Source organism: Passer domesticus, chromosome 5, assembly GCF_036417665.1.
Source record: "Passer domesticus isolate bPasDom1 chromosome 5, bPasDom1.hap1, whole genome shotgun sequence".
In the NCBI taxonomy this organism is placed as follows: Eukaryota; Metazoa; Chordata; class Aves; order Passeriformes; family Passeridae; genus Passer; species Passer domesticus.
Genome location: NC_087478.1, coordinates 39,192,154 through 39,264,242, shown reverse-complemented (window position 1 = coordinate 39,264,242; position 72,089 = coordinate 39,192,154). Strand labels below are relative to the sequence as shown.

General features: G+C 34.6%; 2 long non-coding RNA genes across 2 annotated transcripts; one reads left to right on the top strand and one right to left on the bottom strand.

The window, feature by feature from the left end:
* The first annotated feature begins 28,468 nt into the window (after window positions 1–28,468).
* On the top strand, window positions 28,469–44,593 carry LOC135301344 (uncharacterized). The gene is made up of 4 exons (XR_010363099.1): window positions 28,469–28,550; window positions 31,156–31,246; window positions 42,604–42,699; window positions 44,468–44,593. It is a non-coding gene; the product is annotated as an uncharacterized LOC135301344 (long non-coding RNA).
* Window positions 44,594–57,373: 12,780 nt separating this feature from the next.
* LOC135301343 (uncharacterized) lies at window positions 57,374–59,371 on the bottom strand. The gene is made up of 4 exons (XR_010363098.1): window positions 58,796–59,371; window positions 58,388–58,478; window positions 57,674–57,746; window positions 57,374–57,552 (listed from the first exon to the last, which is right to left on the bottom strand). It is a non-coding gene; the product is annotated as an uncharacterized LOC135301343 (long non-coding RNA).
* Window positions 59,372–72,089: the final 12,718 nt, after the last annotated feature.

Genomic DNA, 72,089 nt, shown 5'->3' with positions numbered 1-72,089 from the left:
GCTTGGGAAGCTGTCATGGGACATATGTTATCCTGAGAAAGGTTAGATAATCATAGTGCTGTTTATGTCTGTGTAAGAAAGCTCAGGATATGTCTTTTGTCTGTTCTACAAGCCAGTACAATCTAAAAATAACCTTAACAGATGTAAAAACCAAATTAGAATCCATCAATACACTGCAATTAAAAATAGAAAGGTGAATTATTAAAAATCCCTAACCATGTGAGGTTTTAAATTCTGTTACTTCAGTAGCAGGTTTTTTTAATAAATTTGTTTCCATGCAAGCAGAGTCTGTTATTTTAGTAGAAATTCTTCAGACATTTCCACTTTAAACACAGAGTAAGAAGCAAGTTACTAGATCAGCCCGTTAAAATTATTGGTCCATTATCTTAGAAAAAAAATATTTTCCTAGAAGGAAAAAAAAAAAAAAAGAAGTGTCCTAAATTACATCTGTGTTCTCTTTGTCTTCATATATTATCTGATTCTAGCTGATCTGGTCCTTTAAAAAACTGATCAAACTTTTTTAATCAGAGAATGTTTCACATTAGGTCAATAAAAATTAAATCAATATGATTTTTGTTTATAATTAAATAAAAGCCAAACTTGTGACAAAAGTGTAACTCAGGATATTAATTTCATAATTAAGCATGCATATCAGTGTTAGTTTTATTTATGCTTATCCCTGTTTTGGGTAATTATTTTTTATTAGAATTTCCAAATTTTCCAGTCTTTAAATGTAAAATAAATGAAATAAATGATGATTGATGATGATGATGATGATAATGATAATGTGATAAATTAAACTATGGTAATGAGGGAGTGATGGTTTTATTTATATTTGATTTGATTGTTTGGGGTTTTTTGGGGTTTTTTTTGATGCATAAGATAACAGTACATGAACTTAAGAAAAACCTGTGTGGAAACCACATATATTCTTCTCTGAGGAATAACATGGGTCATAATATAAAGCCTGTGGATTAATGTGCTTTATGTGAATGAGGGAAACACTCGATTTCCCACATTAAGGCCTGTATTTTTTGCTACATTATAATTCCTACTTGGGACAAAGCCCTCCTCAGCCTGTAGTTTCCCTGCAGCAAAACAAGGTGTGTATCAGATGCAAAGCATGACTTTAAGCACTGTACATTTGATCTGAAAAAGGAACCAGGCATCCAAGGGTCTTGCATTCTCCATCCCTCATCAGACAGACAGAAATACACACACTGTCTCTGGTTTCAAAGTGAATTTGTCAGCACTGCTGCTGTTCTTGTTTCACCTTTAAAAGTTTACTGACCTGAATGTGATGTAAATTTAAGAGTGAAACATCTTTGCATTGAAAAAAAGTGTGTCTTTGTAAATAATTTTGCAGTTTTGAAGCAGAGGTATAATATACTGTATATACTGTATATACTGTATGATATGATATGATATAATATACTTATGGAGGAAGGGAGAGAAGTGGAGAGAAAGAGAGAGAACAATCTTTCCTCTTCTCTCTCTTCCTCCTGGTTCTCTCCTTTAAGAGAGTATAGCAAGTTTGTTTCTGTTAGGTCTGACTCCTGCAGTGCACTCACCCAGAGACCACTAACAAGGCAGTAGGAAATCTAGATTTCAGCTTTCACCTCAAGTGCTGTGACCTGCGTCTGTCCCTGGACAGACTGAGTGAGTTAAGTTGCCTGAAGCACCGTGTTCACATCTTCTGTTTCACACCACACATATAAAGCAGTGAAACACTCTTCTCCTGAAACAGAGGTAATATATATGGTTATCTTAACTTGCAGATATGTGAGAATGATCATACCATACGTGCGCCCAAATGCGGACATAATGAATACTTGAATTGTAACGTTAGCTTAACTCCTCCCATTTCATACAATTACTTCAATGTTCATTGTGCCAGAAATCAAGTGAGAAAGATTGCAGTCTGGCAGTTAGCACCACAGAATCACAGATTAGCCTGGGTTGGAAAGGACAGAGAAGGATCCCGAAGCGCAGCTCTTCAGTGAACGGCCCATATGGGGATCAAAACTGCAGCCTTGCAGTGCACAGAGAGAAAATCAGAAACTCTGATATGTAACCTAAGCTTCAATTAGTAGAGAATACAAAAAATAAGCAGTAAAAAATTTCTAAATTCTACTTCTATGTTAAAAGGAAGGCAAACTAAAGGAATAGGAAAATTCATTAATTGCCATGACTCCTAAATAGGAACAAATCAATCAATAGGTATAAAATATTCAAAATCTTCGTGCTTCCACCATCACAGGAAAGAGAAAACAATGAAGAAAGGAACAAGGAAAAACACTGGAAGTAACAGACCAGCTGGCATAACTTTCTCTCCTTCAATATTTTTGGAACAAGTTATTAAACAATTTGCAGTTAACAAAACCATAAAGAAATAGTAACAGTAGTACACAATACAGACTGTTCAAGAGTATTCAATGTGAAACTCCCTACTTTAACCCATTGACATGACTTAAAGCATAGTCAAGATTTGTACTAAATCTGAAATATAAAAGGACAGTTAAATCTATCATTCACAAGTACAGAAGAAGGACAGGTGAAGTACAGATGTGTTTTACATCATGCTTAGGTCAGCATTTTTGAAAATGCCATAGTTGTTGTAGCTGTAGACAGAAAAATTACACGTTTTTTGTATTAAACTAGGCTGGTTTTAGAAGGATTGTAAGTTATTGAAGACAGGATCATAATATGATCTTTTAAAATTTAGACTTCAAATAAAGAAAACTAATATACAACATAAAGGAGAATTTAAAGAGCTATGTTTAAGCATATGAATTTGAATCAACTAATACAAAGAAGACAAAATATCTATGTATGTGTAAATAAGACAAAAACCAGTAGTGTGGTACACAAAATCAACTCCATCATGCTACTGGAGAACATGCATGTGTAGAGAGAAGTCTGCAAGTTTTCTCAGGTGTGGTCATCCACAATGTCTAGTTCGGGCCCTTACTGTTCACAGTAATGGGAAATTTTTGAGAGAGGAGCCAAAAACTTTAAATTACATGGCATAGTAAAAAAATGTTGGACTCAATGCATCAATTTTACTTTAGAGACGAAAATAGAGAAAACAATTATTTTAAAGAGTTCTCATGTGGTGTTGGTGAGAAAGTGTTCTCGTGGCCTTTGTGAGACTCCTTCCAACCTGTATTTATGTTCTTCAGAGGTCAGAATCCTAGCAGGTTTTATCTGTACATCAGTGCCTCTAGTTCCCTGAATGACATTTTGTAATTTTTCAAGATACAAGATAACATTCCATTAGCTGGAGCAAAAAAGTATTGCTCAGATAGTCTGCTTAAATATCATTATAATGCCCTTTGACTCAAACATTCAAACAGTCTATTTATTTCTCTTCACCTGACATGAAAACCACATTAAGACTTCCTGAGTCTCTGCCAGTTTTATAGTCAGAGAGAAAACACTGGCAAAAAAGAATATTTAGCTGATCATAGGCACTCACTTCCTGGATATGTTCCACAAGATTTATCGGGAAACTGGCTGGAAGCTCGAGAATGATGTCATCTGTGTTTCATGTATCTTAGTCTAGTGCATGGGGAGACCTTTATATTCTTGATGCCAAATCTTGCAAATGTTCAGTCACGCATTTCACTTCAGCATGAAGCAACCAAAAACATCAGATGAAAGTGTCTATTCATCAGAACTGAAATATTCACACCTCAATAAGGAGCCAAGATCTGGTATTGGTGCAACATACGAAGGAACTGCGCATTATGTCAAATATTCACCAACAGTTTGATTGTTTCTTACTGTCTTTTGGCATGTAACTTTGTGAATGGAACAAGAAATATCCATTATGGAACTGTCTTCAGCTACTTTTACGTTTACCATTCCTAAGCAATTTCAGAAACTAGGCCTGGCTGACATGTCCCAGCCACATCTCTGAAAAGTTATAGAATCACAGAATATTCTGAGTTGAAGGGACCCAAAAGGGATCATCAAGACTGTCTCTTAAATGAACACCCCAAATGGAGATCAAACACACAACCTTGGCATTATTAGCACAGTGCTCAAGTCAATCTATTAAATCACAGCCATGTATGTAGCATTTAAGGAATTTATACAGTCTGTATTACTTCCTTTTGGAAAAAACCCTCTTTTGATCAATAAAAACATAATGCAAATACCCAGTGCATGCCTTCTGTTGTATCATGGAATATTTTTGTTAAATATTTTGCATAGAAAACTTGCTTATGTTAGAATATTTTAAATTACTCTTATGCCTTCTTTTATCATTCCGTACTTCACTATTTCTGGATTATTTTTTATATTCTGTATCAGCTGAAGATAATTCTGCAGAAGTGTAGTCAAGTCCGTGAATGACAGAGACCCTTAGCTGAGAAAATAACACATCTGAAAACTCAGGTCTATACACTGAGAAAAGTCACTGGGGCTATATATTGAAAAGAGATATTGCAGAGAGAAATGAAAATCTGTAAGAAGACAGAGATGATTCAAAACAAAAAATTGGCTCTGATATGAAGAGAAACTGAATATACTAAGATTCTTCTAAAAGCCTTGGGAAACGGAGAGAAATCTATGCAAGACATTATGAATGGCAGATACAATACGGTGCACTAAGATGCAGTGTAAGTTACCAGCTTTTGAACACAAGAAGAAACACAAGAGATGTGGAAAAGATTATTTTACTTTAAAATGAGCAGAAAGAATCAGATCTGAGGCAAGGAGACTCTGATTACAAAGTTGTTTCAGCAGTGAGAATCCTTTTCATACTGTTTAATTTTGTTCTAGGTATCAATAAATGCTATCTTCTACCTGATGCACTTTTTAAACCACTATTGATTTTAACACCAAAAAAAAAAAAAAAAAAGTGCATGAAAAATACTAACATTTTCTCAGAAAATAAAATATGTAGGACATGGTCCCTACAGGTTTTGCTGCGGCTTTCATTTGTTTGTTTGTTTCTTTGGTTGGTTTTGTTTGATTTTTTTTTTTTCTGAAACAGAAAAAAAAAAGTAAATGTAAAATCAGAAAGCACCAAAACTAAAATCCCAGAAAGACACTTTTTAAATTTTATTTCACATTATGTTCTTTTCAGGAAAAAACATAATCAAGCTGTATTTTCCAGTTTTCTACATGCTTATATGGGAGGCTTTTACAAGTTTCATGTTCTGTCTATTGCCAAATTGTGCTATAAAAGCCTTATGACAGGTCAGATCTGTTGAAGAGGAAGCAGAGTGTTAAAGGAAGGGGATTGTTTTTTCCTTTGTGTTTCAGATTTTCTGCTCTCTATCCTTCCATCAAATTCAGCTGCTTTTTGCCAGTTAGCTGTTTCAGATGAATGACAAATTTAGTTTCTCCTTGTAAGTAAATGAAACTTGACAAGCTGGATCCAGGCATCTAGGCAAATTACAACACTGAAAGCCCTGACAGTATTTTAATCTAGAGTAAAAACATTCTTCTAACCAAACATAATTTCATAATAATAATGGTTTACCACAAATACTTCTAATTTCTTAACCAAAACAATTCCATGCCCTATCCCTGGATTTACATTTTGTTTTGACTTCTTCCTTTTCTTTATTTTTCTTGAATTTATTCCAAAGCCCTTTGTATTAAGGTTTATAATGACAATATCCTTTGACTTTTGAAATCCACAAATACATGTAAATAGATTTTCAGATTCTGTTGCCATATTTCATTTAAAAGTCAAAAATATTCCTTGGCATACAAGAGCAGATATTTCTTGTTTTACTGCCTTATATAGAAGCTGTTTAGAAATCATTTAAATGCTGAAATCCCCTAGATGACAGATAGCATTTAAAATACATCGCAAAAAGAAATAGACCATGAGTTTGAAATTCATGGTGCTATTCTTCCAATTCATTAAAATATAGTGTCTGTGGGGCAGCCTCTAGTACTTATTTATACAGTGGTAGCAGAGAAGGGAGAGTGCAGCTCTGCAACAATATTATGGGGTTTTTTTAATATAATTAAGAACACTGCAAAACTGAAGAATATTTTTTGTATTTTACAACACAAACTGTGTAATATAGTTACATAACTGAATTTGATACCAAATTTGAACTCATGCCCATGCAGCTACTTTGCTGTTGGGTGTGTGTTCTGGAGAAATCAAAAATCAAAAAACCTTAATGTGTGTTTCTAACAGCACTGCTTTCTCAAAAAGAAATCAAAAGTGCTTAGAATTATGAAGCTGTGGCCCTGATTTACACAGAACTTTTAATCATCTCATTTCCTTTCAGAGAATTTAAATATTTACTGAGTGCTTTTCTTAAACAGTGTTACAGGCTGACTGCATTTAAGGGAGATAAGGATTTCATTCTTTTTTTCAGTTTGTCCTTACAGTTCTTAAAATCAGATAAATGAACAAAATTATCTTACAAAGGTGTTTGAAACATTCTATGAGGCACCCAGAACATAGTGGTAAACTACTGGAAATTAAACACCTAATGCTAAGGGAACAAACAGAAAACACAGCCAAAAATGGTTCATTGTCATTAAGAATCAAAACTTCTTAAGAAAAATCAAGACAGAATTATTTGATATATTATCAGATATCATTGGATATCAGATACAATATCAGATGACATAATATGGAATTTTTTATATATGTGAATTTTTTTACATTTCAATTTTAAACATTTTACATCACTTAGAGAAGATATAAAAAATAGATCAGTTCAGTTGTGTTCATATTTTCCTCCTCCCAAAAAACTTGCTTTGACAAGATGGACAAATTTAAGTGTTTCAGTAAAACAAAAAGCATAGAGTTATTTGGTTCCTTAGTCTATTGTTAAGGAGAAGCACTCAGTGTGTCCTCTTAGGTCTCTTGATCTGGAATTTCATGCAATTTTATTTCATGAAGGAGCTGGAGGTTTCTGTCCGTGGTATAACCAAATATCCTAGTTAGGGAAAGGAAGGGACATCTCTCCTAATTGCCATTCTTCAAGGAAATTCATCAATGTGCATTCCATTCCCTGACTCTATTTCTAATTTCTTTTCAGTGAGTTCAAGACAGCAACTCTCCACATCCTTTTAAAAATTGTACCAAAAATATTATATATGTCAGGACGACATACATTCTGTAAACTCGTTCACATATGTTCTAGATAATGCCAACAAGAAGTGAAAATTTTAGGTTTTTTTCCCCTTGGAATAAAAAAATGTGCCTAAACTACATGCAATAGTTTAAAATCTAGCCTTCAATCCAATATTGAACTGTCTTTTTTCTCACTTTAAACTTGCCATCTCAAGTTATATATTAGGGGCACTTTAAATGCATATTATGTGAGATTTTTCTTTTGGTTTGATACATCCATATTTTCTCTTGAGAAAGATAGAATTTTATATGCATTTGAATGTTATTAAGGCCTGTATATAATGTAATCATCTGACATGTTTCTAATGCATTAACTTACTCCACTTCTCTAATTTCTCTCATATAAAGGAAATGGTAGTCCAGACATAGAATGTGAATTTGATTATTGTTCTGTAGAAATGTATTCACACAGATGAAGAATAAATGAAATAGAAATATAAATAACACTATTTTCATTGTTTTCAAAGTAAATTAAATCAGAAAACAAAAGAATACTTGAATCTGCAAATATTCCATCAAGCAGGCACCATTGATCCCATATGCTTTCCATAACTAACATCATTACTGAAGTATGCATAGTCAGTGTCATTAATTATGCCAGGCAATCATTAATCTACAAGTGAACACCATGCACTAATGTTTTCCTACAATAGATATTATGGTATGTATATTAATATGTGCATAGATATACATACACCTGCACACACATTTATGCGCTGTTGCTATGATATAGGTTTCATTTTTATTCACTTTTTGCTAATATTCAGAGGTATATTACATGTTGTCTTCACTGGGAGGTATATTGTCCTTCTTTCATGCTAAGATGAGGAATTTTCTGATTTTGATATCTTCTTTTATCATTACTACTTCCTTAATATATTGTGATTGAAGTAGATTACAGTTTAGCAAATCATAGAAAAAATGTAATGATTGTTATTAATTTCTTTTGGAAGATTTTCTGGCCTGTATATGGTATTAAGCAAGCTGTAACCTTTATGGAGATTTATTACGAAGAAAAAAATAAGACAGAAATCCATACTCCAAATCACTGACCTTCCACGTTGTATTTATATTTTGGTAAATCAAACCAGTTCCAAGACAGACCAGCATATTAAGAAAACAAATTCCTCCCTCAGAAGACCTCATCTGTCTATATAATGTTCAATATATTTCCAAAAATAGGGGATGCATTATTGTGACCCCTGATATTCAAAAAGTGGGCACATAATGTATATCATCCATTGAAATAGAAATGGCACAAGGAAGACCAGGGCCAGATCCTCCACATGTGTTTATGATAGATGGATATCAACACATTTTTGTTAGATCTTCTTCCAACACAGGCATTCATGTGGGGAAAATAATTTTGGTTATATTACAAGCAGCAAGTCTGGGTGCCGCTCTGGTGTTTTCATGCTCGTTTAAAAAAATATGTATATATATACTTCAAGCTGTATAAAAATTTCATTTTCATTTTTAAATGCTAATGAATGCTCAGTTTTGAAAGCAAACAGCTTGATAATGAAAATCAGAATAGTGTTCTTTTTGGGAATTTAATAAGCTACTGGAAAAATGATTCCCTATGTGATTATTTTTGCAGACTTTCCACAAAATAATACTCATCATACTAAACCACTGAGAGAATGGTTTAAAATGAAGAAAAATTAGATGAGTTTAAAGAATATTTTGGAAGTTTAAGACTCAGTATAATCCTGGAGCAGGGGCTACAGCTTTTAATTTCCTAGTTGTACCTGCTGCAAAAGCAGAAAAGTAAAATTAACTTTCCTTCTTTGCAGTGTAAAATGTAAAATCGGCATTATTTGTCATGAAGGAAATGTGATTTTTCAGGCTTAATATTTAGCAGATTTAGCAGTATTAGATTAAATGTTAATATTCTGAAAAATTAGATAAAAAAAACACTTGCAGAACTGCAATCTGTATGAGTTTTGCTTTGGTAAAAGCACTGAAATTGCAATTTTTATGAAGTGAGATTCTGGTTTTTTTCAATACAGGTCATTTGGCCATGTCAATGCCAAAACTTGAGATGCATGTTTCAAACACATTGTAAGTTACATTGTAAATGTACACTCTTAGCTTATCTCAGAAGACTATTACTGCCCTTTATATTTTAGTGCAATTTTGCAAAACACTCAATGATATTAAAGGATAAAATGAATTCAAAGTTCAATTTGTTACAAAAGATTCTGGACATATTTAAACACACATAAACTACCCATCTGGTAGCTATAAAAATCATCTTTATTGTTACTGACTGACTAATTATACACTGTTCTCCTACACAGTCATGTCAATGGTCATCAAAATGTTTCAGTAGATAAATTTGCCAACTGTCACTTGTATTATTGAAGAGACAATAGTGATTAAAAAAAAAGTTGATGGGTGACTTCAACAGAGTGACAGAGTGTATCTTGCCACCAAACCAGAAAGGCTGCATTAATGGAAAAGTACGGTTTGATAAAATCCATTAGTGTCAAAGCCTCCAGAAGGAGGGTAAAGCATGTCTGTGTTGATAAAAGGACCTTTCATGCCAGTCAGATTCAGTAAGTCTTCCTCGGTGGATTCACATTTATACTAAATGGTGTGTAGCTTTATGCCTAAGCTTAAACATAAGTGACATCAGCCTCTTTAGCCCAGAGTAAGAATGTTCATAAGAGGAATAATAGTTTAAAATCACATGTCGCCAGAATAATTTAACTGACATAATTCAAGTCTATGTAACTTTCCTATACATTTGAAACCTTAAGCAATTTTCCAGGTTTTGAGATTTTAAAAGCTTCAATATGCTTGACAAAAAACCTCTAATAGCACCAAGACAGAAAAAAAAGTATAAAATAAATAATGAATAATATTCTATGTGTCATGCACCCTGAATGCAAAGATATCTGGTAGTTCAACTTAGGTCATATTAGTAATATGTCAAATTGACAAGATGTGATCAGATGTGTTAATGATTTATAATATCTTTGGTCTGCAACACATGCTTATCCTCCATGCCACAAATCATAATATCTTGTACTTTCCAAGCTTGATAAAGAATACGTAAATTTTCAGTTTACAGGGAACACAGGACAATGAGCAAGACTCTGTCTAAATTATTGTCTTCTCCAATATGAATAAAACTATTGTTGACCATAGATTTACAGTCACACTGATGAAGTGCCATTTTAAATGAAAGGTGACTATGATTGATTCGATTAGGTAGCCCCATAGCAATACATTAGACTGATATGTCAGAAAACAGTAAGCTGATCATGATAGTCTTGACCTAAATCTTCAATAAAAGAAAATTGAGAATAATTTTAGGTGCCGCTTTAAATATAGCTCTAAAATCTGGTATGCTGACACCTGGGAGAAAATGCAAACGGAGCAAGCAGATGGCCTGGAAACAAAAAGGCAACATCAGCTGGTTCCTGACAGCAGGGAGGTAGAGATTTGGCAGCTTTTACAATCTCCAATTGCTGTTTTCATTCTCATTATGTGGAAGGCGAAGTCCTTCTCTCACCACAGGCTGATATGAGACATGGTTCTATACTGGCCACCAGTTGTTCATATTTCATGTGTCATCAGGTCACTAGATAGGTGACCAGGAATTACATGTATTGCTGAGTGATTATATTGTATAGAAGACTGATTGATTTATATACTTGAATTTGCTGACCCCTGAAGTCAGTGCTCTTAATTAAAATTAAAAATAAAAATAAAAATTAAAATAAATTAAAATAAATTTTAATTTAAATTAAAATAAATTTTAATTTAAAAAAATTAAAATAAAAATTAAATTAAATGCCTTTTAATATTACAGTATTGCTGCTACAAAGGCAGGAGGTGGGTTCAGTAGGTACAAAAAGCATGGTCGTTAGCCTGGAGCCAAGGCTGAAAGAACCATTCAAATGACTCTTCCCTTTTGCAGAGATATCTGCTCTGTGTCAAAGTAGCAGCATCTTCTTGAATGTGCATTCTCTCTCTGAAACTTTCTGGTATTTTCCTTCCACCCATTCTGCTGATTACTGACCACTCTGTGTTTACTGCTGTGTTTGGTTGTTCTGTAGTTCATCCAGAACTGCACAGGTGATGAATGCTGAAGCACACACTACAGAACCTGCCTTCAGCCATAAAGATGACATAGGAAGACTATGCTGTTTGGATGCAAAATTATATAACTACACTCCTGAGTTTCCTGCATTCCATGGGAAGAAAATCACACCTGGCACTGAAAAGCAATATAAAAATACAATAATTTAGAAATTAAATCTGTTAACAGTCAGAGACTACTGTTCTAAGTTCTTTGAGGGACTAGATGGAGGAATAGATAAGCATTTTTCTCTCTATTTTTTCAATTTAACAATCTTTATAGGTCCATTAGGGCTGTCCTGTTTTGTTGCATGTGACTTGAACCATATCCTGCAAGACCAAACATGAAGAAAATGAAGCCAGGCACCTGTCTCCTCAGATAAGTTAGCCAGAGATAAAGAAAAGGCCGGCGTCTCTTACCCTGCTACTCTGAACATTTCTTTTATTTTTTTTCCTGTTTATGACTATTGTTGCTTAGCCAGTCAATGAATCAGATATTTTACTTTTATTTCAGCCTCTAAATTAAGTTTTTCCACTCACAGAAAGTTCCAATTTTACTTGAAACACTCAAGAAACAACAAAAGATTATAAAGCCAATTGTTCCATTGATTTGCATTGTGATCCATCACAAAAATAGTTTCATTTCGCTTTTATTTTGGTTCATATAAACTTAATCATATTGTGGGTTGAGTTTTTTGCTTTTCTTTTGAAGATAATGTGTCTGAAATTGTATTTGAAATCTCTCTTTTGGTATAATATACATTTTACAGTGTGCATAACTGCCTTGTTCTCCTTTCTCCCACATTTATTTTTCCAGCAGATTTTGTTTCTGTTGTTTTCTTTTTCAGTTTGTTGTTTTTTTAATAAGCAGACTGATATTGTCACTGAAAGAGATGTATTATAACATGACTGTATTAATAGAGAAACAGAGGTACAGTTTAATTTATTCAAAAGTTTCAAGGCTGGACAATCAAAGTGGACAAATAGAATATAAATTATTTGCATGTTTGGACTATTAAACCACAAAGATCTTCGGGCTTTTCTAACGACACGTGCAGGTTTATTAGCAGTGATCTGCTCTTTTTTGCCGTCAAGACACAGGGAAGCTATGTTATTTGACAAATTTGTTCTGATAGTTTCCAGATTAGCATGCAATTTCCTTTAAATGAAGTCTTAAAGTAAATTTATTTATTTACAGATACTTCTCTCGGTTTACTGGTTAAAGTAAATATGAATATAAAGTTAATCTTAATATGCATCCACAAATATACTCCCATTTTAATTGCAAAAATAAATAATTCTTCTCCAGGAAAGACTCCCTGTCTTTGGGAAGGATGAATTTGCCCAGCTTCTTCCCATTTCCATGTTAAATGACATGCCTCAGCACTGTAAACCCAGATGTTCTGCAGATGCTTTGCCTGCTAACTAGCTTTGATTCTTTGTACATTGATCTTTTGTTGTAGCTGTGATGGTGCTTGCTGAGTTTTGACACTCTTCACACGTCTGCTCCAGATCCTCTTCTCACCTCCTGCCTTTTGAATAGAGAAATTATATGGGATTTCTTGGGGACTAGTTCTTCAGCTGCTCCTATGTAATATTGCTGTGATTTACTAGATTTTATACTATGACATCATGGCATATTAGATGGCTGTAACATGTATCTCTAGAGATGTGTTCAGCGTAGCCACTAACAGGAAACAGGTTCCATCTAAAAATATCTGTGCATTTTACTGATCTGTCCAGTTTCTCTCAACAGCATAACTATGGAAGCAGTGGTAAAACAGAGTAGACAGGGTATTAACAGGGCTGCATTAGGAGTTAGGGTGTGATTGTGTTATGAAATCTGAGCTATTTTTTACATCTGAGAACAGCTTTTGTATATAATCAGCCCCTTGGGTAAACTACATACTACCCACCTTCTTGTGCAGGACAAGTCTGAGCCATCTGAAGCTGCCATAAATAGTGATTTGGGCTGCCAAGTCACCAAGTCCTTAATATATGAAAATTCCTAACTTAAGTGGGATTGCCTGAATTGAAACAGGTGGGCTACATATGACTAAGAATAGATGTTTTGTGTTTAACAGATAATAATGAGATTGTGGCCTAACTTGTTCTGCTCAAAATAAAAATAGTTCTCCAAGCTATCAAACTTCCCCCAAGCAAAACAACTTATACAAAAGAAAGATGACTATGTATACAACAAAAATGGGGTGCCTTCCCATCTGTTAACATCTTTCTGTTTTCCCTTTTCTAAGCTGTTTTCTGTTGTGTCACTAATAAGGTACTATTGTGCCTTTTTGTTTTGACAAACCATAAATTTCATTAAATAGTATGGTTTAAAGTACTAATGTGAAAGTGCTATTAGGGCAAAAGTTCATTTTTAAAAAGTTCTCAGGTTTCATAATTTAGGGAGAATTCTGAATGAAAAAAAGTTTCTGAAAAATAGCCCCTTATTAAAACCCAAACCAAAATAATTTGATTGCAGAAGGAATTTACAAATATATATTACAAGGCAATGAAAATGCTTTTCTTCAGTTTCAGCCTTTTGGTTTTTATTGCAGTGAAATATAATGCAAAATTTAAAAAAAAATCAAGGAAAAAAAATGGGTCCAGAAAGGTTTGAATGAAAAGCTTTGTTTGTGTGACAACAGGAATTTTTTAAAAAAAATCATGAATGCAGTTCTTTATGTTAATGTCATACAGCTTTGTCAATTATAGGTGGGTGTGTGATTCTCCTGAATGAGTGTATCTGTTTTTAACAGCTGTTAGTAGAAATGCTTGTCCAAATATTTCTCTGAATAAACAATGGAAAATTTCTGTAAATGAGCTGGATTCAAAGCCATGTGTGGGACTGTGATAGATAGCAGTCATTCATATTTAAGAAAACCTTCTGTAATTGTAATTGTAGTAGCAGTTAAAATCTGTTTAAAATTGATGTATAATAAGTTTCTGGCAACTTTGTTATCAATGGCTCACTTTTCCAGTGAAAAAAACACTACAAAGTGTTAACATCACAGCTACAATATCTTCATGCACGCTAATATTATGATTCCCATATTAAAAAATTGATCTGAAAAAGAGCATGTCCAAAGCTCTTCTTTTTATTCAGTCAGCACCAGTTTCAGTACAATTTACTTAAACTTGCAGGGCTTTTCTTGGGGGGAACTTACTCATATGAATATTTTGAAATTATAATAAACAGCTGGCATTTAAATCTGTGTTTTCTAAAGAAAAATATTTTAAAAAGCAGGAAACTCAAATTGTAACCCAGTATGTTGCCAATCTCTGTCAGCTTAATTTATTCCAGTGCAAAACAGCAGAGTTATGTGAAGATATTTCCATCTCTAATGGGCCCTTTTACAGGGCTCCATCTTCAATTATCAGCGAGATTCTCTACTCTCAGAATCTGAAACAATCAAGTAGCTCAGGAGATGGCCCTTCCCTGGGACTGAAAACACACAGCTTGCACCATAAACAAATTGACAACCTCTAACAAAGGGGAGGTGTTACATTTTAATTGTTGCATGGTGATTGCAGACTGAGCTCAGGACAAAAGGAAATATTGACTATTTGACTATTTGGCATGACTTTGAACCCTTTGGTTTTGACAGTGTCTTGAGGTATATGTGAGGAGATCAAAATGTCTTCTGAACTCATTAGCCCTAAAGGGCATATTTTGAAGTATGTGTGAGAGTGACATTTCAAAGGCAGGACTGATCTCACTTGTCTTCTTTCCTAAAACAACTACATATGTAGAACCATGCAGGAAGTCTTTAGACTTATCTCTTTAAGTGTATTTATGTTAGCTCTTACTTTTTTTCTTTTTCTCAGAATTAATTATATACTTATGTCTGCAAGAGCTACTTTCCATTATAATTTTGGACAATAATAAAAATTCTCTGTCTAAACAAGGGGAAGTCTTTTGGCAGGCTGCCAGTCAAACTCCCAATACTACACTTTTTTTCTGTTATTTATTCGATCGCCATAGTTACATGCATTAAATTTTTCACACCTGCAAATGACAAAAAGCTAACTTTCTAATTTTTTGGCATCTATATCTTCAGGAAAAGCCTAGGCCAAAATCTGCCATTGACTCCATCTCTACATTGTTTAAGTCAAGAGACCAGATATTTACACGCCTGATTAAATCCTGCTTTAAGATTTTTAAAGTTTCTTGATTATAGAAATCACAAGTTAAATAAAACAAATATTTGTTAAAATGTATATGCATGTATTAATAAGAAAATAATTTAATTTTATAGTATGTCATGGCAGATAACTTTTTAATACTGCTAAATATTTTGAAACTGTTTGAAGAAGTCTTAAATGGTTAGCTAGGCAAGATATTTATAATCTCCCTTCAGATATTAAGGGCAGCAATATATAAATTATGATGACTTTCAATGTAGGACTTCCTTGTAGCTAATGATGTACAGACTGAGGTCTAACCATCCTTTTCGTAACTCACACGTGAAGATCAAATTCACCACACAGACTTCATGGAAGAATATTTCAAGACTACTATATAAATTAGACATTTCATTTATTGAATTATCACATATTTTCTTTCTGATAAACAATTTAAGACAAGTTTGAAAAAAAACCAAACCAACCAACCAACCAAAAACCTCCAAACCAAACCAAAACCAAACATGTTAAAAATCTTTTCACTCACTTCAGAACTGTTTTTCTGAACTAGAAATAGTCTGGCTTTTTTAAAGAAATGGTTTTCCCAAATTTCCCAGTGTTCAAAACTCTCCTAGACCAAGATTTTGGATTAGAATCCCCTGGACAATATGAAGCACTAAAAAATATCTTGCTAGAAATGCTGTTTGGTTCTAAGACATCTGTCTAACTAACTGTATAACAGGATGAGGCAAAAATGGAAAAAAAATATTTGATTCCCATCAGACTAGATTTTAGAAAGCTAGGTCTGGTATATTTACTTTGTCTGACCACTTGGATGACCTCCTTCAAGCTGCCTAGAGAGTATTTTTAGCTGTCTGTAAAAGACATAACGTGGGGAAAGACAGAAAAGAGAACCTCCAGGGTCTCAATCAAACCTGCTAACTCTAACAGAGTTTTTTTCCTGAAGTGAAAAGATTTTCTTACAGTAAACTTAGAGATTCTCTTAGAGGGTTTGTGGAATCCTGGAGGAGGAACAAAGCACTGAATAAAGCTGCTCTTTCTGAGAGCACTTTCCAGCTAATTATTTGCAGTCTTAGATAATTCAGGAGGATACCTCAAAGCATTGCACTGAAAAAATAGCTTTTTAAAAGGGTGAAAGGTGTATAATAGTATGCAGACTGGTAGAGAGCAACTAATGAATTTAAATGCACCACCAAAATCACACTTATGACTAAATATAATTAAATTAAAATTACTAGAATCTGGGGGTGATTTGAAAGTGTATATTTTGCTGTGGTTTTGATATTGATTGAAAAATTTGAAAACCTGATGGCCTAGCTCCTGATGTTGGTCATTCTCACTATGCTTTAGACGCCACAAGAGAGCAGTTCAGAGTTGTGACTAAGAAACTTTGTGCTCTGTGTGGAAGGTCATATTGGACCTCACATTAGAAGTAATTTGGAAAAAAGTCCTGGGGAAGAAACACATCTTTATCCATTTCTACCAGTATACAAAGTACTCTGTGTTAGTTTCTATGGTCATAAGATGACAACAGGTTACCTACTTTGGCAAGACAAAGAAAGATTGAAGCTGTGCCCTGGAGGAACAAAATATATAACTATATAACAACTATATAGTTTATGCCTTTTGGATTACATTTCCTTCTACTTTAGTCTACTTTGGTAGCTGTCAATTCTCTGAATTATTTCAGATCAGCATACCTTTGCAAAATAAATATCATCAGGGAAAGTTTCCTTGTGATTAAAAGAATAAAGATGTTCATAGTAGATATGGGGCAGTAGTCTACTGGCTAAAACCCAAGAAATGAAAATACAAATATCAAGCGATTCTCTAATCCCATCTCTCTCCCTTTTTTCTTTTTCTTTTTCTTTTTTCTTTTGCTTTTTATAAAACAATCTGATTATTGTATTTTCTTTCTCATTTTCTTTTGGTTTCAATTGAGCAAAGTCATCTTGTATATCTTGACAAAAATCCCAGAAGAAAGGGGTAATAACTTTGCTTAATAACGGAGTCTCAGCTGAAGAGATGTGGATCAGTGGCAATACAGAAGTGGACTGGCAAAAACAACATTAAAGACTTTGAAAGAGTATCCTGGAAAAAATAGGAAAACTTCCTTGCTTTCAATGCTATGTGAAAACAAAAATGCTGATCTGAAAAATCAGAGCAAACCCTTGGCATTTTAAAGTAATCAGTATCATTTCCCTGTACTTTCGCACTGTATGGGTGAAAACACTTTTTATTTTGTATTAGGGTGATTCCACTGATGTCAGGTTGTTTTGATTACAAATAAACTGTATTTTTCTATGCAGAACTTGACACATGCTGGATCTTTGTGTGATTATTCTGTACTCCTTGCAGAAAGAAATAGGTGATATGAGTAAATGTAATATTAACATTATGTAACAAAAGACATTGAATCTTTTTACAGTGTTTTTTATTCTTGAGCATGTCTCCAAAAAGAAAAGATTGTTGCCTTCCCATGTTTTCACATTTCTTCTTCCACATGGAAAAGAAAACAATCTTGAAATTCTAATTGGGGAATTGAATTTTTTTCTTGTTTTGTCTTGGTTTTTTTACAAAATTATATATTTGGATGAGAATAAAATTCACTTTATATTTAGAAGGTTCTAGATTTTATAAGCTAGTGAGCTTTATAGGTATTATTGCAAAAGTTACCTTTCTCAGCATTTAAAGACACATTCCAGTAGAAATCCCACCTATGCAATTAGCTTCCCTGACTGCACTGATGCAGTTTATTATCTGTTTATTTTATATCATATTTTCTAAGAAGCAAATTTTGCCCTTGGATGCACAAATGTGTCTTCCATTAATGTAATGAAAATTGCATATGTGCATCCAAGGGTCAAATCTTTCCTTAAAAGTGAGATTTATCTTCAAATTAGCTGCTCTAAGAGCCCTGGCTAGGACTTCAACTACATGAATCAATTTTATTAAGAAAAGATGAGCTGTACTGGAATTCTTTTTAAACCCTACTTGTTAAAATGTTCAGAGATGAGATTTAGATACCAGCAGAAGTCTAACTCTATAAACATTTTCTCTGTTGTAAACCTGGATAATTTCCAATGATTCTTTCTGATGCATTGGCTCTAATGACCTTTAGGTTGACTGTCCTAGAAAACACTTATCTTGTCTCTCTTCAAAATCCTTTTGAAGTTAATGAGAATCCATGTGCATAAAAATCCCTGTGCAAGATTAGATCCTGAATAACCAAGGAATTTGGATTGGTATCAAGGAGAGTAAAGAAAAGGAGATTTAAAATTCTTCGCTAGATATTTCAGTTTCCTTTATATTAATTGAAGGAGACATATAGTTCTTCATTTGAGAGATATGGCATGTGAGTACTTGGTGGGTTTGGGTGGATACGTAACTACATTTAAATAAATATTACATATATTTATAATAGCCCATTCTGCCTATTGAACTGGTTAACACCACTGAAAATTTTTTTAAAAATTTTAAAAAAAATTTTAAAGTTTTTAAAGAATTTACCACTTAAAGGAGTAATGATTACTTTAGGAATGGAGCTTATTTTGCAAATTATGTCCAACAAGATCTGCTATTATCAATAATTATCAGAACCTTTAATTCTGAGCTTACTATGCTAAAATAAGAATTACTTCCAAATTGTCGAAGTAACCAGATGGCTCACATTTAGAAGTACTTTCATAAGCATTACTGTATCTTTTAAATGAAGACTTTCTTAAAATCTTTTTCTCTTATGCAGAGAGCTTAAGCTATTTTTTATTCTTTCCTGGAATAGTAACACATCATTATGTACAAGCACAGAGAAATTACAAGGAGCTGAGAGGTGGGTCACTTTTTATAGGTATCTTACTCAGAAAATTAAATAGTTGTCTTCTGTTTCTGTCATTCAGTACATAATTTACTTCTAGCTTGTTCAAAACAACTTGTACACTTATGCTTATTTTTTGCTTCATAAAAATATAAGAGCTAAATTTTAGAGTGTGCATATAATTCCCCCTTTCAGAATAAGTTTACTTAATTTCCCAGTGTTTCAGTCTGTTAAATATTTGGCCTATAGGGAACTCCAGATGTGGTGGTCAGAATACAAGTTTTCTTACTGCTGAGTGCTCAACAGAGACAGGCAGATCCAGACTCCATCCTACCTTGGATCCTGAGCTGCATCTGAAGACATGGAAAGAGGAACACTGGATATGTTAATGACAAAAGCATCTTGAATTCAGAAGGAAAATTAAAGACTCCCCCTTCTTATAAATTTGACCATTATTAGATTCTCATCAGTCTATTAAATGATGAACTATAAATGAAAAGACTGGACATGCAAACAAAATAAGCAAGTAAAAAGTAAATATATTTTGTTTCATCTTAAGTATTGTATATATAGTGGAGGCTTTATTCCTTTATTGGACATATGCTAAGTTCTGGAAAAGAAATTGAAATCTTTATTCTTAAAGCCCAATTTTAAATCACATAATTTCAGTGGATATAAACACATTTGCATAGTTACTGAAGCATATAGTTAATATTCTTGGGCTCATAATCCTTTAGCAGAAAGGTTCAACTCCCACAGCCTTCAGACTAACAGAATGCTGATTACTAGGGTTAATGATTATGCAGCAGAAATGCAGTTTTCAGAAAAATAACAATTTTTAAGTGGGATAAGACAGCTTCTATATTTTTTTTTTTAGGTTTCCCCCCACACTTCTATCTTTAGTTCTAAATTTAGTGAACCTTAAATAAAAATGTTTTTGAGAATTCTATGGCTCCAAAAACATTGGTTTAAAAACTAATCTCATTTCCCTCTTCCATCTGTTACTACATAGTAATCATGGACCAAACTCTTCTTTTCTCCTGAAGAATAGATACCCTGGTTAGCCTATATGTTGTGTGACACAGAAGTCCATTTTTTTCTGACAGAATGACCTATGATATTCTGAGGATAACATGGCTGTAAGTATAGGAGGGAAATAGTAAGGAGATTAGTTTTACAAATGATGAAGAAAGCACTGCATTTTTCATGCAGAAATCTACCTTATCAGAGACCGAGTTTGATGGGAGTAATTTAAAAGCCAGTACAATATTATATAGTGTAGTATAAAAGTTTTTCTATATTTTTTATATTCTGTCATTGGAATAATTTCCATTGGAAACTAAAAACAATGAAAAATATTGTTGCAGTATGAACTTTCGTTCCATTTCAGGACTATTTCAGTACATGATGATGTACTCAAGGCCCCACAAACTTGCAAATTCACACTTTCTGGTTATGTCTGACAGCTGAGAAGACAATCAAAAATAATCTGCTCTTTTACACTTGTTACAGAGCTATTATATTTGAGGGAAGATTATATATGTCAGATGGTGGGGTGTCAGTGAATCAGAAATAAAGACAGCTAAATGTGGATGTCTGCACAGATGTATCTGTGACTGAGCCAGATTTTTAAGCTCTTACTGTTCAGTGATCTCAAAGATGTTCAGTGTCATTTCAGATGCTCTCAGGGTGTATTAATTCTCCACATGGGATTATATGTGGCAGAGGACCCACATGAGACCAGAGTAGGCTGGAACAGCAGCAGAAGAAAATGTGGCACTTTGGGGCATCTCAAGTGGCCCTAGAGGCTGAATGGTGGCATCAGAATTGCGTTATTTTTAATAGAGTGACTTGTACATCTACTGACTTCCACAGTGTAAATTCAAGGACAATATGTCCAACTGAGGAGAGCAACAGATTAGGCAGGGATGCACTCTTTAAAACCTGCTATACTAAACTAGAGAATTACAGGGGCATAGGAGAGAGATGGACTTCAAAGGAAAAGCAGCCAGACAGAATGTGTCACACTCCCCCTTTAGCCTCCATTAGTACTCCCACCAAGGCCAGGGCACTGGCGTAACTGGATCATTGGTATAAGCCTGCAGGAAGTTTCTTTTATCAGTGGAGTCATTCTGCAGGGTCTCTCAACTTCATTTACTAAATCTTTCTTGAATATAGGAGAAAAATATTCAAGTCCACATATAGCTGATATTTACATGAGAACAAATGGGTCTAGATGTCTTAATCTCATAGTGGATGCCACATTCTATTGCAGTCAGTGGCTTGGAAGAATAGAAATAGAACTTACTCCTGCTTTTCTTAAATGGGATTTCTTCATTTGCAGAAAATTTCAAGCACTTCTTTAGAAACATTTCTTGGACAGTGTGTAGTAACATTGTTCCTATGGGACACACTCTAACAGAAAAGTAGTTCATGAGATGTTTCAGCAGAGGCAGACATGCCCTTTGAGGTTACTGTGTGTTAGAATGGATTTACTTTTTCCCTTCTATTTCTCTCTCTTTATAATAACCAAATAATACCATCCTGTCTTCTATGAACAAATGTTATTTTTCTAATGATGTTAGGGTTTTGTAATGCTACTATAATAATACAAACAGAAATTTATTTTGACCTTTCAGAGGTCTATTTTTAGGAAATTAAACCTGAGGTATCTTTTTTCTACAACTATGTGACTCTAACCCTTAATTCCCAGTGATAATGCTTACAGAAGATTTCCTGGCACGTTTGTGATTCGTCTCAGAACTCATTTTTATTTAATTTTGACCTGCATTTTTTATTCCATGAAGTCATGTAGTCAAAGACGTTCATTCTGCTTTCTCCTCTGAATTCTCTCTGGTACTTTAATAATTTTTAGCCTCATTATGGTGTAATCCACATGTATATTTTATTGGACCGGGACTTGAAGGTTAGATTCCTATGCTAATTTTCTCTTTAAGGAAAAATTAAATAGCTATTTACTTTAAAAAAAAACTAGCTGCATAGAAGGACTGGTAATATATAGCCAATATGCAGGATACATAAGTATTTGAAAAGTAAAAAAGAAAATTTAACAGAAAGCCTACTAAAAAGTTTCAGAGGGTTCAATTCTGGGTCAGAATGAGTATAAATCATTGCTCTGGAGTCTGAGGTTTCTATATAATAGAGAACTGCAAAAAAATTAGACTTCTATCATTAGCTACAGAATCTATGCTAGGATAATGTCATGATTGCTAAAAATCTAATATAGCAAATATTTCCAGGCCAAATTCAACAATCCTCCATCTGATTTCTGCATTGTGGAAGCTCATGTTAAATTCAGTCTGTTGATGGGCTTTGGAGGTAGAGTGAGTTTGTTCAACCTTGTGCCAGTTTCCACAATGTGAGGCTGAGTTTTATTTAATCTGTCTAGCAGCTATCACAAATCAGAATAAATGGACAAGCACAGGATTCATCTATCAACTTTTCTCCATGCTTTAATTATTCAAAGTCTGATTATATTTTAAACAGCAAAATGAAACAGTCCGTTCCATAAATGTGTTGGAAACCATTGGCTTGATCAATTACCTACAATTCTGTTATTTTCACTGATGGTTTTTGGCCTAAATTAACTGACTTTTTTATTTTTCATCTACTTTATATAATTACTTAAGTAGATTGTATTAATGACATATATGATCATCACCATAATAATAGGGAGAGAGGGTCGAAGTGAAAGAGTATATTAACTATTGTTCAAGATTAAAATAGAGCTTACTGGTGCTCATATGCATAATTTTTTGCAAATGCAAAAAACTAAGTAGTGGGTTCTATTGTTTTCATGCAACTGCAGAAAATAAAAGTATTTGACTTTTCTCAAATGTTTAAAGAATTTTAATGTTACAAGGTACATCCATTGGCTGAAAAGAAATATCAACCCCAAGGACTTTTTTCTCTTCCTCTTTCTCTGAAAGACTATATTTCATATTTGTATCTTTTTGTCTAGAGCAAAAATGTAGAATTTAGTTGAACAATTATTACTAGAAGGCCACATTTTTCATTAGCACAAGAATATTATTGTTAAATACATTTAGCTTTAAGGGAAAAGAGCTAGATGTGGATTGAAGGTCAGGCAGAATAAAAGGTCACATGTAGACAAGTCCTGAATCTGTGAATGTTCACAGAATTTTCATTTTTTGCACTTAAAAACATCTTTCTAAACAACTTGAAAAGGAAGACTGAAAGCTGCAACTTCACTCCCAATTTATTGTTCCAACCACAACACTGATTCTGGACATCAGAACTGACTTTTCTTGCAACTGTCTTCTCAGACCCGTGTTCTTCCTTGCTTACTGCACACCCAGATTTATCTAATCTAAGATACTGGGTAATTGATATCACCTATTATGCCCTAAACAGCTTTCCAAAGTAGATTTGGGAAGCCTCTATGAATCCAACCCTTACAAATAACAATGGACATCTTAAAGATATTCTATGAATCAGTTGTAAAATATTGTTCTCTCTAAAATGTTTTGGCTTTAGAAACCCAGAATAATACTCAAAATCTGTAAGTCTAGAAAAGACATGGAGTTGACATATTTGAAAAAATCTTTGTCTAATTTTATATACCTTACATTGACACTCAGAATTGTTCATTAAACATCCATTTCACTGCTAAAATTCCTTCTGTAAAGAGCTATTTAAAAAATTAGTGAAGTCTAATTTTTGTCTATGACTTACTAGAAAAATGATATATTCCTTCAAAAAAAAACCAGAACATAAGGAAAGATATAAAATTTCATATTGATTTATTTTTCACTCATTTAAGTAGCATTCAGCATTTCATTATCTTGTGGATGAATTTTTAGATTGCTGTTCCCGGTCATTATTTATTGGCAGCCAAGCCAAGGAATTCATAAATATCTGTCTATATTCTTGTAAGGTCACCATTCACTCCAGTGTCACAATGAAAAATAAGCACAGAAACCATGTTGCAGTTCTTCTGATTTATACTGATGCATTTCTGTTTCTACTCCAGCAGGTTTCTAAAGCAGATATCCACTGAAAAAATGTCCTTCAGTACCTGGAATCTCAACACAGCAGACTGGGTCCAGTTATCATCCCAAAAATGTAGATCACCAGCGTAAGTCCTTAATCAAGACCCAGAAGAGAGTCCCATGTATTGACTTTTTTTGACACATTTAGATAAAAAAGGGAGGTTACGTGCATCACATTAGGAGATGGACTTTGCAGTGGAACACAGTCCCATGGACATGTCAGTTAAAATTTCTCTACCTAGCGAGTGTAGAGCAAGTATTTTGAATTTGTTGCCATCACTAGCACCTGAGTTGATAGCCTTAAAAAATCAACATTTTGCAACTGTCATTTGATTTGCAGAGAGATTAGGTGCTTGTCTGTTCCTTGTCAGTGACATGACTCATGTATTTAAAATGCAAGATAACTTCTCAGCTGTATGGAGTTACCTCAGAGCATCTCTGTGGAGCAAATCTGGTTTTCTCTCCTGTTTCTTGGATCAGCCTGGGATTTTTGTATGAAGAAATAGAGCAGCATCAGAACTGGTCTAAGCTACCCTTGACTGCAACCAGCTGCTAGGGAGAGTGTAAAAGTAATGAACTAAATATTTCTTCTCTAGCTCATGTTTTTCATCAATTAGCAAAACAAAGCCCTAGCCTACTAAACCTACTCACCACTTGAGTCTCATTACATGGAAAGAAGTCAAAAAAGAGTAGAGTTTTTCTACAAGTAATGTGAAAAAACTTCACTGATGATTTATGGTATTTTTCTGGCATGATATATGAACAGAATGCTTCAACCTCACTCCTCCTGAGGTTTGGCATACTGATGGAAGTTTGTGTCATGCTAAAAGCTCCACTTTCAATAGCTATATTCTAGAAAATTACTTTTTTGGGATAAGCTTATGAATACTTGAATAAATATTCATATATCAAGTGTGATTTGAATTTTTCATATGAAAGTTTTAATAAAAGGGCCTGAATTTCTGGTGGCTATCCACAGAAATATAATATTAATATCAATAAAAGTAAATGTACATTTTGTTCCACAATTAATGATACAAATGTAAAATTTATCTAAAGACTATTAAAATGACAAAAATTTCTAAATACATGAAACTAAAAATATATGTGTTACTAAGTAACTTAATGTGTAAAGTAACCTTTAGGCTATACTCAAAGAGAGGATTCACAACAATTTGTGAAGTGCAAAGGGACTATGAAAATAAATTGGTGTATTTACATAATGTGCACCACTATGGTACATCATTGCTGCTGGGAATAATTGATAAAGAAAAAGAAGGACAATTACCGCTTTTTCTTCTAAAGTGCAAGCTTCTAATCTAGTTGAAATATGGCAAATCTAACAAGAATTAAGGTGAAAATATTGTAAGAAATAATATCAGGTTGACAGTTCTCGAACAGAAAGGTGAAAAGCTTGACAACTGTTTTAAAACATTTCACTAGTAGTAATATCTTTTTCAGAAAATGCATATTATAGAGCTACAAATGAACACAAAGCAGCAATTTAAAGTTCTGAAACTAGTTATCTCACAGTCTCTAAATGCACTAGTCTCAACATCTCACTAAATTCTACTACAATCTGTTATGACTATGACTAAGACTGCCAACTTAGGCAAAACTATTATCCTATTCTGAAGGAATTGCTTTAATGTAGTGCACTTTGGAGTTAGAAAAAACACACTTATTTTATGGTTCAGAAGCTAGTGTGCTGTTTCAGTTAAAATAAGGACAATTCTGCCGTATTTATTCCATTCCTCAAATGAGACAAAGTTTATGTTTGCATTAATTCAGAGTGACTCATATGCCATTTTGTCCTCCTTCCAGATTGCCTATATCAAAATAAAACACTGAAAAGTCTTTATTTCCATCTAAGATACAGAAAACATAGTCTGATTCCAAGGCAATCTGATTCCACTCTGATCTGAATTTATGACATTATATTTGTGGCCCCTCATTTTAAAGAAAGAAAAACAATGCCAAAATTAAACTTTGAGCTTCCTATTTATATATAATAAATAGGAATTAATTAATTATTAATAGAAATAGGAAGCCCAAAAATCTGCCTTTATATTTCAATTACTGTTATAAGTTCTTTTGACTGTTAGAACTTGCTTAGATCCCAACTGGTGCCTCAATGTCCCTTTTGAGACAATCTGACTCGGAGCAAGTATCCCTTATCAAATTTACACCTGAAATACACAATGGTCTAACCAGGCCCTTGAACACGTTTGATATCTCACAGCCATGAGATAACCATGAGAACTTGAGGTTCCAAGAACAAAAGTAATTTTTCGAAGGCCTGGTTTCTCCCCATTTCTGTTACACCACCAGTCCTTGTCAAGTATAGAGCTCCAAAAAGAGAATAAATCTTGAGAAGTCTATGAGAATAACTTAGAGAATTCTCAGGCATCAGTAAATCTGCAATTATATGTCTGCTGTGTGCTGTTTAGCAGTCACTCCTCGTTCAGGCATACATGCAGGTGCTTTTGAATGTTGCTCCTCACTCCAGAAACAGGAAGCTGCATTTTCCAAAATACTCTGGGTTCAGAAAGTCTTCTGAGTATAATGAGAATGTTGACGAAAATGTAGGCTTGCTGAACACTCTAAGTCCTTAGAAACCTATTTAGATTTTTAATAATATTTTTCATTTCTAGTGACAACAATTAAAAATAAAACTGTGAGAAAATACTTACATTTTAATTTATCCTGTGAATAAGCATTATTTCTTCCTAGTGCTATAATTATTTATATGTATTATTTAGTCAAGGTCTCAAGCATGCCTGAAGTGTTCCAGGAAAACTGCCATTTACAAAAAAAAAAAAAATTGGTTGGTTGATTAATTCCAGTTAGAGGACATGCCTAAAAATTCCCATAATTAACGAAATGCATAACAAGCTCCAGGGGTCTGAAGGAATATTTACTTTTATCAAGAGAAAAACAATATAAAGGATTTCTATTTATTTGTGACTAGTGACCAGACTGTAAAGAAAGTGGGGAAAGTGACTTTCTCTTTAGTTTAGACTGTCAGATCAGAAACTTGTAGGTCTCAAAAGCAGAGGATATAAGCTCCAACTGTGAAAGTCTTATTACTCTGATATATTTTTACAATTTGAATTAATCATTTCATGAAATAACAGCCATGAAGAGGCTATTTCTTTTTTGCAAGAAAAAGTAAAATGTCTGTTGTAGGGAGAAAAGAACTAGAAGAGGTCATACAGCTGATACATCCAAGAAATAACCAGAAAAAGAAATTTTTCATACAGTTTTATTTCATGTCATAGCAACTGTCTTATCTGTTATGATTTCCAAATCAGCATATATTTTTTTAGAAGAGTAGTACATTTTTTTAATGTAAAGAAAACTCTTCTCAAACCTCAATATTTATTTATTGTTAGAAATAAAATAGGAGGCTCATGGGACATTTCCAAAGCTTCTAACAATGTCATCTGGTTACTGGTTTGTATTATTTACTTTTTGCTTTCTTATTCATTGATTACTGTCTAAAATATTTATATAATCTCTTTGTAGAAAGGGATGATGGAAAACAAATCAAATCTAGCCTTCTGGTTGGCTTAATGACTGTTTAAATGTTTCACCTTTCTACACCATCTATGCCAAACATCGCCCACCCTACCATCAGTTAAACACCACTACCACCATCAGCAAGAAGACTGTAGATGCAGATCAATCACCAGTAAATTGGCCGGATTTATGCCACAATCTTGAGAACACTTAATCCCATGTCAATGCTTACTCATGTGAGCATTTCTAACGAATCATGGGCAGTGCATGCATGTATAATACCAGATACTTGATTAATTATTGCAGAGTCAAGATGTTTTACAAAGACACTCATGAATTTAAAACTGGTTTTGAGCTTTAAGATGCCACTTTTAATTTAAATTTTCTATTTCTATTTCATTTCTTCCTTTCTCCCTTTTAGCCGCTTTTGTCACCCAAAATTCGGTTGAACAGAAAAAATTTCATAGCAAAGAATAATGATGAAACTTGCTGACAGAGAGGCTTATTATGAATTGTATTTTCCAAAATATATGTAGTGGTTTTACTAAATAGTGACATTTTTCATATTCATACATCATCTAGAATAAAATATCTAGGAAGAATATACAAATGCTAAGTATGCAAGGATACAAGAACTGATTTTCTCATTTCCCTTTAGGACAAGGTAATCCACCTAGCTGATCAAGGGAAGGTGGCTGATGTAATATTTTGGATTTCAGTAAAACTTTTGAAAGTGTCTCTCACAGGATCCTTCTGGAAAAAATATCCAACACACATCTGGATAAACACATCGTGTCATGGGATAGCAACTGGCTCACAGGTCAGGCACAGAGTTATAGTGAATGGGGTGACATTGCACTGGGGTCCTGCTGTTAGTGGGATTCCACAGGGCTCCATTCTTGGCCTTGTGTTCTTCATCATCTTCAGAAATTACTTGAAATGCAGAACTGCAAGGGATTCTGAGTTTGCAGATGTTACAAAACTGGGAGGAACTGGTGACACCCTGGAAGGCAAGGAGGCCCCACAGAGAGGCCTTGACAAATCAGGGAGATAGATGGGCAATGGCCAACCATATGAAGTTCAAGGGAAAGTGCTGGATGTTTCACCTGGGATTGGGCAACCCTGGATGTTTGGGCAGACTGGGGAATGAGATGCTGAAAAGCAGAGCTGTGGGAAGGAACCTGGGGGTCCTGGTAGATGGACTGTTGACCTTCAGTCAGAAGTGCCCTGACAGCCAGGAGGGCCAGCCCTGTCCTGGGGGCATCAGGCACAGCATCACCAGCCAGGCAAGGGAGGGGATTGTCCCCTCTGCTCTGCACTGGGGCAGCCTCACCTCAAGTGATGGGGGCAATAAAGAAAGATCTTAAACCATTAGAGAGTTTCCAGAGGACAGCAATGGAGATGGTGAAGGACTTTGAGGGGAAGCTGTGTGAGGAGCAGCTGAGGCCACTTGGTCTGTTCAGCCTGGAGAAAAGGAAGATGAGAAGAGCCCTCATTGCAGTCTACAACTTCCCTGTGAAGGGAAGTGGAAGGGAGTCACTGATGTTTACTCTGAGGTGACCAGTGACAGAAATGAAAAGAAATGGCCTGAAGTTGTGTCAGGGGAGGTTTAGGTTGGATATTAGGAAAAGATTTTTCACCCAGAGGATGGTTGGGCACTGGAACCATCTCCCCAGGAAAGTGGTCACAGCACCAAACCTGACAGAATTCCAGAAGTGTTTGGACTGTGCTCTCAGGCACATGATGTGACTCTTGGGGATAGTGCTGTGCATGGGAGGTGGACTTGAGGATCCTTATGGGTCACTTCCAAGTCTGCCTATTCAGTGATTCTGTACAGATGGAGTGGGGAGAAAGTAGTCTCCTATAGATTTTTCTGAGTGTAGATCCCAGTAACGATGTCTTAGAGTATCTGCAGCAGCTTCCAACTAGGGGTGAAGAAAAATTATGTGGAGAATCTGCAGTGCTGACTCTGTTGCACTTTGATCCAAAGCCTGTTGGCATTAACAGAAAGAAATGCATTATTCTTATGATTTGGCATAGGACTCACATTATCATACACCTCAAGCCAGACGTACAAAAACCCTGTAGTTCTGAGACCCTAAGAATAAAAATTTTCTACCTGTCCTTTCTTTATAAATACCAAGATCAGGCTTTCCTGTTCAAAGCCAGAACTTGCCTGTGTTTGTCTTTTCTTTACCCTTTGAGAAGGAGTTTCAGGATTGCTTCTTCAGAGAAGATTACATTCCTGGTATCTATTTCATATTTGAACACAGTTTGAAATTAGAGACTGATGAAATATCTTTAATACTGGTACCTGTCAAAAATGTAGTGATATAACCATAGTCTTCATTATTGTGATTTATGATCCCTGAATTTTATGCCATTTAAAGTAAAAATATGAGTCAAACACATATGTGTGTGTTTGCAAATATGTACGTTTCTATGCATTATTAAAAAGACATTTTGAATTAGATTGTTAATAGCAAATGGTGTAAATATGAAGAAATATCTTGTAAAAAACATACATGCCAAAAAAAATCTATGATTTATACTAGCTGATTGCATTACCCTATATGATTGATAAAAATTTTCCTATGGCCAGGATAATTTCAAATTTGTAGTCATTCCAACATTGTTTTTCCTGCTTAATTTTCAGAGGCCGCTGAGGTTAGACTGATTTCCTCCTCAGCTTCTTTAGGAAAAAGCAGGAGGGAGGATGGGGCTAATGATTTGATATCTTCTTAAAAAAAAGACAGAAACCTCTAATGAATGTATTACATAAAATGAAGTCTATTTTTGTCTTCAATGTATTTAACTAGTTGCCATAAATTTAACAAAATTTAAACTGCAAACTGCAGTCGAATAATCTTAGGGGAAAGTATCAAGATGAGTTATTTATTTCTGTTGGGCTTATTACCACCACTTGACCTAATTATTTTGACACTTCTAAGTAACACTTAGGAATAAAAATAAATTGGCAAAAGATGTAATGTATTTTTTTCCTCAGGGATAAAAATAGTAGGTAACACTTTTCTAAAATGGAATCAAAATAAGCTATCTTTAAAAATTGTAATGTAAATATTTTAATTTAAATTTCTTATCACAGACTGAGTGAAGATCTTTTCTGAAAGATGAGAAGGAAAATGTAGAGCCTTCTGAACAAAAAAAGGAGATTAAACCTAAACTCTACACTTTGATTATTTTTATGTCAGATTGATGTTCTATAGATCAAACGAGCTGAGACTATAAAGCAAAATGGAGAATATATATTTAGCAAATGATCATAATAATATTGTTACCAGGAAAAATAAACACAGGTATCTTCCTTCTTTAATGAAGATTATAGACAGACATGTAAAAGTAGAGGCTGATTGACAGGAAGTGTCTTTTATTTTACCAGCAACATGCCGTCATCTTTTCCACAGATGCCAAAGGTTTGGAACACTCCAACTCCAATCTTCAAACCAGTTTACAGATATGAGCTACTGGGGTGCGGTGATGAAGCCTAGGACATTAGTAAGCAACCAGCATCTTTGTTTTAAGAATAAACATGCATTTACATACAAATATAGATATACAGACACCTAATTATTCTGGTTTTCCAAGGAAAAAAAGCAGTTTTGAAAATGTTTTGCTTACTTTTTTGGGAAGGAAGAAAATTAGCTACTTAAAACACAATACTGCCAGGAAAATTTAAAGGAAAGTGGGTTTTTTTAACTATTGACATTTTCATTAAAGTTATAGACCTTCTTCCTTTGGGAAAAGACACATTTAGGAATAGTTTCCTGTTCACAAAATGAGATGAAAGTATCTTTTTAAAAAATATATATATTTAATATGTGTCATTCTGATATCATTCTACTACTATCCATTTTTTCAAGATATAAGTTTTGAAGATTGTTCTCAATTTCCTAAACTAATCTCTCTCATGTAGTGTAGGATTCCCACCACACATCTTATCACCTTGACCAAAAGTTGAGGCCAAATACAAATTCCTCAATTTTCAGAAAACAGGAAAAAAAATCAAAAACAGTAAAATAATGTTGATCCTTATATGAACATTTCACTGGTAGATCTGAAATGATGAGAGATCAGAAAAAATGTCATTTATGACCTGTCCTTGCCTCTAGCTATCTAGTGTATGAACAGCTTGAACAGCAGCAGCAGACCAAAACCGCTGAAACTGGCAAACCCACAAAGATAAAGGCTGGCACTGAGTTTTATATCCTTTTGACTCCACTGGATTACTTCCAGAAGCACACACAAAGTCTTTCAGATGCTTTTGTCCAAATATATCTATCTCTGAGGACACTGTCACTTTCTTTTCTTCTTGCTTTTTTGAATGAAAGGGCAGCACCATGAGGAAATGTCCTTGCCAAACAACAGTGTGCAAAATCCTGCCAAATCCTCTAACCTAAGCTTTTAGGATCTCAGTGATTACCTATTCTCAAAATCAGCAGGTCAGAACCCCAGACCTTTAACAGTCTCTGCTTCCTCCATGGCTGCCAGGGACCACACTTTCTCTTCCTATGTGACTGTTATCCATTCATAGCTGAAACCTTAAAAAACACGTAGTGAATTAGATCACTGCTAGCAAGGTCAGAAATCTCCTGACAATCAGATAAACTGAGTAATGCAGCTGATTAACTTCAAAAGGAAGTATTCACATCTTGTTCACAGGCAGCAGAGGGTGATGATCCTTTGTCAGAAATTTATTTTCCCTAAGACGAATATTATATATTCAGGGCTTAAGATACTCATGTATTTTGACAAGCTCAACTTTCTCTCCTGCAGTTTTTTCACGGCAGTGATAAAAAAATCTGCTTAATTCAATCCTGAAAAGTTCTTTAAAAGGGATTTTATTTTTACACGCTTGATATAAAGTCATCAAAGTTCTTTTCAGTGCGACAGATAAGGCAAATATTTTATGAAAGTTTCTACAAATCAAATGCAGGTTTTCAAATTATGTCACTGCTTTAAGAATCAGTTCATACTCTGCTTTTACCAGTTTAGCCCAACTGCTTCTGTCAATATCTAGTAACATATAGAAAAATGAGAATCTCGAGTACAACTATATAATTAGAACAGTGTGGTGGTGTGATTCCCCTCCCCTTCTCCCTAAGATCCTGCATGCCATGACCTCCCCTTGAATAGGGATGCCTCTCAAGGTTATTCCTTGAGGTTGAGAAATTCCTTGCTGCAGCAGATTTTCAGCTTAAAGTAAAAACCAGGTATTTTTTCTATAGAATTGTTCCAGTGATAAACTGTTCTATATTCATCTTTTTACAGGTTAAATACAAAGGACTGATCCTTTTCCAAAATGAATCTTCCATCAGGAAAGATTTTGTTTAATTCCATCACCCTAACCACCCCACCCACCAGTGTTTCTTATTCAGCAGTAATGAAAATGACTATTCTGTTTCCATGTAAAAATTATATGTAAAATATTTCTTTGGACCTAATATGTTTTAGAAGACTGAACCAGTCCTGACAGTTTCTATACACATGAATCTAAGATTTGAGCTTGGGAATTTCATACTTTGAATGGTTTTAAGGTTTACATCCTTATAGTAGAATCTCTCCCATCATCTCCTCTAGTTCATACACTGTTTCCCTGAGATGATCAGCATCTACTGAAGGTGGCTTATTATAAAGCAATCCCTCTACTGCCTTCCCATGTTTCCACATGTTATTGATAATTTTCTCATTTCTCTTACTGGCTGCAGCAAAAGCCAAGGAAAAAAGATTATTTTATTAACATTTAATCCAGCAAAACTTCTAAGCACTGTCACACTAAGCAAGATGTAAGCTGCATACAAAGGCATGGTGTAATTTGTGCTTTTTGGAATTTTTTTTCCATTGTTTTTCTTTGAATTTCAACATTCCATAAATGTATAATCTGTATCAGTACCTGAGTACATAGTAAATGCTATTGTTGTTGTGTTAATTTCTACCTACTTTTTAGAACAATTCATCCACTCGGATATGGAGAGTTATTTTAAACAAAAGTCTGGATGAAAGCTGCAGGGATTAGATACACAATGATGGCACAACACTTTAATTTTCTATAGAAGGTCCAAGCAATTTTTCTCTATTCATTTGCACAATTTTTCCACGGGCTAAGCTTTTTAAAATTGGATCTCATTTCTGAAACAAACAATAAACCTTGATGAATATACTCAAAGAAAACAACAACATCAACAACAACAAAAATACACTAAAAGATGTGAACTGAACCTCAGACAGAAAACTTTCTTGTAAAGAGTTCAGAGGGAGCTCTTACAGATTTTTCATTGGAAATCAATATAGATGCCTTATTGCATTTTCCTGCAGATAATTTTTAAGTGTCAACAGCTGCCAAGTCTCTAACTTACTATGAACATAGAAATCAACATGAGAGACAGAAAAAAGGCTTTTGGTAGAACAGATGGTTTGTTATTTCATCATTGATCTGCAAATGCAGGATTTTAGAGAAACTATTTTTAATTTGCAGTAGTAATTCAATAAACCTAATATAAATTCACATTTTTTAATCCTATAAACTACTGAAGAATTAATAGAGAAATTCTTATTTCAGTCATTAAACCTTTACTGCCTCGGATACAACATTTGCTTTGTGTATTATATCAAGATTAGTCCAATGTATATTTCAAATAAGTTTTGCAGCATATTGTGCTTTTTAAGCTCTTCTCATTGCTAGATATTCAATAAATTATTCTTTACTAAAATATCATGGTAATCAAAAAAGAGGCACAAAGGATTTTACAACATCCCTTAGAAATTCTGAAGCAGTCTTGCATGTCTGATGGACTGAATGCTGAGCACAGAATTTGCATAAGACCTGTCAAATTGGATAGGAAAAGCACTTTTTTTTCTCTTTAATTACAAGAAGCTAGGCAATGAAGCACCAAAACTACTCAGATCTTACATTACAGATCTTACATTCCTTCCTCATTGCTATCATACTGAAAGAGCATAACAGAAAAATGTGTATCTGAACAGTTAAAGACTAAGTGCCAACAGATTACCTCAGATAAGGTGTTATTATTTCTTCTGCTCTACAGAGGGAGGGAAAAGAAAGCTGCAACTTTACATATTAGCAAAGCTACTGAATTCTATTTGCAAGTATTTCTGTAAAGCACATTGGAAGGATAAAGTATTTTAATATAGCTACTGATTATATCTCAGCTACTACAGTAAAAAGGGCACTTTCTAGCAACAAGAAGATCCTTCACTTTTTTTTTCCAACTAGAGCACTCTAATTCCATTATACCTGTGAAATTCTGCAAAGTATATTTGACCTAATGAAGTATTTGCTAAAAGCTATACAAAAGCAAGATAGCACAGTGAGATATATCTCACTGGAAGACATTTGCTAATACAGTAGTATTTATTTAAAAGAAAGTAGTATTTACTGCATAATGTGGACTGCCATCAACTTTTCACTAACTTAAATAATATGGAGCTGGGCTAAGGACTAAACCTAGAAAATATGTAGCATCTATAGTAGTACATTAAGCAGCAATGGGTACCGTTGCCATGCACTGGAATTACATCACTGAATTAAATTGTTCAAATGGCTCCTGGCATGCCTTTGTTCCCCAAATTGCAGTGTGCCAATCAATCCCTGGAAGAGCTGGCCAGTAATTGTGGGGCAGAGACCATTAGCAGTAGAAAACTTTATATGGCTAAAGAGCTATATGGAGAGCTCCTGTTCTCTGTGTATCTGCAAAAAAACAGTTTTGGTGTGGCAGGACAGTTAATTTTATGTCAGCAAGTCGTGCCAGACTTAGTTTGGCTCCTGCAGAGGCACTTGGGTTTCTGCTTTAGTTACCCACATTTGGAAGAAGTAACTCATTAAAGCAAGACTCTGGCCTTGCCAGCATCGGCTTTCAGCTGATGTATTACACTGCACCAGAATGCCATCTGGAAAGTGCCATTACACTCCTTCTGCCCTAATGGGCACAAAAGATCAGTGTGAAAGACTGATTCCCTGGGAGCTGGCCTGGCTAATCAGCTCAGAGAATCCAGTTGGGATGAGCCTGTGTTGGAACACTCTGCCACAGCAGGGTTAGATCCAGGACCTCAAGGTGTAAAAGGGACAGTCTTTGGGTGATGCCAGTTTATTCCTTGCTGCACTTTCCTTCTGACGATTCATGTGTCCCAAAACCCTTAGAAGCAGTACAGATGCCCACACACAGCTCTGAACCTCCATTAAACTGGGGGTCTTTCTGGGCAACCAACTGCATCATTAAACCATTGAATTTCTTTCTTCAGTGTTGAGGAGAAATCAAATTAATAGGTGTTATGACCTCACTCAGGAAATATCCTAGATACTGAAATGTCTAGATAGACAGTTACAGTGCATAAATTCTGTTAGGAATTTAAGAGATGGATGTAGTTAGTGGAGAAATCTATAAGCCCTGTGTATGTACTCAGAGTTCCCAAATATAGTGCCTACCTTTTTTATGGTGATTTGATCCCAGAAATGCAAAGGAAAAGAAGTGAGCATATGAATGTGGGAACTAAATGAAGAATTGTCCACTGTCAACAAATAAATGATTCCAGACCAGGAATGCCCTGACATTAATCAATTTTGGTAGGTACTGTCTGCACCTGTTCCTAGTTTTTTGCGACTAAAGTAGTCAGCCATAATTTGCAATTGTTTATAAATCTGGTCTGGCAACTTTTGCAAGTTGTTTCTCTTCTCAAATTCATAATAATATTGGACCTAGCAGGAGGTCTGCCTGATCTGCATGGAGATTTTCAACAAAGGAAGCCAAAGGAATCATCTTCAGGTAGTGGGGTTTTTTTTCATTCCCTGTCATATTAATAAAACATTTTCCAAGGAAAGAAAAAGAGGTTTTACCATAAAGAAAATACTTTTACTAGCCTCTACATATGTAGAGCAAGATATTTATGCATATTTATGCATGTTGTAATTTAAAATTAGGCTCACTATAGTTGCCTTACAGGCTACATGAAACTGGCATGCTGGCAAGCGGCAGTAGAATATTCAAATGATCTCTGTACCCTTTTCTCTGCCCTCACAGAGGATTTATAGAGGAGTGTTTCCAAACCAGTGATGTAGAACTGCATTTGATGCATCTCTTTGCTGGATTTAGGACAATGCACAAGAAGTTTCCCGCTGTAGAAGATGGAAGAAAACACATGGAGAAACAAAGAAACATTAGCAATCATTGGCGGAAGAAAGCATATACATGCTCATTAATCTTATCCACACAGCTGTTTTGCCAACATTTCCACTGTACACAGAAGAGATCTGAGTTGTGCGCTCACTCTGGATTAAGGAATATTTTGTCTTTTTTCTTACTGAGAGTCTTTAATTTGAAAAAGAGAGAAAAATAAATTTTAAAAAATTATTAGTGATTGAAGAAAAAAATATTTTCCAGGCTTATTATATGCCTACAGCCAATATTATTAATCCTTTCTATGTCACAATTACTTTCATGTCTTTACCAGAGGTTTCCTGAACATCTTGTCTATATTCTTGAGTGTCTAAGTGAAAGGAAATATTTTCAGCCTTCAGTATGTATGGCCATAAGAGGTATGCTTGAAAGACTTTGCCAAACTTAGTTCATCAGGTTATTTCATTTAACAACTCAAGGACATCTTGGTGCATTTTTTGTAGAGGTTATTTACATTTCAGATTAAAATATATAAATGTAAATCAGTTATCTCACAATGGTTTTATTTTGGAAAAAAAAAATGTTGACGCAACACAGAAATGCAGTTTTCTGCGGCATATTGTGTAGTATATGGATTGTGAAAGAGCTGGCCAAAGTAGTGGGTCCTTAAAAGTTGTTTATATCTCTACTCAGTGATTTTGTACAAGATCCTTTATACTGTAATAAGTCTTTACATGTGGAAGAGATCATGAGAAATTTGAACAGGATTTTTTCCTTAAGTATATAAACTTGATCAAATTCTTGACAATGAGAGACCTATCAAAGGACTATGGCCTCCAGCTGGGCAGCATATCCCAGCCAGCCCCACAGCACACTGATCCTTAGGCAATTTCCTTGGATGCCAATACAAGCAGTGTTAGAGCCAGTTCTTTCCATGGTGCAGCCAGCCAAGCATCCAGATGCTTTTGCTAGAAAAATGTATATCAGAGCGGAGCACCTGGATTTTGCAGCTGTAATGTTCAATGTTTGGTTTGCAGTTAAACCTTCTCATACTATCTGGGATGAATACTGGGAATAAGAAAGACAAAAGAGGTTAATTTGGAGCAGCAGCAGAAAGCAAGTAGGCCTATAAGCGCAAATTATTTTTCATGTGGCAGGACCTTTATATCCTTATCTTTGTGTCCTCATCTCCCAATATCTCCCACTCCTTTACATATTCTATCAACCCATGAATTCACCTCTTTTCTTTCTTTCTTCTTTTTTTTTAAACTGACAAGTCATATCTAAATGAGGGGAATTACTTTCTTAGAGTACCTATCCACAGAATAGAACCTCAAAGTACCCAGCTATAATGACAAAGGTACATTTTCCAAATGAGATCTGATTTCGTAATGAGGACAGAGTTCAGTGTTGCAGCTTGAAAAACACAATGTGTATGTGTGCCTGCTGGAAAATTGAAGTGAAATTCTTTAGCACAGCAAAATAATTTGTTAGAAGTTCAGCTCTGGGAAAACCAGATCCATGGTGGTACAATATTTGAACAAATGAGCTGGTTCTTTTATGACCTTCTGCAACTGAACATTCTTTTTGTTTCTCTATAAAATACTGTGCATTTTCTACAAATATAACTACTTGTCATAAAGTTTCAGTGCAAAAGTTTTTAATGGATTTAGATCCTTTTAAAATAAATTTTAAATTGTCTCATAAATCCAATGATGAAACTACTAGAAGATGTTACCTTTCCTCTTGTGTTTCCAGTCTTAGAAATAGAGATATTGTAAAAGTAAAGAGCAATTACATAATATGTTGTAGAACTTTCTCAGCAACAGTTCCTAGAAAAATTACATCAGTTTAACGTAAGCTGGAAGAAGATGAATTAGTGAATGTTCTCTGAGTTATATCCTGTTACATTCCAACATTTTCTCTTACTTTCACAAAGTCCCAGGATATTGAGCAGATATTAGAGACAGCAGAATGTGTTGCAATGTGACTGGGATTATTAAAACACACTTTACATTTGTGATCTAGTGCAACTGAAATTCATACACTGAACATGTCAGACACATAGAAAGTGCTCGGATTTTCTGATAAGTTACTACTCAGAGCTGCTGCCTTTTGCTATAGAGGTATAAATTGGTTTCTCCTGTTAAATCAAAGCTCTTCAATGACATATATATGTATAGTGCTCTATCAGGATGTTCAGAAATACCTATTTGCCCACTTGCCTAATGGGTTTTGTATCACAGGAACCAAAATTTAAAAATATCCTTCTAAAATACTAGAAATCTTTGTCATCCAAGTTCAGGATAAAAACTAAAAATACAACTTTTATGAGCAAAGGGATTCCCAGGAAAATTTGGGTTTGAAATGACATAACGAGAAATATTTTGGCTTGATTCCTGCCCAAAATTCCTGCCAATTTTACTGGTGGCAATTGAAATTGTTGAAAGCCTCACTGGCAGAAAAAAGTATTCCTGGTCCCTATTAGCTCACTACCTCTTTGCAATTAATTTTTATTTTCATGACCAAAGACAAAGAGCAAATGCTCCAAAACTGCAGAGTTAAAACACCAATTTTATTGACATTTCTCATTGAAAAGTATTCCAACAGAAATTTTCCAAGTAGTTGTAGTCCTGGCATAATAAATATCAGTCAAACACTTTTGATTTTGCATTAATTTGACCAGTATAATATAGATGCTATATCATAGCATCTAAATTGCACTTTTTTACATTTCAAAGTTTGTTTTATGAATAAATATATAAAAGGTGAAGAAATACAATAATTACTACAGTGTCTGGCATACAAGAATTTAAAGATTCTTGACAAAGATGATTAGACTGAACTGCATAACTTTCTAGACAAACATAATTTCCTTTTTACAAAAGGGAAAATAAATTCATGTGGGTTGCTCATTTCAGCAAGATCACATGCAAATTCTGCAGAAGATGATCTTGTAACCTAAGCTTTCCTCATTTTCTGTCTCTTGTGTTATCTAGTACCACAGTTCATCTTTGTCTTGGCATGGTTTAGATTGCTTATTATAAGCTTCTTTGAGGACAAGTAATACAAGAGTGCATCTGACAGCAACCTCAGAGAGTCCTTAGTGCCATCCTATAAAAACTGTACAACACATAAATGAATGTCATGACCAGCTGCCTTTTCTATGCAGCTCAACATCTAATTATTATTAGGCTTGGACACATTTATTGCTAATAAGTTGATCTATAGTATCTAATGCTCCTACTCAGGCAATTATTATGTATGTCGCTGTAGATTTATTTCTTCCAATAATTTAGTTTCTAGGTATGATTTATCCTTTTGGAAAACTGGTTGTTTGTTATAGACAGATGGAATTGACTGGAGAACACTGGCAGCTGTGAATGCTGAAAACTAACATTGCCTCAGAATGTTTAATTTCTTTCAATTTCATCCTGATCACAAAATTCATCAGTTTCTTGATTTGATTTATTTCATATTAACATAGTACCCTATAGAACTCTGTTTCCAAGGCAAAGAAAAATTAAATTTACAGAACCGCAGATATTTTCTTAACTGCAAGAGCTGGGAAAGACAGCACTTCAAAAGAGCAGGCAGGGGTTTAGAAGCTGAAAAATTAATCAAAAAGCTGACCAAAATATGGCTTTCAAATTGATTCCTCCTTCTCAGAACACTAGCCTTTTGTTTGGCTTAGATGGAAAATAAGACAATAATTAACTGCTACATTGGGTACAATAATTACCTTCTACAAAACCTGATGGTCTTTGTTTCTTTTTGACATTTTTTGTTCATACTGGCTGGTTAGTGCTCTGGATTACCATTGCAGATGATCTGCAGACAGCAGAAGAATTGAACAGAAATCGACAAGCGTAAAAGAACAACTTTTTCTTTTATTTTTTTCATTTTTCTGAAGTGAAAAGTGTCAGTTGTTCAGCTTTGAAGGCATTTCAGTAATATTTTTCCACAGCAGCAGAGCAGAAAGTGCAAAGGGAGAAAAGTTGCAAAATTAGAGCAGAGAAGCATCTTGTCTGGTGTTATCAGTGTGTATCTGTGTTGGATTTGGGCAATACTGACAGGTCTTTTTTTTGCTTCGAGTTTTTACAGCTTACACTAGACTGTATGTATTATGCCTGAGGCAGAGTTTTTTAGCTGCCACAGTGATTCTAAAAGTCATAGGAGAGTGATGCTCATTCATTTTTTTTCAAAAATCCCTTACAGTTGATGGACTTCTTTTCCAAGATTGATATCTTTCATCTGTGTTTTGTAGCATGAAATAAAATTGGGTCCTGTGTGCTGCTGGAAGCTCTGCAAGGATGCTTACCTCTGTGAGTGATGCTGCTCGCTTCACAGACTCAACAGTTTAAACACAGTGAGCATACTGGATAGGGATTTCATTTTGAAGCTGCACCATCAACCACCATTACAACTTTGTAATTTCAATTTTTACTCTCCTGGTCTAGAGCAAAGTTAGTGTTTCAACATAAATTTTTAAACTTTTAGGAAACCCCAAGAATATCACCACAGTCTCTAGTATTTCTTCTGCTCCTACATGTTTTGCAAATACTACAGCGGCAACAGAGCACAAATAAAGATGACAGTTTTGAAAATCTATTACTAATAGCATTTAGACATTTTTCTAGCAAGACACAATCACTTAATGAATAGTCTTGCACCTGCCAGAGTTATAGGGTCTTCAGGATCTTAATATGCTAGAAGCAAATTCGTTCATGCTTATAATATACTACCACTGCTTCTCCTTTATCCATAAACAATTTTGTGTCTAGCCTAAACCTAACTGAGTGGGTGAAAGCCACTCTAATTTACGACAGTATTGTGACTGCACTGAAGGCTAACAGTGGCATCCAATGAATGATACTTTCATGTGGTATGATTGTAAATATTGGAGTACACTGTCCTGTTTTTCTGGGGAGGGAAAAACCTACATTTACACCTAGATTTAGCCAGCACACTTGAAGCTTTGTCTTCCCTATTCAGGTATGTTTTGAGGCTGTTATGCTGACATTAAGGAGCTAAAATGGCAAGGGTTCATCTCTTAATCAGCTGAAAGGGCAGATGAGTTATGCTGTCAGGCCAAATTCAGGTTGTTTACAAGGAAAATCAGACACAAAAGATTTTAAATACTCGGAAGCAGTATGAACAATCTCTGTAACAGCAACACAGAAATACTGCTAAAGAGACTACCTCGCTTTCGGGACAACTTTTCCTCCCTGAAACAGGACATTCCTTTTCTTTTTTTTTAATCTCCATAAGTCAGCTTTCCATAAGCCTAGAAGACACCGTTTTGCACATCTTCACAAGGCAAACAAAACTCTCCTATGTGCTCCACCACCTCTTGAAGGTAGAAGCAAGAAGACAAAGTCAGAGAAACAAAAATCTAACTGTGGCTGAATACTCCAGAAATCTATTAAGAGATTTTCTTAAATGATGTTATTGTCTTTTCCTCTTTGTCTCTGACAAACATAATGATTATTTAATGCAGTGCATCACACATGAAATTTTAAATAAAATTTAATTCACATCTTCCTTTGAGATAACCCAGAGGTTCTTCAATTTTTTGAATGTTGTTGGCTGCTAGTTCCAAAATCCAGAATAATATTTTAAAAGTTCATCAAATGAAATAGAATGAATGTTCATATCAGGAATGAAAATATTAATATTTAAAATGTGTGCATTAAAAGATGGTTTTTTCAATCGCCTTTATAGGTTGAGAAGTACAAAATAAAAAATGGTCCTAATGGAGCTTCAGGTTTTCAGAGCTTTCCCTGGAGAAATTTCCAGCTAAAATGAAAGCTACTCTCAGTAAGTACCTGCAGTGCAAATAATGTTTAACAGGATTAGGGAATAGAAGTTGAAAAGTGTATATAAAATGCCTAATCACAGAAATCCACGTGTGCTCGGATTGTTCTTTCTCCTACTTTTCAAGCTTTTCAGAACAGAAATGAGAACAAAATATGAAAATGTCAGACCTTTTCTTCTTAGATTCCTTACTTGAATGGGGCTTCTTTATGCATTCTGTATAAAGAAATGTTTCCCAGGAGGTGTCCAGGATCATTTGTAAGAAACAGAATAGTTTTGCTGTATTGAGACACTTCTTGATTATTATGAAAATGAAATGAGTTTGGAAAAACACACATCCTTCACAAAATGCTTAAGGTCCACAGAAACATTATTATTCAATTTTGCTGAAGATGTTGCCTACAAAGGCACTTTACAGCAGTCAGTCCCTTCTGGCAATTTGAAATCACTCTGTGAATAAGAGACTAATCTTGCCCTCACAGATTGAGCTATTGTGCTATTACTGCTTTATTCCTTGTCACAGAAAGCTGTTTTTCAAAACCTATGAGAATTTTGGTAAGGTGGATACAGCAATTCTGACAAAAATCTCAGGCTTTGTACAAATAGAAGTAGCTATATTAAATACTGACACAAACTAAACTTCTGAATTTCCCCTTGATATATCTAGAAATTTTATGTAACCCATATTTAGTAACCTGTGTAATTTTGAGAGATCCTGAAGCATACTGCTACAAAAAATTGCAAATTAATTCCAAATAATATTGCCTGGGGGGAAAAAAAGTGAGTTTCATAATATAGCTCAAAGGTGGATTTTTTTTCCTTCATATCAATGGTAACACTTGGTAATTGATTCCTGGATATACCTAGGGTTAAGCTAAACAGTAAAACCTTAATCTAAACCATTTTTCTTAGTAGTAAGTCAATTCTTACGAACTGAAAGTGGCTCTGCTTCAGGCCTCATGTAAATAAAATATAAATAATTTGAGATCTGAGCAGAAATTAAAGTCACACAAAATTTTCCAGTTCTTTTAATTTGATGTGACATTACCCCATAAACAGTATAGCAGCAGGGAATTGCAAGCAAAAGCATAACAAAACACAGAAATTATACAAATTGGAGTATTTTATATAGGGCAATTAGCAATGGATAATTTTGAGATTAAAATGCCAATAGAAATCAATTGGCAAAATTGTTTTTTATTATGTTATTGTTGTAATGCTATTGCAAAGTGAGACAATATATCATATAACATTACTCACAGTCTCAGTTAGGGTTGTTGAAGACTTACAACAATATATATCAAATCTTGTTTTCTCCTATATATATAGCTTTGAACTTGCAACAGATTCTTTCTATACATTCATACAATCTGAGAATTCTGAATATGCAATGATATACTTTAAATTTAGTAAGTTTAAAAAAAACAGGCAGATTTTCATAAGCTAATGTGTAATTATTAATGAGAGCACTAGAGGCTGGTCAAGAGTTATAAAAAGAGATTGGAAATACATTGATGAAATGTAAGTTGAATTGTCTGAAGAATGCACCTAAGAAAAAGTTTCACAGAGCATCTTTTTCTTGATAATGGGACATATTTTTGCAATTTCAACCTAGGAGGAAAACTACTATTGAACACGTTCTTTCTGACCAAAATATGAAGCTTTCAGAGTAACTAGTATTTAGTATTACCATTTGGATCATAAATCATATCTTTTAAACAAAGGCTAATTAGTATCTTAATCTCTTCATTATCAGTTTTTACTCTTGCAGGTAAAATGGAAGTGTGCAAATATTTGACGTAATTCAGGATTAGAAATCTTCAATATGGAAAGAAAATCCCTAGACAGCTATAGAGAGTCATGGTACAAGAATACCTGAAACAACAATTGAAGAGTGAGGTAATGTCACCTAATAAAATGATATTGATGAATTCTTTGTTATACAACATTTTCTTTATTTTTGCTGAACCACTCGCTTTTTATAAAGCACATACAAAAATAGGAAAAGAAACAAAAAACCTAACCAAACAAAACAAAACCCCACAAATACAAAAAACCCAGAGCAGAATTTTATGTGTAAAATTTCTGAACACTTGTAACTTCTGTGGACAGGTAGCAATCTCAGGATATGCTCAGCTTCTTACACAATCTGTCAAAAGGGCTGGATTATAGCATGCCGTAGAATACTGTTAATTCTGAACCCTGATGAGCATCTTTGGAGTTATAAGTAGGTTTACTACATCAGACTATATGTTATATATATATGTTTATTACGTTAGTAGCCAAGAGGAGTGCCTCTGGTGCTGGCATGCTCAGCAGCAGAGCATTCTAGCATGGTGCACAAAGGGGGTTTCCTGAGGTGGAAGAACCTCAGGAGGAGCCATGGGAGCTGTCAGGAGCCACACGCTGACATGGGAGCACTGGATGAGACCTGGCTGGAGCCAGCAGCAGCAGCAGCCAAGCCCCCACATGCACAGAAGAATACCTTAGGGGTTATCTACCAGGAGTGCCACCCACAGGGTGAGCAAACAGGGCATGGCATGACACAGCTGGGCAGGAGCTGCACCCTGCCAGCCCCAGCAGTGAGCAATGGTATCCACTCAGGAGAAATCCAGGGCACCTCTGAGCTCTGCAGCCACCAGCACAGGCACAGTGCAGGGTGTGCCTGGCTGCACTGCAGCAGTGAGCACAGCGTGGGGGTGAGCCCATGCAAAGGAACCCCTCTGCCCCAGGAGGAGGGGAGTGGGAATACTGGGGACAGTGAGAAATAGACCCTATTCCCCAGGGTTCAGAACTGGGCTCTGTTCTCTTTAACATCCTTCTATGATACAGATTAGGAGTTGAATGTGCTTTCAGTCAGTTCACAGATTGCACTAAACTGGGTGGAAGTGTTGATCTGCTGGAGGGTAGCAAGGCACTACACAGTGATAAGGACAGGCTGGATCAACGGGCCAAGGCCACTTGTATGATATAAATATGGTTATGATATAATGTGATTATGTGTAAATACTACATTCAGTTCTGACCCCTCAAGTCACTGGGGTGCTGGAGCATATCCAAAGAAGGGTAATGAAGGTAGAAAAGGGCACAAATCTGATGAAGAGCATCTGAGGGAGCTGGAGCTGCTTAGCCTGGAGAAAACCAGCCTGAGGGGAGACCTTAATGTTCTCTACAACTACCTGAAAGGAGGCCATAGGGAGGAAAGGGTCAGTCTCTTCTCCCAAGTAACAAGTGATGGGAAGAGAGGACAGTGCTTCAAGTCAAGCCAGGGAAGGTTTAGTTTGGATATTAGGAAAAATTTCTTAACCCATAAAATGGTCAGTTATTGGCTGCTGGTCAAGTCTAGTTCAATGCAATAAACAAAATTCAAATGTACTTTTACCATACTGAAATCATTAGAGGGATCCCAGAATTTGTGGAGGTGTTTTGGTTTTTTTAATCTATCCACTGAAGAGTTAATATTTCAACCATTGTTTAGAAATCCAAAATCATCAAAGATGACATAGTTTCACTCTTCTATAGATATCATAGAAAATAGAGATCTTTCCTCTTAACAGAGAATGGAAATAAAGTAATTTATAATAGTCAAATAGGCTAATGAGTTCCAGAACGTTTCTTTTACAGTATGTGATTATTAAAGATAAAGCACTTTATTAAAAGATTTAAATAGTGTAATATTTTTCATAGTCTAGAATGAAAAGTCTGAAATGTGAAAACTGCCTAGTTCAGATGACCCAGTAGCAGCAATATAAAATAGTTTGCAAGACAAAGGCCAACCACTCTATTTTAAGATGTTTTATTATTCTGTCATGTATCTGATTTTTCAACATGGGCTTAGTTTCTAAACTTGTTTCCTGAAAATTTAAACATACTTTTGTGAGAGTTGCTATTGAAACTGCAGTGTTGCAGCCAATTTTTTACTGTTAAGAATGCTAAATGAGAAAAGCTGGATTAAGCTCTGCAGATACATTCTACAGTGTTTGTTGAACAGTTTATATTTAATATGTGAGTTAGCAATAGATACATCACAGCACACTGGGGACACTTTTAAGAATTATTATTATTCCTGTTTATTGGTGTGGTTTTTCTGCAGTTTAACGTACTGCACAGTAGAGTAATTGCTTTCAAGAAAACAGTAAGTATTAACCCCCAGTGAGGGTGTTCTATGGAAAAATATGTTGTCTAAAATTAACAGGCAATGATATATTTTTCCTCTAGGTTCACTTAGCAATTTAGTTGTATCACATTTTATCCTTTTTATGCTTGAAGAAATCTTTTGTATTAACTTTGCTACTTGAACAGGGCCAAGCCATAAACTCAGGTAGATTTATTGCTTCCTTCACCATTACATTTATCTGGCTTTTGTTATGGGGAACAGCAAACATACACAAATATCTTATTACCATACTTCCAAGAGGTGCAAGAACATAAAATGGAATTCTTATCATATAATGAAATAAATATGGTGCAATTTAAAAAGCATTTAATTTTTTTCAGCAATAAAACTAGTTTAAGATGGAGTGCTTGTATCCAAAAGACCATGGAAGTAGCTCATGGAAAACTTACATGATATTTGTTCCTCATAACCAGTAGTATACAGGTATATAGGATGATTTGCATCATAATCTGCTCATTTTAACTTCCCAACACAATTACCATGTGCTAGCTGGTTTATTTGGAAACCAGGCAAAGGCTGAAGTCATCCAGAGAAGTTCCTCTTCAACTACTTTGTTAAGACAACTTCAAAGTATGATTAGTGCCTAAAACTACCTATTAACCAACTCTGCATTATTACTTGAAAAAGTAAAAAGCTTACAATAAAATAAAGTAAGATAAAAAAAATAAAATATGATAATAATAGTAGTAGTAGTAGTACTACTACTAATAATAATAATAAAGACCTTTTTAACAGTACAAAATTGCATCAACTGGTATTATCAACAGCATTATTTGACAAAAAATAGTTAGACATTTCTGAGAAAGGTGATACGCTAAAGAGTTTTGAATGCTCATTAATATTACACTAAAATGCTTGCTATTATTATTATGAGTATTAGCTCATAGAACTTTACATGGCATTGCTCACATAATGGTCTTTCACCACTGTGAATTCAGCTCCTAAATTCCTTCCTATCTGTCAAATGATGCTTTCCACATAAAGACTCAGAAAACTCTGTGAGAGTTTAAAATTTGATTTGTTAAAAGGCCACATTAGGTTATTCATAGAGTATATTTACTTTGAAGACTGGATATCTGGCAACTAGGTTGTAAAGGAATAAAACAAATAATTGAAAAAACTTTAGTAAGTATCTGCTTATCTAGTGAAAAGAATGGCTTGTCAACAAAATCCTTATGTGACATCACTTCAAGAGTGATTGCTAAATTTGTTATTGAAAATCTAGAAACACATTCAGAGATAAAAAAATAATAATCTATATATAGAACATTTGACAATTTAATGTATCTTAGAATTCAGGCACCCATTTGCTCTTACTATCCAATATCTTAACTCATTATTTAGAAATACTTTATCCTAAAATGTAAGAGCTTTTAGTTGCAGATATTCCTATTTTTATTTTCAAAACTCATTGAAATCAAAGACATCCAAATTTAAAAGAAAATAAATGTTAAAGAAGAACAATCTGCTTCAGGCAGCAAACAAATCAGAATCTTTATATTTTCTTTCCAAATTGGACATGGTTATTTTAAAATCTGTTTAATTTTTCAGTTTTCTTCAATTTAACTAATATTTGTTATAAGAAAAAGAAAAACTTTACTAACTGACATAATCTCTGCCTATTTTATGTCATTCCTGCTTTTTGTTTTCCTGCTGCTGCTCTGTGAAGGAAAATATGGCCCTTCACATTCTAAGGCCATCTTTAAAAATTGCCTAGAAGCAACAGAAACTTTTTTTTTTCCTTCACTGACAGCCGCCTGAAGAGGGTGGTGCCCACCATCACATTTTTGACAAACAGGCTAGTACTTCTTCTACTCAAATATATGCTTCAGTGATAATAGCTCTAACATACTATCTGCAAGAATCCTCCCAGGAAATAGTTTAAAGGTTTACCAGTAACTTCAGTTTCTTAGTTTGCTTTAAAAAAATAAATTTGGTATGCCTAAATCCAAACATATAATAATGAAACAACAGTTCAGGATGCATAGAAGAATTTATTAGATTTTTTTTAAAGTACTGTGGTTAAGATATCAGTTTAGAAGCAGAAGTGCAAACCAGTGAATGATGCCCAGACACTTCAATTTTTAGAAAAATTACTTTTATGGGGTTAACCAGAGCTTTTTTTTTCCTCATGCAAGTAAAAGTTCTTGCAGTGAACAGTTTAGGACTGTTGTGTTACATCTATTTAATTAAAGGAAGCTTTTTGAAGTGTTATTAAGAATGAGGAATTTAAGAGTTACTCTTTTGTGTTTAGCTTAAGCCATTTCCCCAATTCCTTTAAGTCAAAATCAGTAAAAGTGTCTCCAGCTATTTTTTAGGATTTAAATAGAATTTTCATTTTTAATTCTGTTGCTAACTCTCACCAAAAGGAAGAGCATAACTGTATTATAGCAAATCACTAACTTCCGTTAATTTAGGAAAGCAGAAGTACAGAATTATTTCATGGTACCAAACATAGGCTGGAAAATGGATAACTATTGCAGAATACATATCAAATTTTTATGCTCAATATTCCTAATGTGAAAATATCTCAATAATTATTTCCATTAGATAAAATGCAAATGTGTTATTTGTACATGACTAGAACAATGAGGACACCTCTCAAGAAATAGAACCCATGCTGCCTCTAAGACCAGAGATCCCTAAGCCAGAAACTCAAATGATTAAGCAGAAATATTTCCCATAATCCTACTGATAGCTCTGACTGCTGTTTCACAACAAAATAAATATAACAACTTGCTTTAGCAGTGCATGTCATCCGGTGCAAAATAATCTGCTAGGACAGTACCAGGGCATAAAGAAACACATAATAAATATCCAAATGTATTCCCTTAGACTGAAACATTGTATAAAATTTTCATAGACAACATAGAATCCAAATGATCAGGCAAGTTCATGGCTTGAACATCTGCCAAAAGCAGATATTTAAAATCATTCAGAGACTCTTCCGATCACACGATAACTTATACACACTTTGCACTGTTAGCCACCCCACAATCTGCCATCCTGTTGCCACTCATATTTGAAAGGCCATTCATTTAGATTGTTGTTATTTACTAAAGTACATATCTGAGATGCAAATGTTGCTGTCATTATTTGCTGTTTTCCTGCTATTCAAACTGTGAAGTTCCTCAGCCACACAGCAGGTGAACAGGGAAGGCATCGCAGATGAAATGACATGTAATTAAATAAATAATAAAGGAAAAAAGATTAAATATATAATACTGCCATGTAATAAAGATATGTGTTGTGCTGTGCAGTAGGAACATATTCATTGTGGAGTAAGGTGGCTAAAGAAGGCAAGGTGAGGTGACTTGAGGATAACTAAGTGTGATCATGTCTTTCAGTCACTTTTACCTAATGAGAAATGAAGAAGAATGAAAATAATAAGTTTTTATGTTGAGATTGTCATATGATTCTATAGAAATAAATTTAAGAACAATTTGGATCAGAAAATTTTTGAGGTACACAAAACAAACATGATAAGGACTTGACAGTACAAAATACAGAAAAAATTAAAGCAACAGTAAATGGAATAATATCCATTGAAATATGATCTTTTAAAAGGACTACTAAATTCCCCTCATGCTGTGTATGAGTTGAGAGTCCTCAACAAAAGCACTTAGCATGGACAGATCATAAACAAGACAAAAAGTTGGAAAGAGAATCCAGATTAATGACACAAAGTAGCTATATTCTTTGACTGAAGAGAAAAAAACCCTACTTTCTTTTAAAAATGACCCACTAATGAAATGGAAGTAAGCTCATTACAGATGCAGAATCTACAAAAACATTACTTTATTAAAATCTCCTGTGATTATCTACCCTAGAGGAGTGAGAAGGATTTGGCAAGTAGAAGAAAATCAAGAATAGTACTGAAAAGAGGTAAAAGGGTCACTGCTTGAAAAATTAAAAAGCTCAAATTTCTTGCTCAGTTCTGTGAGTGTGTGAACAACACTGGAAGCAGCACAGCCAGGGTGTATAATTCTCCAAGGGCTAGACTGAACTTGTGTTCTACAGTAATCTTGCTTTGTATCTATTCTGTCTGGATTTAAATTGATGCTAGGAACAGCTTGAAGGAGTGAGATCTCTTCAGTTTAAAGCTGATACTTCCCTGGATCATGATCTTTTGTTAGAGTACCTTATCAGTATGGAATGAATGGCTGCACTAGAAATATCTGCTACTTTCAGTCTCATTCACACATGCAGCCCCAATACAGAAACCAGAAACATCCTGCAGCTTTGCAGCAATTGAAACCAGGATGTTATAAGACTGTTTTAATGAATACAATTGTTCACAGATAGTTCCCTATTCAGCCCATCAGATTAATGATGACAGGGTCTGCTTTTCTCAAAGTATATTACTAAAATGAGCTAATGAAATTATAAAAACCCTACAACAATGCTGACTGCATCGAAACAAATAAAATACCTTTTATAGTCCTGATATCAGCACAAGGACACTGTCAAGTTCGTACATCTTCTAAATTGCTCCTTTTTATTATGCCTTCTTGTGTGGATTACTAGGATTTTATTAGTCACTTCTCAACTTTCCTGTTTATTTTCCCTGAATATATAAGGTACAGCAAGTTAAATTAATACACATTGTATAAATTCTTTTGATTTGAATCTTGGAATTTTTTTCTATTTTGAGGACACTTTCTTTATCCTTTGCAAATATATATTTGTGCAATTTGTTTTTAGAAATCTTCCAGAATGCTTAGAAATTTCTACTTTGTGACAGTTATCTGAACCTACTCCAGTGTTTCGTCATCTTACTTTTGGAAAGGTTTTCCCAATAGCTTGAATTTCTTCTTTGTTGAAACCTGTAGCTTTTTGTTTCAGCCGTAGCAAATTATTATTTCTTATTGTAGCATTAGCAATGCTGGAATGCACTCCTCATGTGATTTAAGTCAAATCATTGATGAAAAGTAATTAGCCAGCAATCTCTGAATTATACATACAGAATCAAATTGGGAAATCACAACATGTTTGTAAACATCTATAAATTTCATTAGCCTTGTATAAGTAATCCCCAGAAATCCTCACCCTTATCTGCTCCCTCACTCACCAAATATTCCTGGTTATGTGCCCTTCTCCCTCCTGTCTCTCAGGAAACCTGGGTTACAAATGGTACCCACCACTTCCAGGAGTACCTTCCCTTACTTACCTACACTTTTTGTTAGAGATGGAAGGGTGACTTTAAACTTTGTGTGCAGCCATGCTGCTCCTCTCAGCCCACTAATCCACACACCAGTGAGGAGCACCCTGAGAGGTCAGATACACAAACCTCATTTGTGAGCCCCTACTTGTTCCTCTCCTTAGCATCAAAAGCCCATTTAGATTTAAACTCCTCATGACATTCAAAGGGAGATATTTTCAGACAGACCTAGGAAAATGTTCACATGGAGCCCAGCCAGATTACTGTGCTGTTGTGCAATATGCACTGTCACAAATTGCTGTGCTTCTTTTACATGTCTTTTCAAACTGAATTATTTTCTCAGAAGTCTCAACCTAAAAAGCCTACTTTCCCTTCATAGACTGGAATTAAATTTCTTTGACCTAGATATTTTTTTGTAAAACTCAACATGAGTCTTCCTGATCTATTTTTCCCATTTGGTTACTGATAGCTGTTTGATTATGTCCCTTTTTAAAGCATGTTTGAATTTTCGATTACTCATAGATGTTATAGTCAAAGTCTTGTTATGGGTAAAAGAGAAGACATGGCACTAAGAATCATTATTTGGCCAATTATGGCCTAATAAAGATATCAAATTATTGATATAATATGTAAGAGTCCTATACAACTGTAAAAGTTGTATAAAACCTTCCAGTTACGTACCCTTTTTCTCTGGTGTCAAAGTCACTCTCCCAAATATTGTCTGGTCCTAATCCTGTCACTTCAGTTTTGTTCAAAAAGAAGGAAGAGGAAGTCACTAAAGGCAATTAGTGTGCTAAGATATTTTTTGTGATCACATGGTGATGATTTCTCCCTCCTCTTTCTGGAAGGAGTGTGATATAGAAGTTCCTTTCATATCACTTGTACTCTGCCTGGGTTTCCCTCTTTCCCCGTTTGTCCTGAGGGAAATGGTGCTCAAGAGCATGCTTCTTAGATTTACTGCTCTAACTTACATGTGATACATATACATGCTAGCTCATCTGAACCCTACTTGCTCCTCAGATTCATTTATCCTCAGATTCATACATCCTCTATGGAACAGTGTTAAATTGCAGCAATTTAAAAATATTTAGCCCCTATGTTAGGCTGTGTGGAAAATAGGGTGGCATCAAAAAGGGGTGATATTTTTCTAGGTCACAGTCATTAATAAAGAGGAAAGTCTGTACTTCATGGAGGGTAGTTTTATGGGGCATGAAGAGATATATATGTCCACACTATACAGTCTTGTGTTCACTAGGCCATGCTGTATGGATCCTCACCACTTGAGAAAAATTCAGAAGTCATTAGTGTTAGTGAAAATAACTGCATAGGATACTGAAGAATCACAGAAATCTTCTACTGAGAAATAATTTTAAAAAATATATTCTCCAAAGCATTAATCTAAACAGTATATCAGCTGTTTATAGGATTCCTACATGCTCTATTTCTGACTAATATTTAACCACCAAGACACCTGAAGAAATATTTAGGATTAGGAAACACATTTTAACTAATAACAAAGGAAGTAATTAAGTTGAATGGTGGAACACATTTACAGACAATGAGATTCTCTTGCGTGTAGACTCTCCTTGATGAACACTGCAGGAACATCAATGTCTTTGGAAGCAAAAAACTGGAGAGGACAAAGTATTTCAAATTGTGTTTAGGGAATAATTTTTCATTAGTATGATGAACTGCATTATACCTTGAAGGAATTCTTCCATCTATGATTCAAATTATCCTAAAAACACTCCCTGCCAGTATCAAGTACACATAAAATATCACCAAGTGTTGAAGAGCATTTGTATATACCATGAAGAATCTTAGTTTCTCTTGGTTTACATTTTATTCTATTTTATATAAACAGAATTTTTATTTTATAGTCTATCTATGAGGACAACACTGCAGTTTTTAATTAAATTCAATCCTATAAATTCTTCTTTCCTTGTCAGAATATAAACTTCTATTTTGAACTCTCTGTTAAACTTTGTTGTTACTTAGAAAATAGAATCTAAGTTTATGACGAAGTTTATAATTCAAGATACAAGACCCACTATTCTAGTAGAGTATATTAATGTTTTCATTAGCTTTTCCAAGTGTCTGGCAACAGACCAGGAAACATTTCTGTATCAATTATAATTTCTGGCATTCAGACAGTTTTTCCTATTGTCTTTTGCGCCAGATGAAAACGAACCAGTTTAGCTGCTAGAAATAACTACCAACTAATATTTGTAAATTAGAGATTATATTTTTTGTTCTGAACTAAACCAGTGAGGCATGGAATAACAGAGTATTTTAAACTGATTTATTAATCTGAAATGTGGATTTAATTGACTCAATCTATCTGTAAAGCACTCTACAAAGACCATTTCACTCAAGAATCTTAACATTATCAGTAGCAGAGATGGCAACAGTGTACACACAAAGTTAAGATAATAAAGTCGTTTGACTTTATCAGAGGAAAAAAGTATTGCTTTAGCACTGGTCACTGAAACATACACTCCTACATGCTATGACATAATTGCATTTATGCAGCTGGACAGATTTTCTTATCAACCCCTTGTTTATAATTGTAATAAATTTTCCTGCGCTCAGTCAAATCTTGCAGCGCATGGAAAGACTAGAAGTATTGCCTATAACCTTACTGGAAAAAATAGTTACCACAGAGCAACAAAAATTTTACCAATTAGAAAAAATTATTTTTAAGAGGATACTTTTTGGGAGCTTGATCAGATATCCTGTTATTTAGAAGTAACTTATTGTAGTAAATGAAAAAATTCTAACCTTTCTAATTAGATGGGGATTTCTGAAATTCTGAAAACCACTTTCTCAGCTAAAGGATTTTGAAACCATGTATGCTTCTTTTCAGAGGGAAAAAAATATTCTATTTTGAAACCATGTATGCTTCTTTTCAGAGGGAAAAAAATATTCTACAAAAAACAAAGCATAGTGCAGAGTGAAGGGAGAACCTTTTTTGGTTGCTATACCAGCTCTCCCTGCATTGCACGAAACATAAAGATGTTCTCTCTGTATAGATAAAGAGTGATCTCTCCCCATCCTTAACCAGGGAGCTTTTTCTTGCATTTTCTGTCCTCCATCCAGCTGAGGAGAGGAGGGAGAGAGAGACTTTGGTGTGCATTTGGATCCCGTCTGGGGCAAACCCACCACAGTAGCCCCAATCCCGTGAACTCATATAGTCATGCACTATGTCTCTATAGCTTCTAGCATTAGATGTGAACCAGATTATGCTTTTTCAGCATAGTATTTATATTCCATAAGGCTACAAATTTTTCCATAGCTAAACAGCTAAGTATTCTCTTTGTAGTTCTTTCCAGAATATGTTTCATATTGGACATTCAGTCTGGGACAATAGATTCTTCAGTTTGTTTTTATTTGCTCTGTCCTCTCCTCAGCTTCTGACATTTTTAGCTTCTAAGTTTATGCATTAGTAACAAAACCAAGATGTTAAAAATACATTTCAGTCTAGAATAGGCACAACTAGAAACATTTCCATTGTTATGGCTTTTTTTTTTCAAATGGAAGAAATAAATATTTTCAAGATGGGATTAAAAAACCCAACAACCACTTTTTGACATTAATTTCTACTTTTAGAGAATTGACAACAAAATCAAAGCAGTCATAGAATTACAGAGTGTCTTGGGTTGACTGGGACCTTAAAGATCAACCACCCTGCTGTGGGCAGAGACACCTTTCACTAGATCAGGTTACTCAGAGCTCCATCCAACATGGCTTTGAACACTCCTGGGAATGGGACACCCACAGCCCTGAGCAGAAATGGTGAACTTTCCCTCATAGAAGAAGAAAGTGATGTTCTACTGTTTTCACATAAGTTTTGTATTTAAGAGAAGTGGAAAAGGAATTTCTTCTGCATTTGGGCACATCCCAGAGCATCTGAACCACATATATCCCTAGTTTATTGTATGGATATTGCATGGTACATGATATCTTTTTAAAAGATTTTTGAGAGCTCTGGAAATGGGGAAGTCTTGGCTTAAAATTTTGTTAACTGAAAGAAAATGAACTGATTCCCTTATTTCAGATAAGTTCCCTACACATTATGCTACCACAAAATTTTTTATCTAGTTTGAAAAAAAATATTATTTATTCTATTCCTTCTATTCTGTACTACTATTTCTCTCTGTTTGTATTCTGTACTTATTTTTCTACCTTCCAGATTTTTTTTTCTCCACAAGACAATTAGTACCCCTAAAAAGATATGAACTGGAAAACAGTGTCTCAGTTTTGGAGTCAGTATGCATAGTTTGCTGGGTTCTTTAGTGATAAATCTGTGTACATGTTTTGTCACAGAAATTATTACGAATTGATTGTTTCCTAGTGGACCTTGCCAGTCTTCAGAACATCTGTTTCTTTCATAATTCCCACATAAAATTATGTCACAAATAAAGAAATCTGTATGATATCTAAGTTATGCTGAAATAATCTTCATCTTAGTGTGCTTTGATGTTTCTTAGTTTTGGGTAGAAACAAAGGCAACCACAGTAGCAGATATTCAGTGTCCTTGCAGTCTCATTCCGTTCAAGATCACACTTGGCTGATCCATTTACAAGTGCGAAGGTAAGCTCTCAGGAAAAACATTCAGATTCTTCTTTGTCACTCTTTTGTGTTTCTCACAGGAGAGCAAAAATTTAAGCAACCTTAACAAAATAATTTTCTATTATCTCATCTTTATCCCTTTATCAGTCCTGCATATGCTTACTCTATGTCTCCCAACAAAAAAAAATCTTATCACTGCTCAAAAAAACCCCCATGTTTGATGCACTTTAAGATATCCAATTTGCATTTTTTCCAGACACAGTGCCCTGGTAGCTCATGATCAGTTAAAAATCTGAGGTTTTTGTCTTCCTCTCTTTCCAAATTATAAGATCTCAGTTTCCAGTAGAAACTGTTCTTAGTCCCCAAGTGTATGACCCTGGCTCTTGTGCTATTGAATTATGTTCTACCTCAGCTTCTTCTAGCCTCATTTATATCAATTGGAGTGTGCCAAAAATATTTCCCTATGGGGACTGGGATTCCTTTTGTGTAATTAACTTTATCAAAAACAAGGAAATATTTAAGAAATTTGCTTTGCTTTACATATCAAAATTAATTTGATATCACATTTGTTAATTTCCTCTATGCATTAATTCCAAATTTTGCAAGGTTAATATAGTTATATAAAGATTTTGGATTCATTTAATTATCTAGATTCAAAAAACCTACATATCTTCTCTGCTTCCCCCAAAAGCCCATTACTTGCATAAAACCCTTATCTAAGGAGTTTTAGGCTACAAAAAACCATTCACATTGGATGTTCTAATTGATATACTTTATTCCCTTGTTCTGTGCATCTGTTCACCAAAAAGCAGGAAGTGAGTCAGCTTCATTTGAAGCCTTAATAACCTTATTTAGGACCAGACAATAAAGATTTTCCCATCCAAACGTATGCTGATATGAAATTAATTTTCAGTTATTGTTATCCAATGAATGAACGAAATAGTGCCTTTAGAGGGAAACAGACAAAAAACAGAAAGAGATTTGTATTTATTTTTACATTATTATATGCCTGACTAACTGTTGAACAATAATTAAATTTTTCGTTCAGGTGATATAACTCAGCTTACCTAGTGCACAGCAGAAATGAGGTTCTAGTAAACAGTCAGCAGGAACTGTTCTTTTAAGCTCCGGAATGATTACCTGTAGGAGTGTAGGAGAGTACCCCCTAATGACAGAGTGGCAAAGCTAGCCTTTGTCCTCCAAAAAAGGAAAGAAGCCCAGAAGTTTCTCTCAATGATCAGGTGAAAAGCCACCTTATAGGACCCCAGAGGCTTCACTAAAACCTTGGGGACACCTAATTGGATAGAAGCCAAAAAGTCCCGCCTGACCCATCAGGTAGAAAAGAGGAGAACAAAGAACCACAAGGCTTTTGTGAAGGTGTTTCTACCAGGGGCAGACCTCTGTACCTGGCTTGGATTTTCTGTTTGTTATTTTGCCTTTTATTAAACCTTTTTGTTTCTAACACTGCAGCAGAAGCCATCCTGCTCATTATTTACCTCCAAAGGTAATAGCTAAGCTATCCTTGGGTGTATTAGGTTCCCTTTTGAAGGTTCATAAACTCTGGCCCGACAAAAAGGAACTTAATAATTACCCAGGTGCTTTAGCATGCTGTTTAGGACAGTAGCAGCAGGCATTGTGCATGAGTCTCAAGTGCTGCTCAACAGCAGCTGGACATGAGCCAGCTTGTGCCCAGGTGGCCAAGAAGGCCAATGGTATCCTGGTCTGGATCAGCAATAGCATGGCCAGCAGGAGCTGGGCAGGGATTGTGTCCCTGTACTCACCACTGGCAAGGCTGCACCTTGAGTGCTGGGTCCAGCTCTGGGCTACTCACTTCAGGAAGAACATTCAGGAGTCCAGAAAAGGGCAAGGGAGCTAGGGAAAGATGTGGAGCACAAGTCTTATGAGAAGCAGCTGATGGAATGTTTAGCCTGGAGAAAAGGAGACAGTCACTCTCTACAACTCCCTGAAAGGAGGCTGTAGCCAGGTGGGGGTAGGCTCTTCTCCCACGTGACAAGTAACAGTATGAGAGAATATAGTCCTAATTCATGCCAGAGAATTAAGTAGTTGGACACTAGAAGGAATTTCTTCAGAGAAGGGATGATGAGACATTGGAATGGGCTGCCCAGGGAGGCGATGGAGTCACTGTCCCTGGAAGTGTTTAAGAAAAGATGGGATGCGGTACTCAGTACCATGATCTAGATGACAAGGTAGTGTAATGTCACAGGTGGGACTCAATGATGTCAATTTTTTTCCCCATCTAGTTGGTCCTGTAATTCTAAATGGTCAGCTGCCTATATGAGTTCAGAACAGATTTGCAGGGAGTTCCATCCCATCTGGCCTGAGAAGCCTTTGTGAGCCCCCTTCAACACACACACTGTGACATACAACCCTGTTCAAAGATTCAGTTCTGTGCAGAAGCTTCACCTTTATGCAAAGAAGTCCATTAAATTGGAATGCTTGCGTTTGGGTTCTCTTTACTGATCTCCTGGAATGTCTGTGTAATAAGGCTGGTACACTTAGCTAGTATGTCCTTTTCCTCAGAACACTTTCCTTATTTAATGTTACCAGAGAGTCAAATAGGTAGTTAATGCAGATTTTGAATTAAACAGAAAGGACAGTACTCCTGTGATCTGAATTCAGTCTGGCTCACTTTTGCCTAGATATCTTAGGCTGATATATCTACATCAAACTTGTTTAGTTTGGGGTTTTATTTTTTATTTTTATTTTTTAAATCTGGATAAAATTGGTGTGATTCAGCAAGGAATCTGGCAGTATACATAGGCAAATATATATATGCAAATACATATACCATGGATGAATTATCAGCAAATGCCACATTCTGGAATTTAGAGCATATCTGAAATATGATTTTTTTTTTTCCCTAGGGCTAGTTTTAGAAATTCTTTGAGAGTTTAGCTTAATCTACATCATATTGAGGATGGTGTCAGCAGCTGTTAGGAGTGGTCCAGTGTAAACAAAGCTGAGTTGTAGATTGTGGAACAATTATGTTGGAAATTTAAAATTAAAGACTTGAATTTTTACTACAAACAGTGATTCATAATAACCCCCTATAACCTTGAAATGTTTTGTTGGCCTTTAGAAAAACAGGAGTCAAAATTAAGTAGTTCCTTCACCTACCCTAAATTGGTATTAATTTGTAACTGCTTTTTCAGGGAGGCAGATAATTTGCTAGTGTTATCCATACAGTGAAATTATACATATAATTTCCCTTAAGTTTCAAAGCTATAATAGCTTCCATTAAAAATAATAGTTTAATATGTTGCTTATTTATAACTAGAAAGTATACATAGAAGAAAAATTTTACAACAGAAAGGAGAATGTATACAGGACCTACAGCCACACTTGGGAAAGTTAGACCATTGTAATTTCTAGTAGCAATTCAATTTCTATTAGCAGTCCTTAAACTTTGTCTGACCTACGATTTCACACAGTTTTAAAAAGGAAAAAAAATTAAAAGGGCTGCTACATTAACTTGCTAACACAGTAATCTTTCACTACATAATTTTGGGAGATAACTCTAGGGCAGCCCAAAGGTACTACCAAAATAATGTTTCTGAACACCAATTTGATAACTTGATTTTTAACTTGATATTTTATTAATATATTCAGTGGAAAACTTTGTCAATAATGCCAGTAATAAATATAAATACATCCACCATAAGACATAAGTATATATTTGTTGTTTAGTCACATACCTGTCATTGTATGCAGCATTTCAAGTTATATTACTACTTGTTAATAATACCAAAAAGTAATGACAAATGTTCTGGAAGCAAGTCACACAAAGTACAGTTTCTCAACTGTGCTTTTCTTTCTCTGTTTCTTATATCAAATATTCTTTGTGTCAGCTCAGTGTAATTTTAGAATGAGTACTATATGCAAGAGAAGAAAATCTTAGTCTCATTGCTCCTCTTTAGGTTGGAACAGCTTGCAGTTAATTTTGTCATAGTTTGTTTTCAGTTTTCAGTCATGATCAGTAATGTTGTCAGTACTGAAATATTAATCATATGTAATCCACAGAGTTCAGCTATATCCTTTTCTGTTGAAAATAATATTTTTTAATTCTTCAGTCCTAAATAAAAAATACTTGCAGGATTTATGGAGGGTTTTATTTGATTTGGTTAGCTGGGGTTTTTGTTGGTATATGTTCAAGTATTTACTGCTGTTTATTTACAACTGAGTAGACCCTTTAGCAGATGCCAATTCAATTACCTTAATCTTGCTGTGTTGTAAAAGGTGGTCAGAGCTAAACCTAGAAAGGAAACATAAACATGCTTTCTACTCAAGCTACAATTTAAGAACCCATGTGGTCAATATTTTGTTTGTAGATATATTTTTGTGGATTTTCTCCAAGTCCATTTAGAACTACAGAGAAAGAGAAATTTATCTGCTATAGTCTTATGTTATTTGCTGATAACATGGATTAAGTTCTTGTATTATACTGGAAGGAAAAAAACCTGAAAAAACAAACCAAAGATCAAGGAACAGTTCATCTTGTTAGATGCACACTTTAAACTGGGTGATATCTCAACAGTGGAATTTGTATACAGTCTTAATTGCCCATATAAAACCATGTAAAGATTCCTCAGATAACAATATTACCTCAAAGATAAAGTCATTCAGAATGATATAAGGATGTGTCACTAGCCTCACATCCACCTGTCCTCAAGATGGTCCCAGAAGCAATTCTATGTTCAATAGTGCAGCAAACTCATCAGCCAGGTTCTAAATAAGCCAAGGAAAAATAACTGTTTCTTGAAAAATAGAAAAGGCTTACAGGACTCTATGCTTTGGAAAGCCTGTGTTTTTAGAATAATTAGCAGCACGTCACAGTGTAAAACTTGATCTCACCTTGGCACTTAAAAAACAGAATAACTTTTGGCTTATAGGAGAAGGCATTGAAATGGCAGTAAAGTGGGCTGTGAGCAGTGAAGATACTCATGACACTGGAGGAAAATTTTATAAAGGTGCATGTAGAGCCAACACCAACAGAAAACTTCCCCAAAGAGAGATTGAAGACTAATGAATGAACACTGTATGATTTTTGGAAAGATCTTTCAATAGAAAAAAGAAAAAGTAAAGCAATAACAAATCTAGAATTACAGAAACAAGGAACCTCTGTAAGAATAACACAATCATGGCCAGCTAGTGACTATGGACATAGCTGGAGAGCAAAATTCAGGAAAGACTGTGTTTTCAGTTTTGTTTTGTTTTGTATTGTTGGCTGGGGGGGAGGAAATGGTGGGGGGAGGGAGGGAGGGAGGGAGGGGAGGGTTTATTAACATGATCCTTTCTGTAAAAAAAAAAAAAAATAAAATTAATACATTCTCTGCCCTGTTGTCCCCAAAAATGACAATGTTATCACATGATGGAAAATAAAGTATAATAAATAAATGTTTGAAAGGGTCATCAGTAAGGTAATTAAAAAATAAAATAAACAAATAAATCACCAGATAGAATTTATTAAAAGATAAAAAAACATCTTTGGGGGCCTATCAACATCACACAATGTTGAACAGAGATTCTAAGCAGCAGGCATCCAGAACCCATGGATATATCTTTAAAGTTGTATGTATGTCTGTGTAACTCAAGAGAATAAAACCCTTACTCCATTCTTGCTATTTATCTTACTAATAGATATTTTATTTTCTAAAAAAATTATTTTATTTGCTTCTTGTTTTTAAAAGAAGTCACTATACTTAAAAAGTACACTAATTAAAAGAGTAAGATTTCTTCTTTTAAAAGAATAATAATTAACTGAATATTTGGGAATATAGTGGTGGATCAAGACTTGTGGGGTCAACCAGCACCTTCACAGTAATCAGTTTATTCTTAATAAGATCATGATTTTCATTATATTGTAAAGTTATATTATTTTTACCCAGATAGAATAAAAAAAATTCTTAAATTGTGAGTTTTGTTCTTAATTGATTGAGTATAAATAAATATCTTTGCTAAACTGCAGATGCAGATTTTATTATTTATATCTTGATTTACGTCTTTTTACTATGAATTTGTAAAATAAGACCTCATAGATTGTGGCTTATGTTAATAAACCACATGAAGCATTCTGCAACTTTTTTGATGCAGGAAAAAAATTCTCATTCAAACACATAGATTTTCAGAATGGGAAATGCAAACCAAACACAGTGACACTGCTCTTTATAGAATAGGGAATCAATGTCAGACTCTCATAATTATATCAACATGAACAGAACAGCTACCCTGTGTATCACTCACTTCTACAAAGCTGCTTTTAAAACTGAATGAACTCCTCAGAATGCCTTAGAAGCTGAGATCTGTTTGAGTGTTCCTTTTATGTTTTTCATCATTTGTCCCAGATTGCTGTATGTTAGCAGCAGAACAGAAATGAGAATGGTGAGCTTGTTAATTATCCTTCTGTGCAAGAAAAGTGTTCTTATCCGAGTACAGGAAGTTTTATATCAGTAAAGGTGATGAGGGTGAGGCACACAATAGGGCTTTTTCTTAATTCAGCAAACGAAAAAGACAAGGCTTATTCTGCCAGATAATTCCTCTGTGGCATTCTCTGTGAAACAAAGAATGTATACAACAGAAATTGCAACACTTATTTTAGATTGCAATGCTGGAAAACCAAGAATGCAAGGAGAATTTTATTCTTATAAGAATGACAGAATTGTAGGGATAGAAACCAACCCTCTGCATGTCAAAAGGTGACTACATATGTCACTGGGAACATTAATTTCTCCCCCGTTTCAAGAACTTTCCAGTTCAATCTTTTCTGGACAAGTGTGCCTCTCTTCAGAAGACCCATTGGGATTCCACAGAGATTTTGCAAAGTCAAAGTCTGCATTAAGAAGCTTTGCTTACACCATGATTAAAACCATTTTAATACAGCTTCCCTACCCTTTGCTTCCCAAACAGAAAAGTGAAGACATCCAACAGAATTGATAGTTTAATGAGCCTATTTAAAGCATTTCTTTTAAATACTATTCTGAATCTATTCCGTTTGTCCCGATTTTGCCTGTATTTGTCTATTTTGGGACAGATAAAATGAAAATTGAGAACTGAATTTACAATTATTAATTACCAATTTATTTATAAGATATAAAAATTTATGGTAGTCTATATTTCTAAAACTGTGTTTTCCTTTTGTTAATTAAACAGGCATTACTTTAGAATGAAGGTGGAACTAAATTCTCCTTTGTTAAATGAAATAGAATTGATTTGTTCTAATCACATATTTTATGTAGATATCCTGATAAACCCTTTTCACCATCAATAATCTCCCTACATAACTAAGCACCATACATAGGCAGAAGTTCATTGTGAACAGGTCAGACTGAGTATAACATTAACAAATATTATTTTGAAAAATCTGTACCAATCAAGTTTCTTGTCCCCCACCCCAGCATGACTGAGCACAAATATAGCAAAAAATACAATCTGTGCTTTTCTTATTTAAATCATGTACAATTGGCCAGAGTTTCCACAAAAGAAGGCATCTGTTTCATAAACCCATGAGCATATGGAATAGTGTTTTCAGTTTTATTGAGCTCAAAAGTTTTATATAATATTGAATGTAAAAAATACGGAGTATTAATCTGAAAGATAAAGAATCAGAAAAATTTCCTTCAGCAATACAGGCAAGTATCCTAATACCCGGAGTACTCTAAATACTGGACATAGGTTGCATAAACATAATTTCCTTACTAAGACCCTTTTCAGCAATCTTTTATTACAGTGTAGCCCAAGTGAAGCCAGTAATTTCATAATTCTGAAAGTTATTACTGAATTTACTTATTTTTTGATGAATATCTATTACTTTCACAGAGGCTGTCATTGTCTTCACAGTTTTGTACAATAGTATTTTTTGTAGGCAAAACTTGAGACAGACACTGCTTAACAGATTCCATATTAACATCTGAGTAGACACTATTGTTTATGTATTACTTGCTTGATCACTGTTATCAATTTGTTGTAATGAGAATGCTATTGCTTTGTGAGGGGATTTTCCAGGTTTCTTTAGGAATAACTTCAAACATTTATCAAGTGTTTTATGATCTAAAGCGAATCCAAGATAACAGACAAAAGACTTTATTTTAAAATTACCTTTAACAGACAACAGACTACAATTTCAAAGTTACCAAACCAATGCTTCAAATAATGGATTTTTAAAATTTAATACTGATCATTAAGTAAATCAGTGGAAAATCATAAAAGGAATGTAAGCCAGGGAATCAAATTTGAGTGTAAATTGTGCTACTTGGACTTATGGTTATCTATCACTATGTCCTTCTCATTAATTACAAATGGTCCATTATCCTTACTTTTTCAAATACTGGGAGCTTTTAAACTTGTGAACTTTTACACATCTGCAAATGGGAAATAGACAATTTATGGCAGACAGGAGAATTCCGGAATACTTTATTCATTGACTTACTTATATCTTTATTGTATTTCTGATTTGTGTCTTTGTGGCCTTATCCTCCCCTCTTTTCCTTCACTAGTTTTTTTTTTTTTATGAATATCCTAAAAGCCCAGATAAATAAAAGTGATTGAGCCAAGCTTCTCTTAAAGTTCAGAAAATTGTTAAAGCTGACCCAACTTCACCGCAGTTTCCCAAATTTAATAGCATGTATTTAAAAATTTAAACAGCTAGTGACTAAATAAGAAACAAATTAAACCAATCATAAACACGTTATTACAGTCAATGTCCTAAATACTGAAAATATACAATACGCAGAGAACTTCTTCTGCTCTTAATTTGATTCATATCTCCAGAGATCTGCCTCCACAGAAGTATATAGAGGACTGGGAGAAATACACCTGTTTTACACAGGTTTTAATACACCAAAATACACAGGTTTTAAACCAATAAAAAACCATTTTTTTAAACTTCCAGTGAGTTATGGAAGAATATTAATAAGTTTTAAAGCTAATATAGGATTGTAATACTTACATCCTTTCAACAGATGGAAGTACAGAGTAGCAGAGGGAAAGCAAAGCTGTTGAGTGATTGTACAAGAGATTTGTTCTGTATTATACAGTAAGTGGAAGAAACTCTTTGATTGCAGAAGGCACAGAAAACATGATCAGATTAAGTCTAGTGTTAAAAGTTACATCTCTTCACTTCTCCTAAGACCTGATCAAATCAGTCTTTCTGCAGATCACTTCCCTCTCCTGTAAAGCTGCATAATGTAGAGATACTGCAAAGGTATCCAGGACACATTTGAGTCTCTTTAAGCCACAGCCTGGAAGAATTTAATTACTGAGAGTTACACATGGATTGAAATAGTACAATTAGTCTTTAACAGTGGCAAAATGGCTGCTCTCACTTAAATCATCATTGGTGTCTAACAAGATGATTGAAGACTCTCCCTCATTGTATAGTTATGGCAAAAATCAAGTTTGGTGACCTCATCATATTCGTGCAGTTTTAAACGGGTCAGAAGATAAATTTTCCATATTTTTATTTAGTATTACAGGTAGAAATTATCATTCTCTACCTCTGTTAAAAAAGTGGCTGACAAAAATGGATTTTTTTGAAAATAGGTATACTTACAGGGTTTCAGCTTAAAAGGTAACAGGTCAAATAGTGTCTGTTGACAGAAGATCTAAACAACTACCTATGAGTACAGTCTCTTTACAGTGCTTATCTACAGTTCACGCCACAATTTGCTGCCAGTAAGATTTACCTGAAAGCTCCTTAGGAAATCTAAGAAAACAACCATAAAGTTTGAAACCCTATTAATACAAGATGGATTGGAATCCTTAGGGAGATATTTCAAAGACTTGGATATTTCACCCTAATTAGTGCCACTAGCAGAAAAATGCCAAAAGGGTCTTATCACCTATGTAAAGATGCAAATTTATAACACATGTCATGTAAATGAGATTTAAAAAATTTCTTACGTACCTACTTAGAGACCAGAGGAGAATTGGAGTCTGGGAGGGGGTTTGATTTTGATTATTTTACCTTTTTTTAGTTTGTGGGGGCTGTAAAAATATCAAGAAAAAGACAGGTATGAGGAAAGTGCTCTAATAGGGAAGGAGTGCATCTCAATTAAAAACAAACAAGTGTCCATACCAGACAAAATCAGAAAGATTAAAAGCTTCGAGACTTTACAATGAGTGACAGTCATTTTGCACTATTGTTTAAAACAATTACCTGCTTCTTTTGTACAGAATTGGGCACAGATCTGTGGGATCATAGAATCCTGGAATGCTAGGAGTTGGAAGGGACCTGAAAGATCACATAGTTTCAGCCCCCAGCCATGGGCAGTGACACCTCCCACTAGACCAGGCCTTATCCAAATTGGCTTTGATCACTGCCAGGGCTGGGGCATCCACAGCCTTCCTGGGCAACCTGTTCCAGCGCCTCACCATACATATTTTTTTCCGAATATCTAAATGAAATTTCCCCTCTTTCTATTTGTATCCATTACTTCTCATCCTATACTACATTTCCTGACAAGGAATCCCTCTCTAGGTTCCCTGTAAGGCTCTCCAGGTACTGGAATGTTGCTATGAGGTACCCATGCAACCTCGTGTCTGGGCTGAACAGCCCCAATTTCCTCAGCCTGTCTTCATAGAAAAGGTGCTTCAGCCCTCTTTTCAACTCTGTGGGCCTCCTCTGGACTTGTTCCAACAGCTCCATGTCCTTCTGATGTTAGGGGCACCAGAACTGTACACAGTACTCCAGGTGGGATCTCACAACTTCACATGGACATTAATATCCTCTTCTTTTTTGAGTAATGTTACTGCATGGGCCTAGTTCCCTTAATTTACATGATTATTGGAGGTGTTTCAGTGTAAACTCAATAGAGATTTATTTTTTTATCTCAAATATCTCAGCTTTTTTTACTTCATTGTAGTGAAAATAAGCATTTGATATAATAACTGGCACCTTATTTCCTTAAAAGAAATTCACTCTCCTAAACTGTCCCGCTGCTGAGACTTTGGTGGAATGAGCTACGTTAAACTAGTAATATTTCCTTGAAAAAGAAATATTTGTGTTCCTTAATCCCAGGACATTTAATTAGCTCTTTAATTCACTTTTAGCTATAAAACATAGCTTATAAGTTTTTCTTAAAATCACTCCTCTGGCAGTGTTTGTACCACACAAATTCAGTGTTATGTTAAAGATTACCTGCCCAACCAGCATATTTACCCAGGGAAGTCAAGGATATGGGTACAACTGTGGGCCACAGTAAAACTGGATTAGCCTAGTAGTAAGTGGCCAGGCTGATTGACTCTATCTGAAAGCATCACTAATGATCTGATTCCCAGCAATATGCTGAACTATATTGCTCTCCTACACTTTCTCCAATTCCTCAGCAACTTCAGTTGGATGCCACTCAAGTGCTTTGTCCTGCAGTGTACACACACCCTGAGGCAAAATGTACAGAGCTGTGTGACCTCCAGAGCTACTCCATAACCAGCCTTTTCCACTGTCAAGCAACCAGCAATTTCAACATATAGCATATAATCAGATAAATACAGAGCTGCTTCCGGCAGGGTTCATTTCCTAAACATGGGCTGCTCTGCACTGGCAATTTTCAAAATATCCTCTTAGATTTGTGTTAAAATGAATGAAATATATTTCACTTAATGATTAAAGACATTGTACTTCTCACCAGTGGAACCATTTTATCTCTATGCTTTCCTTAGTCATATTAAACAAATATATTGATATTCACCCACATAAGAGCTTTTTATGGGATCAAATAGAGATCAAACTGTTTATGTATTCTTGGGTGGCATTTTTTCTGCCATTTTTCTTTTTTTTAATTTAGTTACTCCTGATGTTATGACATGTGCTCACTAATGTCTGTTACCTGAAAATAAAAAAAACCCAACAAAACAGAAAAACAATTTACAAAAAGCAGTCTGTGCTACAGACTTATTAGAGATCAAGCCATTTTACTAAGACTGAGAAGGTTCCCCTAGTTTGTATACTTCAATCAGATTAATATTAATTAGATGTTTTAAATCACCTTTTATACAAACGATATGCAATCTGACATAACTAATGGCACTGCACTCCAAAAATAGGAATATACAAATTTTATAAAGTGCTTCCCATATTGTATTAATAAGCTGATAGACTGAGCCTGTTTCAGGCATTGCAAATGTTTTCATAACTTTCTAAATCCAGATCAAAAGTCCAATGAAAATATATGTCCACCCCACATCACCAAGTAAGTAGGTCTAATATAAGTAAGTAGCTCTAATAAAAAAACAGATTCATTTATTCCACTGAGAGTTCACTTTTGGCTGGATCTGTAGATGCAATTACATTATCAGAATAAAAATCCAGATTTTCATTGCATTGCACTACTGCCTCTCCCAGTGGAGATTATTATCTTTGCATAAAACAATTAAACTTTCCAAAGTAAAAGTTAATTTTAGGGTTACAACAAAAAACCGAGTCAAAACTGGAAGGTCAGCAAAACATGGTATGTCACAAAGGATAGAAAAATTATTAATGGATTTTGAGAAGTTTATAATTTTAACAAAATAATGTCACTATAACTTTTTATGAAATACCTTTTAAAGGCAGTGTAAAAGACAAGTGGATTAAATAGAATTAAATGAAAATTTCAGGCTTCATATATTAATGTCTGTTACTATGAGACTGTTTTGTTAAAATGCTTTCTGCACATTCCATGTTTTTACAATCATTTAAAAAACTTTACTTGAATAATTATTTCATGAATATTGTATTTAAAACAAATAATAAAAAGGATAAATTTACTTAAAGCTTCATTTAAAGTAGTTGCCCAATTCTTTCAATAAGAAGGCATCTTTCATACTGATATTTTTGAGAGACAGCTTGTGAGATAAAAACAGGCCTGAAGACATATAGGAATTCAAGTTATTAGTCACCCTAGTCACCTGACTAGGGAAACTTCAATATTAGAATGCTGATGTAGAAAATTTTACTCAGAAAAGTCGACTATATCTTTAATAGCACTTCAGGAAGCATAATGTCATTCCTGTTGGTTAATAAAGGATCTTGAACTGTAAGCAATATCTAGTATTTCTATACGCTCCTAGACTTTTATCAAAATGTTTTTCATGTTGACAATCTAATTATTTTGGCTAAAAAGGCCAAATACAATCTAAGAACAAGTATATGTTCTGCTTTTGTGATCTTTATAAGTACAATTACAGCTACATTTTGAAAAATATCCTCTAAACACTGTTAAAATCAGTAAAGACAAAAAGGCATATAAAATCTTATGTATTATGGATGTCTTTTGAGAAGTAATAGCAGTATTTACACATAGATACAATTCTCATTTTCTGACAATTTTCTCAACATGACAGTCTGATTGATTTTGAGTGGGGTTGCTTGAAAATGTTCCAGTGAAACTCTTTCAGGCAAATGCATTAGTTTTGGGGCCTTTGTTTAAAACATGTAGTAGATTGGTTTGTTTGGAGGGTCATTTGGTTTTGACAGCATGTTCAGGGAAGAAGCTTTCATGACATTTAAAGAATCACAAGCACTTGGGTTTTCAAAAGGTTTACTCAAAGAACAAAAACTGACTGTATATCTGCCTCTCTTTCCACAGAGGAAAATTCTCTTCACTAAAAAAATATTCTGGCAGTTTCATTGTCGCTAAATTGGCCAGGAGGATGTATTTCAGTGAAGAACTATATGTTTCAGGATTTCTAGAACCTTCAAATTTTGGTCCAGCCTAATGCAGGAGGAATGGGAAGGGGAAGGCAAATCTGAAAACAAGGACATTTAAAACTTTCTAAAATCTTTCCTTTGGTCCAAATTCTTCAAAAAGCATTATTATTTTTCCCCTCATTTTTTAGCATTTTATGCATTAAGACAATAGTAACATGTTCCAAAGTCTGTCATCAATGGTGAGACTTTAACTGACATCACTAAATTTTGTAGCAGTCTCCCAAACTGCTCCCCTGAAAATGTTTCCTTGAAATCCATGTGTTCCAAAGAAAAGCTACTCAGTTTTCATATACTTGTTTCAAATAACTTGTCATTGGTTCAGTACATATACTACAAAGTTACTGTAAAAAAAATGTAGGATCTTTCCTGCCTATGGGCAGTGGAATTAGATGGAAAAAATGGGATTTTTTTTTTCCTTATGTGCACAGTTTACTGTGCTCTAGTTTACTGCCACAGGAAGTATATATACATTTACTCTCTTTCAGTCTGAACTTATTTGGCCTTGGATACAGGTAGGCACCCCCATGATGGAAATTGATGTAGATACTATGGCTGTTACCACTCTGGAGGTTTGTGGATCATCCACCTACTCTAAAAATGCTTCTATTAATTCATACAGGAACGTGGCAAGGAGACTTTACCAAAAATTCTCACATATAGAGGAAGTGAAAAATGCCATTTTACGTATAACAGATGGCTAAAGAAAACAGCACATTGGATATACATGACATTAGAAATCGTTCTGCCTCCTTTTTTTTAAAGAAAATTCAGAACACAATAATGTATCTGATTCTTTCCTAAAATGCTATCTGGCTTATTACACTGCAAGTACGGCGAGGCAAAATGCCCAAAAGTTAAAATCTCTGCTTGTTTTCTTTATAACTATGTAGGCTGTTTTTCCATGAAATCAACAATTCTGATTAAGTGGTTTTCAGCAATTTCACTTCTGTGTGTATTCATGCTGTGCCTAGAGTTCAGGGACTCAAGGTATCCCTGAAACTAGCACTCAAGCAGAAACCATCTCTCACACTAATTTACTCTGTACATGTCACTTCCCGCTGTCCTCTTTCTTTTTTTGGCTTGAGAAACTCATAACATATTATCTTTGGCAATTGCTCAGGAACCATAAGCAAAGCATCTATTCCAGGCCTGTCCCTTGGTATTTGAAATTTGCATGTTATTCCCAGTCTTTCCATTACTGCTCAGAACACTTGCCAAAATAGGAGTAATGTATAAATCATCAAAAATCAAAGATGGACCCAAAACACCATCAAACATTTTAATTTTTTTTTCTGAGTTTTAGGGTTGAAAAGTCTTAAGTTAACAGCTTTAATTGGGTCCTTGGAACTAAGCACCTCTCCAAATACAGCTAGGACTAGAAGTCTCACATTAGGTATAGAACTTACTATGGTAGAGGAGTCTTAACCTTGTATGTATAAGAGGCTGTTTGGATGCAAACCCTGTAGAATATACTCCACTCCTTGATAGTTTCATTTAAATTAAAATTTAGAAATAGGACATAATCCAAGATATTGATGATGGAGAGTGGATGATCAGACCAGATGACTTTTAGAGGTCACCTTTAACTGTAAGTGTTCAGTAATTTACTATTGATATGTATAGGATTTACCAGTGCATGTTTCTAAGTGCTGTTTCTAAACCTATTAATTTTAATTTTAATTTTAATGCAACAGGAGTGGGTCATAAAGAGTAGTGGAGATATACACAAAATAAAGATGTGTACAAGAAGAGATATATACAAAATAAAGATGTGTACAACA